The sequence below is a fragment of the Spermophilus citellus genome (genome assembly GCF_964194105.1).
Source record: "Spermophilus citellus genome assembly, chromosome: 11".
Classification (NCBI taxonomy): Eukaryota; Metazoa; Chordata; class Mammalia; order Rodentia; family Sciuridae; genus Spermophilus; species Spermophilus citellus.
The window spans coordinates 28,994,782-29,066,870 of NC_138192.1; the positions used below are offsets into that span (position 1 = coordinate 28,994,782).

At 47.3% G+C, this 72,089-nt stretch overlaps 1 protein-coding gene across 1 annotated transcript; it reads right to left on the reverse strand.

Moving 5' to 3' along the window:
• Positions 1-2,213: 2,213 nt before the first annotated feature.
• Positions 2,214-59,304, reverse strand: TFCP2L1 (transcription factor CP2 like 1; the record flags this gene model as incomplete). The annotated part of the gene is made up of 15 exons (XM_081262384.1): positions 2,214-2,421; positions 3,685-3,736; positions 8,713-8,855; positions 10,231-10,334; positions 11,104-11,194; positions 13,321-13,414; positions 13,495-13,543; positions 14,840-14,931; positions 17,738-17,848; positions 22,009-22,161; positions 23,224-23,330; positions 24,198-24,303; positions 25,952-26,028; positions 54,177-54,328; positions 59,243-59,304. The coding sequence occupies 15 exons, from the start codon at positions 59,302-59,304 to the stop codon at positions 2,375-2,377; spliced, it is 1,440 nt and encodes a 479-aa protein (XP_081118510.1). The 3' UTR covers positions 2,214-2,374.
• Between the last annotated feature and the right edge of the window lie 12,785 nt (positions 59,305-72,089).

A 72,089-nucleotide genomic window follows, 5' to 3' on the forward strand; every position in this document is an offset into this window, starting at 1 on the left:
ATATACCAATAACTCATACAACCTGATAATAAAAAGACAACCTAAGTTAAAAATGGGCAAAGGCTCTAAATAGGCATTTTTCTGAAGAAGATATACAAAGGACCAATAAGCACATGAAAAAATTCTCCACATCATTAACCATCAGGGAAATGGAAATCAAATCCAGGATGATGTACCACTTCATGCCTACTCTGATATCATAATAAAAAAGACATCATAGCAAGTGTTGGTGAGAATATGGAGAAACCGGAACCCTCATACATGGCAGGTGGGAATGTGAAATGGTCCAGCTGCCTGGCAGTTGCTCAAAAAATTTAACACAGTTACTATTATGACCCAGCAACTCTACTCCTATGTAAATTTCCCCGAAGAAATGCATGTCCACATAAAAACTTATACAAATATGTTCATAGCAGCATTACTCATATTATCCCAAAATCCAAAACATTCCAAATTTCCATCAACGGATGGATACAGTAATATACATACATTGGAAAATTATTCAGCAGTATAAAGTAAGGAAGTAATGGACTGGGGTGGGTGTAGCTCGGTGGAGCACTTGCCTAGTATGTGTAAGGCCTAGGGTTTGATCCCCAGTCCTGCAAAAAAAAAAAAAGAGTACTAATATGTGCTCAACATGAATGACCCTAGAAAGAATTATGCAAGTGAGAGAAACCAGTCACAGAAGATCATATTATATGATTCTATATGTATAGAATATCCAGCACAGGTCAATCTATATAGAAAAGGACAGTCATGGTTTCTCTGGTGTGGGGAAGTTGGGGAGCAGTGATAGCCTAAGACCATAGGATCTCTTTGGGGGGGTGATAAAATACTAAACAACTGATTGTAATTTTATGAATCACTATAAATGGGTAAACTATATGGTATGTGGATGGTATCTCAATAATTCTGTTAACTCACTCTTCTCTTTCCCCTAGAAAACGAATCAGGAACCCCTTTCATTCTATAGGAATAGCATAGCTACTGTTTAGCTATACAAGTGTCTCATTTCTCTGTCACTGTGTGACATCACACAAGTGGCTTTGCCCTTCTGGGTCTCAATTTCCTGATCTGTAAAACAACATCTGCCCGGTTCTGAAATCTTTGAACCTAGCACAAAATTCTACAAAATTTCCATTACTTAATTTTCCCATTACTTCCAATACTCCACAAAATTTCCATTTCAAAAGCTGTAACAGGCTACTCCGATAGGCACAGGGTTCACCGTGGTTTGGAAGATGAGCCTAAATTCTCAGAGGTGAAGCCCTGGGTCAGTATAGATCACAAGCATAGAAGAAAGACTAAGTCCTGACTCTACCATAGATACTGATACTCAAATCTCCCATATTTAAGATAATCCAACCATTCCAATGTTCCATTCCTAAACATACCCCCTTACAAATGAAAAAGGACAAAAATGAAGGGGCCCTCACAGAAAATACATCGTCCTTATGAAACATGAAAAAGTGAGCACTGGTCAAACAAGGTCTTCTCTCAATGGGATTTTGCCAGTGCATCCTATAGGTCCTGGTATTTTGATGATCCAGGTCTTCTGATGATATAACAGAATGATAATTTCCTAGATCTCCTTACCCATGATTGCTTAGGAAACAGAATTATACCAAAGTAGCAAAAAGAGGAATCATTGGGTTCTCATTCCTTCCCACTCCTGAAGATCTACCTGGGAAGAGTCATTCTATTCCACCGTGCCCACCTCCAGACCAGACAGGCCTCGGCATTAGCATCTGTAGGACTGGCCGTACACGTACACTGTGGTGACTATTGTACCCACACAGACATGAGCACATGCTTTGCTGCAACACTTAGAAACAAGGAGAAGGTGAAAGAGGCAGAAGGCAGAGAATAACCCTTCTCCCAACAATTCACCCAAGAATAGGGAAGGCAGATGCCATGGGGTGACTGATAAAGGAAACATACATGTAGACAGAGAGAGGAGAACATACAGGTAGCAAGAGCTTTCTCTGGGGGGGGGGGCAGGAGAGTGGCCATAAGGGATCCATACAGGTGGCGCCAAGACCCTCAGTGAGCCTCCAACTAAGAGGCCTGGGTTTTCAGAGAAGGTGCCCCCCTCCCCGGCTTGCCTTTTTAGAATATCAAGGTTGAGAAAAAGCCCAAGGAACCATTCAAAAGCTTGAGGCCAAGAGGAAAGGAAAGAGAGGGGCCACCAGCTCTCTGCATGCCAGGTTTTGTGTCCACTGGTTTCTGCTAGTTCATGGTCTGTAGCTTTCATAGACTGGGCAGGGTCCCTCCTAGCCTCAGATTTTCTGGTGAGACTGGGGCTGACAGTGGTGCCATTTCAACATTGCAGGGGGTCCGTGGGGCTGGGAGCAGGTGAGTGTCCTACTTCGGCTCAGAGTCCACACTTCAGGATGATGTGGTAGCCATCATTGCTCTCGGCTGCAAGAGAGGAACACCAGGCATATTTCACAGTAAGGAAAGGGTCAGTACTGTAGTACCTGGGAGTCTCGAAGGGCAAGGGTACCAGCAGAGACCACCAAAACAAGTGTCACATAAAGCAAGGATTTTAGCACATGCCTTGGCATGTATCTTGTCTAGTTTCTTTTTTTGACAATGGGCCTTTCAAACTTAGCCCTAGATCCGAGGACAAAAGCACCTACGTCCACGGAGGCTCATGGTTCCAAAGCCCACAGGCTCTCATTGGCTGTGCTACAGTCTGTACCTTAACTGTTCCCCAAAGGACCATGTGTGGGAGGCTTGGGCCTATGACACTATTGCGAGGTGGTGGCCCCTTTAAGAGGTGGGACCTAATAGTGGGGAGGAGCTATGTCAGTGGGGGCGTGTCCTTGAAGGAACTGATAGGGCCCTAGCCCCTCCCCCTCCTCTCTCTTTGCTTCCCAGATAACATGGGTGAGGGGCTTCCTCTGCCACACACTACCTCCACCGTGTGCTCCCACAGACCCAAGAGCAACAGGATCAGCCAGCCTTCAAAACTGTGAGCCAAATAAACTCTTCTTTAAGTTAATATCTCAGATATTTTAACACAGGCTAGATCCACAGAACAAGTGGGGAAGTGGTGTCACCATAGATGAGGGTCCATGACCCAGCCAGAGGGCTTCTGTTCTGACATAGCCCATCCACTTACCCTCCCAGACCTAAGGAAAGCCACGGCACACCTTTCTCTGCCTTTTGTGAATAAATGCATGCTCCTGGTACACAGGCTTTCTCTCTCAGCAGGCAGTGGGCATGCTGATGTCCTCTCAGGACATCTGGCTCAGGTGGGTGCTGATGCTGCCCCTCCAGATCCAGACCCATTCTGCCTACCACCACGTTCTATACTTGGGTTTCCTGCAGACTTCATTATGAATAAACTGAAACACATCTTGCTTCTACTTAGCATTGACTCCATGGAGAACAACTTGCCTGACCCCCAATTTCCCCTTCAGAAGTGACTTGGAAGCCAATATCACTAGTTCTGACCTTGCTGGGGCTAGTCTAGCAATGTTTCCGAAGAAGTTCGTATTGCTTCTTGTTCCCAAAGAAGTTTGTGTTGCTTCTTGCTGAAGGCCGCTGCAGGTAGCCACCCTCTGGAGGGGTGCTGTGCAACAGGCCCCACCCATCCAGCCAGCTCTCCCTTGCCCTATGCTCCCCCCAGAGATGCAGACAATGGGCTTGAACTAAACAAGGTGGGAGGGGCTTTACCTTTTAATGTGCTGAGGATAAAACAAGATTCATCTTGAAAATTCTGCACCATCTGTAAGGCAAAACAGAGAAAATTTTCCCTCAATGATGAGCACATACCAAAAAATGGCTCGGTGACACGGAGTCCAGCCACCCACAGATGTAGAAATAACTTCACCGCTGTGTCTACACAAACACAGGCACATGGTGATGTTGGGACAATCACTGAGAGGGTCATGATACAGATCAACGTGAACTCTGTCCACAAGATAGGACCATTTCATAAGGGGCTGTGGGTCTGATTTCTTTGATTCTTGTTTTGCTTTCTCCGAGTTACTGGGTCTTCCGATCTCTACAACATACTCACTACAGGGAGGAGCATGTGTATAATGGCAACAGATAAAAAACTAAACACAGCCATGCACTGCACAACCAGGTTTCCATCAACAGTGGGCCACATGCATGATGTGCTGGGGTCATAAGTTTATAATGGAGCCAAAACATTCCTGAGTTCCTAGGACCAAGTGGTGCCATAGCAATGTAGTGGCAAAACAATTACTCGTGTGTTTGTGGTGATGTTGGGGTCAACAACCTACTGCACTATCAATAGAGAGTATGCAATTATATACAGCACATAATACTGGATGGTGATAATAAATGATTATGTTACTGGTTTAGGTATTTACTATGCAATACTTTTTGTTGTTATTATTGTACTTCTACTTATCAAAAAAAACATTTGCTGTAAAACAGACTTCTAGGGCTGGGGCTGGGATTGTGGCTTAGCAGTAGAGTGCTCACTTAGCACGGGAGGGACCCAGGTTCGATTCTCAGCACCACATAAAAATAAAGGCATGTGATGTGTCCATCTACAAAAAAAAGATTCTCTCTTAAAAAAAAAAAAAAAAAAGTGCTGTTATGCCAGCAGCTATTGCAGACAGCTTGTGTTCACTGCATTATTTTGTTGCATCAAGAGCCTGTGTACAGGGCTGGGGATGTGGCTCAAGCGGTAGCGCGCTCGCCTGGCATGCGTGCAGCCCGGGTTCGATCCTCAGCACCACATACCAACAAAGATGTTGTGTCCGCTGAAAACTAAAAAATAAATATTAAAATTCTCTCTCTCTCTCTCTCTCTCTTTCTCTCACTCTCTCTTTAAAAAAAAAGAGCCTGTGTACAATGATCGACAGACATCATCCATGCTTGTGTGGATGCTCACAAATGAGCCACCTAGGATGCTCACATCATGATGAAATCTCCTAACAAAGCGTTTCTCAGAAGGCATCCTGTTGTTTTAGTGGCCCACAACTGTAAAAATCGTAAAAAAGAAAAGAAACTTTGGATAATGAGTAGGAGCTATGTATGAGTGGTCTAGAAGAACAAAATATAAAGGAAGATTGCCATTGCCTGGGTCTGCAGATATGGCAGGAAACTAACCAGGACTCGAGAGGCATTTCTCTGGAGTTCTTATTGTGATTAGCTCCCCAGTGACCTTGGCCAAGTCTTTCTCTCTTCCTGTCCCCTATCTGTAAAGCAGGGCTGTTATGATGATTATAAATATCAACCAGAGGGCTGGGGATGTGGCTCAAGCGGTAGCGCGCTCGCCTGGCATGCGTGCGGCCCGGGTTCGATCCTCAGCACCACATACCAACAAAGATGTTGTGTCCGCTGAGAACTAAAAAATAAATATTAAAAATTCTCTCTCTCTCTCTCTCTCTCTCTCTCTCTCTCTCTCTCCTCTCTCACTCTCTCTCTTAAAAAAAAAAAATATCAACCAGAGCCAGGCATGGTGGCCCACACCTGTAATCTCAATGACTGAGGGAGGCTGAGGCAGGAGGACTGCAAGGCTGAGGCCAGTCTGGGCAACTTAGTGAGACCCTGTCTCAAAAATGCAAATATGAAAGGGCTGGGGTAGAGACCCCAGGATTCAATCTCGTGTGTGTGTGTGTGTGTGTGTGTGTGTGTGTGTGTGTGTAGAACAATGGCATCTGCTCTGGGTAGGGGTATAAACCTTCAGAAAACCATTCATGTGACCTAGTGGAAATGACCATAGTGTCCTCCTACCAGGCATGTTCCCTAGATGAACTCCCAAGTATGTACCCAAAAACATGCATTAAGAATGTTTATACTCATGCTGCCTCTAATAACACAAAATTAAGGCCAATCCTGACATCAGCCAATGCCAAACAACTGGGATCTAATCACATATGCAGCTCAGCAGCTCCATGACCTCCAGCAATGGCCCTCAACTTGCGTGAATCTCAGGGATATAATGCAGAACGAAAAAAAGAGTCACAGAAGAATACACTATTATTCCATTTGTACAGTTTTAAAATTGGCAAAATAAATAACATGTTGAGGAGGAACAAGGGAGTGATTAATACCAAACTCATACTAGCAGGTGAGGGGTAGACATGAAATGAGCCAAAAAGGCACTTGTAATGTCATCTTCTAGTAACCTAAGTGCAGAGACAGGGGGACTTATTAAGCAGCCCAATTAAGTCTCATGTACTCTCTGCATATGTGTGACGTATCTCACAACATACATTTAAATCTTAATATACCCACATATATAAACACGCACACAACACACACACCAACAAGACAGCAAAGCCCCTTTCTAAATTTAAAAAAATGCATACACATTTTATCACCTGCTCTGGATTATTGCCTCAAATCTTGCAAATCCATCCTCCTGCCGACCCCTGCCCCTCCCTGCAGGGTCTAATGGTGCGTGAAGTACATTTATTCTATACTGCTGCCTGCTCCATCTAGGACTCTTGGCAGGCCAGCCACCTGGGTATGCAAAGCCCTAAACAGAGCCCACATGGGCTTAATAAGTAACTCTCCTGTTTAATTAAGCACCCTTACACCCCAGGGCCGGCGCCGCGGCTGACCAGGTTGCCTCCAGCGCTCTGGGCAATTAAGAACCAGGGGTTTCCAATTGATTCAGGGTTAAGAAGCAAGGAGACTTGGGGGAATAAGAATCACCTACTTAGCCAAGGTGGCATTTGAGTCCTGTTCTCTGCTTCACTTGCTTAACTGCCTGGTCTTAAGGGCATGGGGCGAGCCAGGGAAGAACTTCCTCGGAGACCCATGAAATTGCAAGGGCTCCTCACACTCTTGCCTTCTGCAATACAGAGTGAGGCACCGTCCATGTCAGGACAACTGCCCACTGCTCAGGGCACTTCCACCTTCCACTATTCTCAAAAAAGCTCTCAGAACAGGAACTCTGGGCTTTGTTTTCCTTATCTATAAAATGGGTACAAAAAATAGGAACAGGACGTTACTGACAACTTTGTCCAGATGATTTAAGGACATTTTCTATATTGCCCATGAACAAATGCCTACTATGAACAGGGTCAATCAGAAGGTCCCCGGCTTATCTGGTGTCTCCTGGTGCCTACCCTGTTTCTCGTTCCATCCTCACCACAGCCTGGCTGGTGAGTGTGATTCTGCACACACAGAAACTGAGGCTAAAGAGTTCACATAAATTCCCCTGAGGTAGCTCAGCGACTGGGAGGCAGTAGGGACCAGTCCAATTTCCAAGTCGACATTTTCTCTCCTTTCCCCAATCACTATTCCAGTATCTAGTTTCCTCTATAATCCTCTAAACAGGGGCTCAGAGTTCCTGGAATTGGCTTGGGTCTTCTGGGGGCTGAGCCAGGGGCTCAGGGTCCCACCTGGGCTCCCACCAAAGCAGCTCTTCTTTCAGGAGGCTGGAGACTGCTGGCTCACAGCTCAGACTCTGCAACTGTCACTTGGGCTCCCACCATAGCTCCACCTGTGCCACCTGGTGCCATTTATCTCTGAGTGCCTCGGTTTCCTATCTATGGAGTTTGATGATAGCACCCACTTCACAGGGAGGCTGCCAGGGCTCAATGAGCCACTACATGGGGCCCTTACAACAGTAGCCCCAGTAGAGTAAGCACTTGCTAGAGTTTGGATCTTGAATGTCCCCAAAGGTCCATGTGTTGAAAATTTGATCTGAAGCCTGTGGCTCTATTGAGAGGTGGGGCCTAATGGGAGGAAGTTAGGTTATTGGGGGAGAGGGTCCTTGAAGGGGATATTGGGACCCAGGTGCCTCCTCTTTCTCTCCCTTTACTTCCTGGCTACCTTGGTATTTGTTATAGGGAAAGAAAGATGATTAACACAACACTCCACACACGCTGTCCCTTGTGACTATTATTTAGAAGCAGCTGGGCATGGTAGTGCACGTTTACAATCCCAGCAGCTCAGGAGGCTGAGGCAAGAGGATCATAAGTTCCAGGCCAGCCTCAGCAACTTAGCAAGATTCTCTCCGCCCCCCCACTATTTTTTGTGCTTGAGATTGAATCCAGGGCCTTGTGCATGCAAGGCAAGCACTCACCAACTGAGCCATATCCCCAGCCCTGCAAGATTCTCTCTCAAAAAATGAAAGGCTGGGGATGTAGTCCAGTAGTAGAGCACCACTGGGCTCAATCACAAGTATCACAAAAAAAGAATTTATTTAGAAGGCTGGAGAGGATAGAGCGAGCTTAAACCCATCGGTTAGTTCTCTAATGTGCAAGGATGCCTAAACTGTCAGCAACGTGTTAAAGACTCCCCTTCTCCAGGCATCAGGGGCCACAGCTCCTAAAGGACCCTATTCCATACCTGAGCTCACCTCTGTGGCACAAGCCTCTTTGCAGGGGACAGACCCAGGGAAGCCAAGGCACCTTTATCCCTTAGCAGAGACTTTTGCTCTCATCTCCCATGAGCTACCTCTGCTCCCTCACCCAAACCCAAATCCCATTCCCCTCTCCTGGGGCTTACTCTGGGAGCTGCCACCCACTTTGGAAGACCTGCAGAGCAAGGCTTGAGTAGGGTGCAGCTACCCAACAGCCATTCAGACCCAGACATGGACAGAGCTGTCCCCACTGCAGCTGAGGGCAGGTGGCATGCAGATGAAACCTGTCTGCCACCCGCAATCCCTGCCATCCCCGTGGGAGACATTCATGGTATGGGGTTTGGGGGCTCCTCCTGGAAGTCCGAAGCCCAGCCACCAGGGCTAGGTTAAGCAGCAGCCCTCACCTCATTGCTCACCACCACATGGATGCCGGTGGGGCCTTGCCGGTAGATGCGGTGGATATGCTGGGGGGGGATGCTGTACAGGTTGGCGATCTTCTCAATCAGCTCCAGGGTCGTCAGCTCTTCCAGGAAGATGGCGTGGTATACTGGAGCAGGAGGAGCAAGTGCCTTCTTTTTCAATGGTTGTTAAATTAACATGCGCCTGCCTGCCTATGACTCTCTACCCCATCCCGAGAAATCATTGACTCATTGGTAAGGATGCTCGTTCCCAGAGGGATGGGCACCTGCCAGGAAGCCATAGCTCAGAGCACAGGTGTGATCCATCAACAGGTGAACATGTGGGCCCTGGCTCCCGTTCACTGTTTCAGTCTCCCGGGGCACTTTAGGTGAAATGGAGAGTCTCCTGGACTCACCCAACACCAGTGACACTTCGCTGGGGGTGATGGCTGGAGGAGCATGAGGTGATTCTCACCTGTGTCCCTGGTGCAACCTCCAGGGACAACCTGGGGTGGATTATTCAACTTTAAGGAGCCTTGAGTTCCTCAAAAGTAAACACAATTGGATTATATGTGTGTTTCCTTCACTTTTTTCATATTTTCTCTCTTGATTTTGCAGTAGTGGGGGGCTTGAATCCAGGTGCACTCTACCATTGCGCTGTCTCCCAGCCCTTTATATTTTGAGATGGGATCTCACTACACAGCTGTCCTTGCACTTGCAATCCGCCTCTCCTGGGCTCCCAGAGAGCCACTGCACCCAGCCCAAACTTCTCCTTTAACTAAGGAACACTTGTTCAAAAGACCTCATCAAAGGCTCAATGTTGTATAAAGCACACACAGAAGCGGCTCCCAGCAAGGGTGGCAGAGGAGGCTCTAGGGTTACAGCCACACAACAGATGGTTTTCAAAGAGGCAAAGCCACTGTCAGATCCTCCCTAGGGAATGGGATGACTGTCTGTCTGTGGTCCCTTTCAGGACTGACCTACCAGGTAAGAACTCCACATCTCCTTCCTGAGACTCAGATTTTTAGAACGAAATTCTAATGATACTGCTTTTTTTTTTTAATTTAAGAAAATTAAAGAATTTTTTTCTCAATTTAATAAAAGTTTAAGTTTCTTAAACATTTCAGAGCCAGTTCCAATTTTTCTGAATTCATTCCTAAAACAATGAGATCACCGGTAAGAAAGAACCAGAAGGATTGCAGGCTGACACCACTCATCACAACCTTCTGTCGGTGGCCTTGGCTGCCCCAGCTGGACATGGCCCCGAGGAGTGCTCAGAGGCAGGACAGCGAGGGGGGCCGAGGAGGGACCGTCACAGCCTCCTCAGGAGTCACTTGGGGAGCATTCTGGGGAGACAAGAGCCTCTAGCAGGAGCAACCCTGAGTGCAAGTCCCAACTCTGCCCCTCCTTGAAGCCAAGCCCTGGGAGCACCCGATCTCCCGAGCCCTGGGCTTGGGCTTGGGCTTGGAAGCCAGGCTGCAGGGCCTGAGTATCTGGGTCCCAGCGGTGGTCCCCACAACTCACCACAGAGGTTGCTGTCCCCACTGCCGTCCCGTTTCTGTTGTAAAGGTGCCCGGTTCTGTTCCATCTCCTGACAGACATAAATGGTCATCTTTGGCCTCACATTCCTGAGAGGAGGAGAAGAAATAAATAGCACGTATGGCCGACCAAACTCCAGTGGTCTAGAATGTTCTAGAACATGGAGTGAAACCTGCGGCAGGAAGGACTTGGAGGAAGAAAAGACGGTGGTAAGGATACAGAATGCCTTGGAGATTTTCAGCGGAGACCTTGGCATATAGCTCAGTGGTACAGCGTGAGGCCTTAGGTTTGATATCTGGCACCAGGAAAAATAAATTAAGTTCACTAAAGTTAAATAAAGTTGAAATTAAGTTTGACTGTCTCATTAGGTCAGTGTTCCAGGGCCCCACATGGCCAGCAGCTCCTGGACTGGTCAGTACAACTGTAGAACATTCTGAATGTGGGAGAAAGTTCTTCGGGAAAGTGCTGCTTTGGAGTGTTCCCTGGAAACTGTAAGTGGCAATGGTGTTGGCCCTGCCCTAGTCCATGGCCCCTCAGAGGGACACAGCTCTGAGCCAGGGCCATGCAAACATCCCAGAACCCAGGAAGTGGCCAAGGCCGGGATCCAGAGGCTGGAGTCAAACAGAGAAGAATGAAGGGCCACCAGGCAGGAACTGCTGCAGCGGATTGTGTGTCACTCCCCTGTCCTTCCCCCAGCACCTCCTCCTGCCTTTGTCCCCACACCGTAGGAAGATCCCTCCCCCTCCCGCCCCTTTTCCCAGGAGCTGGACTATCTGTGCAGTCTAAGAGGATGTGACACGGGCTTTTCCTGCTGCACCTGGCTGAGCCCCAGCCTCCAACTGGCTTCCCAACACCTACCTGCCTTTGATGGCGTTGAAGAGGCGGATCCCATCTGCAGGGCCACAGATCTGGACCAGATCATCTCTGGACATCTTCAGCAGGTCGGCACCTGGGCAGGGAAATGGGCTGCCCGTTATGTGGGTCACAGAGGGAGGGCTCCATCTCTGAGCGCCTGCCGACTCCACACTGAGGCTGGGGGGTGAAGAAGAGCTGGCTGCTCCCCTGGTGGGCACCCGACATCCCACAGAGAGAAACAGCAAAGAGCCAAACAAGATCACAGCACAGGAGATGGAGCCAAAGGCTGGTGCTCATAAAAGAGCACAGAAGGGAGGGCAACAGGTCCTGCCCGCTGAGGCCTGCCTGCCCCCTCCCTCTGTACTTTTTATGAACATTAATCTACATGCTCAGATCTTATCAGGATGTCGGGATGGATCACATGTGCACGTCTCTGTGTATCAGTCTTCAGCTCACTGGAGGTTGACATTCTGAACACAGCCACAGACCAAGGGGCAGAACATTACCTGCCACCCACAGTCTCGTGACAGCCACTCCCCTACCACTGGGGAACCCCTACCCTGACTTCTTACCCAGCTTTGCTTGTTCTTTGAAGTTCATGGAAATGAAGTTCATGGAATTAAACCACAGGGTACTTTTCTAGCGCAGGCTTCCCTCACCAAGTCATGTTCGGATCTCATTTGAGTTTAACACAGAGATTTTTTTTGGTGTCCATGATGATGCAGTTTATTGCATGACTATACCATAATTCATGTATCCACTCTTTGTGGATGGGCTTTGAGGTGCTTGTAGCTTGGGGCTGCTAGGAATAGGCTCATGAAACACTTTTCTACGTGTCTTTGGTCAATGCATGTGGCGCATCCGCTGGGTGGTGGGCGTGCAGGTCTGGCTCTGGCAGGTAATGCCCAAGTGTTGTGTCCACCTCCACATTTAAAGGCACACACGAAGGCAAGTGTCTCATGGGGACAGACACTGGCAGGTTAGTAAGACAGCTAGCGCTAGCATGGCATGAGGACTGTACTCTCCTCAAAGGCAAGGGTTCCCCTAGGTCCCAGCGCCCAACCAGACTTTCAAAGGGACATGTATACTAGAAGCCAAAATTCCCATCCCTTGTCTCCTGATCAGACACTCTTGGCATAATGGCTTCCTTTCCACTGGGAGTAAAAGCCAAAGTCCTTCTACTGTTCCACCAGAGGTCTAGCCTGCCTCTACCCCTTGGACCTCAGGGCCTCCCCAAGTCCACTCTGTACCAACCACCTGGGTCCTCTGTATGACCATGCCAGGAAGCACCCACTGCTTGGAACCCCCTCCCCCCAGTGCCCACTTGGTTCTGTCCGGCCTCTATGTCCAGCCATTGCTCAAGGACACCTCAGTAAGATCCTCTCTCTTTCCCCGCACAGCCCACGTGAAGGTCCATCTGTGACCAGCCCTACCCCAGCACAGACGTGCCCTGCTGCACAAAGTGGGCAGGTGGTTCACAGATCTGCACTGATTCAAAGCTGCCAGCCCTGAAGACAGGGTCACTGTCTGACCTTCCCTGCACCCTCTGCCTCAAACATCAAGAAGGTTCTTAGGGACACTGAGTTGAAAGATGTGCGGATGCCATTTCTCTTCCACTGCCACAGATGGCCTTGGAAGCCACCGCTCTGGCTAGGGCCAGACCTCTGGTCCCTGTCACTCTGGATGGACCCTGTTCAGTGGCAAGGCTCACTGCTCAGTTCACCTTTGTGACCCACAGCACCTGGACTCCTGCCTGAGGGCCACCAGTTGGGCCTTCGAAAACCTTTTAAAGAAGGACAAACCAACTTCCTCATGTCCCCAGGTCATGGCTCAAGACAGCAAAATTTTGGTGAGAAAAGTGCAGAGAAGACTGACCAAGCACACAGCACCCTGCTTGGCTAAGCGGACTCCTCCTGGGCAGGCCAGAGCCCACACACCCCAGCAGATGAGGTCATCTAGATAAAGTTACCCGAAGAGAACCCTGAAGTCACTTGTCACTGTAACCTTCCTGAGCAGCATCGCATGTGGGGAGCATGGCATCTCCCTAGCCTCTGACCCAAGGTCACACGTGAGAGAGAAGGGACCCATGCTAGCGTGCATCTCCCAGACAGACACAGCCCAGGCCCTGCAGGGCCCGGGACAGGTCCTGAACGGCGGCTGGCCTGGCTACATGCTTCCCAGACACCTGGGGGTCCTCAGGCTCCGTGTGGAGCTGCTCACCTGAGAAGCTGGCGAAGAGCCGGCAGAACTGCGAGAACCGATTGCGGTGCAGCCACTGCTGGGCGTCCTGGATAGTGGCCGACGGGAGCAGGTGCTATGGGAGAGGGGGGCCTTCAGATGGCCGCTCAGGACCCACAAAGGGACCCCCAGCCTGAGAGCCCCGAGTACACTTACATCAGTGCCCATGGGCAGGGCCTCCACCGGGTGGGTCGGAGAGCTGTTCCTGCAATGGAAAATGGAGAGGCCATGAGGGAGGAGTGGGGGGAGGGACCAGGGTCCCATCACCTGGCCTGTGCTTAGGTCCTGACACGGGTGGGCCTTGTTTTAAATGAAATGACTCAAGAATTCCCTGAGCCAGGGGCACAGGGTGTGGCTCAGTGGTAGAACACTGACCTGGCATGCACAAGACCCCCAGCACTGGGGAGGGAGGAGGGAGGGAGGGAGGGAGGGGGAGAGAGAGAGAGAGAGAGAGAAGAAAAGAAGAAATTAGAAATTTCTGGATCAGAGCAGGAAGCTAGGTCCAATCCTCCAAAATGTCCAAGGAAACCATCTATCAGAACAGAGGTTCTGATGGGCTACGCTGCCCCCCAGGGAACAGGGAACCTCCACCCTGAGCAGTCAGCAGCATCACCGAGGCCCCTGTGAGTGGACCTCTGTGGGTCTTATCAGAATCCCCTCCCACTTGGGGGCTTCCCCCCTAAGCCCCAGCACAAGGGCAGAGCAGGCTGACCAAGGGGACCCAGGCCCAGGTCTCCCAGTAACTCAGAACCTAAGTCATCCACCAGATCTTCCCTGTATGCCACTGGGGACCCTGCAGGGAATCAAGCCCCCACAGCACACACCAGGCTTTCCCAGTAGGGTGGCACATGCCCTTCTTTAATGGGAGACTTGGGAAGGAACACCTGTGCTGTTCGTGGAGGGTGCTTTATTTTGGTAAAATAAATGTCATGAACAACCTCACTGTTTGATTAAAAAGTTCTCTGCCAAGCAGGGGCTCTAAGGCCCTGGTGGGTTCTGCACTCCCTTCTTAAACCCACCTGGCTGGGCCTTCTCTCTGCCTCCACCTCCAGCCCTGGAAAGAACCCACAGAGCCATCTCAGTGTTGCCTGGGCCTATAGTCCTGCACTGTCCCTGTCACCACATGTCCCATGTCACCTGGCCATGTTGCCTGTCCCTTGACAGAGCCAGGCAGGCGGTGGTAAGACCAGCTTCAGTTCTATGAAGCCTGAAACTCAGGGTGCAGAGGATCCGCTGGACCCGCTCCACTCAGTGACTGCAGCTGGACACAGAACCAGGAAGGACCTCCCTGTCACCGGGGCCACCCAACACTCAGTTGGGAAGCTCTGAAAGGGTCATTCTGCCACAGAGGCACCTGAGGCCATCCCATGAGGCTATCACAACCCATCTAACCATGGTGAAGCCCAGGCAGATACCAGGCTATGGAAAGGAGAAGAGATCAAGAAAGGAACCTATACCCATCTTCATTCTGGGGACCCACAGAGAGAAAGGTGGGACATACCCTTCACCGAGGCCAAAGCTGTTGGGAGAGCCATTGTAGCTTGGGGACGGGGCGCTGTTCACCTGGTAAGCCACATCAGGCCACGGAGAGCACTGTGGGAGGAGAGACAGGGCCAGGTGAATGGAGGTCAGCAGTCCTCAGGATGAGCTGGAAGCTGCAGAGGCACCAGCCCATGCTCCTCAGGCCCTTCCAAGCACCCATCAACACCAACACATGAGACACTGACCCATTAACACACACCCCATGTTTACTGGGTACCCATAATGGGCCATGGTCAAGCAGGTGACTGTGGTCGTACTGGGGAAACCAAACATGGCAAGTCCGGAAGTCATCCTCGGAGCAAGCAAACTATGAAAGGTATCTCATCAAACCACCAGAGGTAAACAGCACAGTCATGTGATCAGTTTTTTCTTTTTTGGGGGGTGGGTGGGTACCAGGGATTGAACCCAGGGGCACTTAACCACTGAGCCACATCCCCAGCCCTTATTTTATTTTATTTAGAGACAGGATCTCGTTAAGTTGCTTAGGACCTCGCTAAGTTGCTGAGGCTGGCTTTGAACTCGTGATCCTCCTGCCTCAGCCTCCCTAGCCTCTGGGATCAGTCATGTGATCTTGAGCCAACAAGGAAGGAGGAAAATCAGAAACACTTTTTTCCTAGTACAGATACGTGTGTGAATGCATATAAGAAGCTAAGGCAACTTCCAAAGGAAAAATAAACAATAAAATTCAGTCCTGAAACCCATGCTGTTTGAAGGAAGAAATCCTGCCGAGAGGCCGGGGCAGGCAGAAGAGGCACTTGCACAATCTATGAAGGCCAGCTCCCCATAACGCAGCTCCGTGCTGTTTATTGTGTTTTAGGCATCCTGCTAGAGGCTCTGGGAGACACAGAAACACAAAAGATCTGATCCTTGCCCTCAAGAAACCTGAACTGCACAAGCCAAAACCAAACACACACAGAAGCCTCCTAAGAGAAAGTCAAGACCTCCAGGCTTTGCCTGTCCAACGGAGAGGACAAAGTGTGTGTTTCCTCCCTTGGTGGCAGTGACTTCACCTTGGAGAGGGCTGGTTTGAAGCATTCCTGAAGATTGACTATCACCCACCCAATCCAAGGGTTGGTAAATATTTAACTGTTGTGGGTCTGGGCTGGAATTTGTTGGTGCTAAATCCTGCGGCCTGAAAAGGAAAGTCTCAAAAGGAGACTGATACAAGGGGTGCTGGTACCTCCCAAGGTCATGGCCCACTGAGTGGGCTCTCCAGCACCGTGGAGGGGGCACTGGAGATGCAGCAGGAGGCTCACCAGCACCTCACCTCTGCTGGGAGGACAGGAGAGGAGCAAAGAAGTCAGGCAGAGAAAAGCATCCCTAGGTGGTGGGACACTCCCAGCAGTGTCACTAGCACAGAAAGCCACCAGGCGTGGGAAGAAAAGGGTCCAAGTCCTAAAGCCAGAAAATGGAGTCCTTCTTTGCTGGCTGAGGGTGGGACCATATGGTCTTGGTGGCAATGCCCCCAGCTGAGGGTTGTCCTTAATCAGAGGAAATGACAGTACCCAGGTGTGTGAGCCACATGCATTTTTTTATGGGGGTGATACCCAAGATTGAACCCAGGGCACTCTCTGCCACTGAGTTACATCCCTACTCCCTTTTATTTTTATTTTTTAATTTTGGGACCAGGGATTGAACTCAGGGGTACTTAACCACTGGGCCACATCCCCAGCCCATTTTTATTTTTTACTTTGAGACAGGGTCTTGCTATCAATTGCCATGGCTGGCCTCAAACTTGCAGTCCTCCTAACTCAGCCTCCCAAGTTGCTGAGATTACTATGGGTGTGCATCACCTAACACTACATTAGCTTTCACACTGTCTTATTGCAAACACTCTTCTACATGTGGCTTATTACACACAAAGGAATGTAAGAACAGCAGGACCCGGCACCCTTTTCTTAGACATTCTGTGCCCAAGCCCCACCCTAACCCAGCCTCAAACCCCTCGCCCCATGGCCAACATGGATCTTATACATGCCCTGGTAGTAAACCCAATTAGTCAATGAACAAATACCAGTGCCAGTTAGTTGGTCTGACTATAGAATGGTTGTTTAATAATAAGATAACAAAGGGCTGGGGCTGTAGCTCAGTGGTAGAACACTTTCCCCGCATGCACGAGGCCCTGTCCCATCCCGACCCCACCCTCCCACAGAAGCCGGTGTTAAGCAATCTGACCCCACTGAGAAGGGAACCCTGCAGACATTGTTCCCACATGCAAACCTGCACCTGCCAGATACCAGCTGCACACCCATCTGAATGACAGAATCCGGAAAGAACCATCTCTGCACCAACAAACCATCACATGTATATGACACATGGCCAGGTAAGGAACCTCGAAAGAATAGGATCAGATGCCAAATAAGCTGTTAAACAAAAAAAGCATGGTGCAGAATACAGTGTCACACTCTGTTGGTGTGCAGACGCAGGAGTGGGGCCAAGGTGTGTGCACACTGGCCTACCTACAGAGAAGGTCAGGTCAATACACCTGGGACCAGACATACCAGCTGCCCTGGACTGAGAAGCTGAGAGGCCAGGGCAGCCACAGGAGGGCTTTTTTGGGGGTTGAAAACTCTTTTGGATTTTGAGCTGTGTAATAAAGCACATCTTCAAAATAACAAAAACGTCCCCCACTACTGCAAATGCATTCCAAGGCAGCAGAGAGCTCAAACAGTGGTTTCTGGAATGTATCCCCAACCTCTGGGTCTTATCAGATGAACATGAGTCCCACAGGGCACACGCCACAACTGAACGGGCTCCAGTGAAGCTCTCACCCAGGTGGGAAATCTTCCAAGACTGAACCACAGCCATGTTCCTGGCAGAGGGCCCTGGAAAAGTCTGTGCCCGGCCTGGGGCTCACCTCTGTGAGAATGGTGGTTTCGTAGGACGGCTGGTACTTCTCCTTCTCCTGAGCTGTTCTTTTCTCCATCTTCTCCCGGTCGGTCTTCTGTTTCCGATCAGCTCCTTTGGGCTACAAGTAGACAAAGCACAGGGTCCAATTATTCCAAAACAGGCTAAGGAGAAAGACTCTAGTCGTACCCGCTCCCTACCTTGCTCCAGGGCCACACAGTGCGGGCAGGATCTCCTGAACAGGACAGCAATTCTCTGACCTCCCTGTGCTCCAACACATGGAATCTTGGGCCTGCCACCTGGCAAATCCCAGGGAAGTGCTTAGAAAAAAAATTGTTACTGATGCCCAGTGGTTTATGGAAAGGAATCCTGGGGAGCCAGGACACACAGCAATGCATCCCCGGGGATGTCCAGAGGTAGAGGGACGCTGTGTGCCTGCTGGTCTCCAACTCTGAGCACTCCTGCCAAGACCTCAGCTCGCAGGGTATTGTCACAGGGTCCACACTGCCGAGTACCACCTCTGTCCCGACAAGGATAAGTTACAGCGGGAGAGGCTGCCGATCCTGGGTGCCCAGCTGGCCAGGCCTCAGAGATACCATCCTTCCTGTCTTTAGGGATCAGGAGGCTGGATGAGGGCTGAGTGGCTCCTCAGAGATGGAGACTTAGCAGGTGCAGGCTCAGGGTCCACCTCAGTGCCCAGGTGAGCAGCGTCAGCCCGGGGCCCTCCTGGCCTCACTGTCTGCTCTGCCGTGTTTCCCTGACAAGCACCCACTCTTGTCAACGAACAGGAGAAAGATAACAGCTGCACAACCGAGCAGTCTTGCTAAGTACACGTGGTGGCAAAAAGTCCAGGTTCGATGGCACCTTTGGAGATTTTCTTTCCAGCGCTTTCCTCCAGCGACAGTTTTTGGGTTCCCAGTCAAGGGGTTTCGGGGAAGCATCCTTCAGGGTGATGGATACCCATCCTGGACAGAGGCAGGACAGGCCTTCAGGGCCAGATGGGGACATGGAGGACAGATCAAGCACTCAGTGAGTGACAGGTGTGTGGCAGCCCTATTTAGCAATCCCTCTCCACCCCCAAGACCCTGTCCCTCAAGGAGGCCTCTCCATTGTGCCCAGAAACCACAGGTAAGGGGTGACAGCTAGATCACGGCCAAGCATGAACGTTTGGGGGCCACAGCACCAGCCTCATGGGGCCTTCACGAGCTCGTGGATCAGAGCAGGACTGGCCCTTTCCTCCATAACCCCAATACCCCATAAAGACAGAGAGCAACTCCAACCCTTCAGGTGGACAGGTGGACAGAGTCAGAGGGATGGTGGGCAGTCCAGCCTAGCTTCTGCACTCCTCTGTGAACACTGTGAATGAGAGCAGGTGGATGTCTGTAGCTCCCCAGGGCTGTTCCTCCTGGTGGGGACTGCTAAGGCCTCCTCTAGGAGACTTGGATATGGACGCTTCCAGCCCAGTTCCCCAAGCAGCACCTGGTGAGTGGTCCAGGAGCTTAGGGGAAAGACCCCTCGAGCCTGAGCTCCAGGTGTCCAGCTGGAGAGAGTGGGTGGTGCAGGGAGAGGGCAAAGACCCAGCCCTTGTCCCCTGCCCCAGCCACCCAGCACAGTGACTCATCCCCAGGGCACACACAGTGAACACATCAGAATTAAAGGGAGGTAGGTGCTGGATGAGTGGTGAGCTTCCACCTGTGATAGAGTAACCCAGCTTGATGGTAGGGAAGAGGGGTCACCATAGAAAGGAACTGCAGGCCAGGTGAAGACCACCAGCCACGCAGCCACGGAGAGAGATGTCCAGGGAGGAAGAGAATGACCAGATCCCAGAGTGGGCAGAAGGCCCCGAAGCTCCAGTGCCCAGTGGATGGGTGTGTGCAGCCTGCAGCATCAGGGTCCCCAAAGGTGAACATGCTCCAACCCCCTGGACGTGGGGACATTACTTTATGTGGCAAAGGGGGGCGTATGTTTGCAGACGGTGTTGAGATGGTTAATCAACTGACAGAAGATGATCCTGAGTATCTTTTTTTAATTTTTTATTTTTAGTTGTAGTTGGACACAATACCTTTGTTTATTTATTTTATGTGGTGCTGAGGATTGAACTCAGGGCCTGGAGCGTGTTAGGTGAGCACTCAACTGCTGAGCCATAACTTCACTCAGCCCCCCACCCCCACCCCATACTCGATGACAAGGACAAGGAATGGCTCCTACCAACTCTTGAGGGTGGAGCCAGGGCCCCAGGCCAAGGAATGGAGAGGCCCCTGGAGGCTTGCAAAAGGACAGAACAATTCTCCCTGAAGCCTCCAGGAAGGAGCTGCAGGCCAGATGACACCATGGGCTCAGTGTCACCCATGTCAGCCTCCTGTCCTGCCAGCACACTGTCAGATAGTCAATGCACATAAGTTTTTGTTTGTTTGTTTGGAGACAGGGTCTCACTGTGTTGCCTAGGCCAATCTCAAACCCCCAATCTCAACCACCCCCCCACCCCCCACCCCCCCCCTTCACGTGATGAATGCGCTTTATTTTCAGCCACTAAATCTGGGATAATTAGCAACAGGGATCCTCCCACCTTCCTGGGAAGCCCTCTTTCCAAGGCTTCCCGGTCCTCAGCAGTTTCTGAAGGGTGCTGGTCCTCCAGCAGGAGAGACAAATGCTGGCTGTCCTCCCTGCCCGAGGGGAGGTCAGTGACCAGGTATCCAGATTAATCCACTGAGGCTGCCCAGGGCCACAAGTCCTCTCTCTGCCCACAGTCCTCAGGAGCCAGACCTGTCGCTGCAGGGTCCCCTGAGGGCAGACAGCATGGCCTCTTCCATAAGCTTCTGGGACTGGCGTGTTCCACGAACCCCTGCCAAGGTCTTAGTACCAGATTCTTTGGAAGATGCTACACAGGATGACACACAGCCCTGGCTTCAGGGGCCACCAGGTACTTGGAAACAGCCTCAACAGCTCAGCCCCCAGGGCTTAGGGTTCTACCTGTGGGTATTTACCTCCACATCCCTTTCCCAGCTTAGGAAGATCAACCCAGACCTATCTTTCTCTCTAATGAGTCCCTGATTCTTGGATTTTCAGCTCCAGGAAATGGAATTCTTTCAGCAGGTTCCAATTTCACCTGGATGGGAAGAGGGGCCTATGGGGCCTGCATGCGGGCAGGTGACTCAAGGCAATTCCTCAACAAGGTAGCTCCACCCTCTCTCTATAGGGCCCTGCTGGAGTCAACAGGCAGATTAGATGTGCAGGCCACAGGGCTGCAGGCCTGCACGGACAAGGGCCATCCTCATGCCAAGATAATGACACAGGCCTTACAGCATCCCTCACCTCCCTGAGGGCATGTGGGACAAGCAGCTGGAATGCTGGCTCCCAGGGCCAGGAAATAATCAGTGCAGACTTTAGATGAAAAACAGTGACAGGTGAATGCACGGGATGAAGCAAGAAGGGGAGAGATAGGAAATCGCCTCTGAAAATGTTTTTCTAAGACATATATTTTTTCCCCCTCCAGGGCTGGGGATGGAACCCAGCACCTCATGTGTACTAGGCAAGCACTCTACCATTGAACTACATTCCCAAACCTTTTGTAAAATTTTCAGACAGGGTTTCACTAAGTTGCTGAAGGTGGCCTCCAACTTGGTAATTCTCCTGCCTCGACCCAGTCCTCTCTTTTTTTTTTTTGGTATCAGGAATGGAACCCAGGGCCATTTAACTACTATGCCACATCCTCTCCAGTCCTACACTACCCCCCACCCCCTTCTTTTTTTTTTTTTTTTTTTTGAGAAAGGGCCTCACTAAGTTGCTGAGGCTGGTTTACACTTGTGGTCCTCCTGCCTCATCCTACCAAGCCACTAGGATTACAGGCATGCACCACCAAGCATGGCTCCAGTCCTCTTTTTCTAAGGGAAGGCCACTGCAGAGGGAAAAATGGCCAGGCCCCCAAGAAAGGAGCTGCCTGCCTTCATGTGAGAATCCGTGGGCAACTACAAAGTGCTTGAGAGGAAATATGCAAATCCAATTAATCTTATAGTCAAGTATGGACATCCAGAGATCCCAAAGCTTCTGAAGAAAGCTGAGCAGGTGTCACAGGTGAGAAGAGGTCCCTGAAGAAAAGGGACAGGGGCAGACCCATGGCCCAAACAGACGTTCAGTGTGCAGGCTCACTCAGGGTCCAGGTAGAAGCCCTGGGGCACCCGCTCCCTCCATTCCTGGCTAGGCCTGAGAGCACGCAGGTCGACCTTGTGGTTGCTGCAGGCAGACGTGACCCATGGCCAGGTAAAGAAGGTGAGGCGGTCCTACCTTGAACACTTTGATCTGGCAGCTGGCCGAGTGCAAGTGCTCCGAGTACTCTCCATTCTCACTCTGCTTAAATGTGTCGATCTGCACCCGGAAAGGCACACCCTTCTCACCCCCGTGCTTCCTCTGGGTGAATTCTGTGCTGATACAATGTACCTGGGAGGGGAAGGCCAGGCAGGGAGTCAGGTGGGGGCGCAGACTCCCGAGGGTCTCTCCCTCAGGGAGGTTTCCATCCCTGCCTCAACCTTCTTGCTTTCCCAACTCCACATCCACCCCATCAGGCCAACAGCTCCCCCATTTTCTACCTCCAGGATATGCCCTCCCCCACCTCTGTCCCTGGACCTCAGGGGCCCTCGTGATCAACTAAATGCTTGTCACTACTCCAAGCCACTGACCTCAATGGATCCACCCTCTCTCCTCACCCTAGGACCCTCCCTTGGCAAACCCTAGGATCTCAGAACAGATCCAGCACAGCCTTCTCTGACCCCTCTCTAACATCCTGGTGCCCGGATGACCGGGACCAGGCTCAAAGCATAACCAGAACACTAAGACCATGACTGTATTTCCAGTAAGTATCTGCTGCACAGAGAGCGCTAGATACATATTTATGGTTAGAATGCTGTAGTAATGCTACGATAATACAATGTTATTATAACATCATAATAGTTTTACATACAATAAGATTAATGTAATTATAAAAAAGAAATGACCCCCTAGCTCTTCTTGAGTGGTTCCCATGGAACAGACATTGAGTCAATGGCTTGCTGATGTATAAAATGGGTGGGGGAAACGAAAAGGTTCAAAACTTGCTCAGAAATCCGAGGTGAAAGTAAGTGAGAGCCCAAGGGAACCCAGAACTCTACCGCAAGGCACCGGCCACACCCTGCCCCGCTGCCCTCAGGTCCTGCACAATACAATGTGGGACCCACACCAGGAGCAGATAATGAACTAACTCATTCCATAGCAGAAACCCTAGTGGAGAAAATACTTCCAATTATTTATGCTAGGAGATACTGGTTTTGAAAAAGCTCTTATATTCATCCCATAAGCAGACCCCAGATAGAATTCTAGAACATTCCAAGTCCTGTCCCCAGCTACTTCTGGGACTCTGAGCAGCACTTTTGATTCTTCTCTCCTCAGTTCCCTTCTACAGAGAGCCCTTCCAGATAGGCTGGTTTTGAGAAACTACAAGCTGGACCCCAAAGCTCTCCCACTCACCTGAATGAATGCAGAGGCTCTCTTCACAGGGTCCCACAAAAACTCAACTGCGTTCAGCTGGGTCGGGCTGGCCCTGGGTTCCAAGATACCAACAGACAGTGGAATATCTGTACACACACACACATACACAAAAGGGCAACTGTCAGCCTCTCTTGAATGTTGGGGGGAAGATACTTTATCACAGTCTCAAATTCCTGCACCACAATTTGAAATGCCAAAAGTTCTGGAAGCCAGGTTTTGAATAACTCCTCCAAGGCACAGCTGGACCTGAATCAGCCCAGAGCTCCTAGGAGTCTTTATCCTATTTTGTGAGTTGTCAAAAATTTATTTTGCCATAGAAATATTGTGCTTGATCACCTGATGAAAGCGTTCCCTGATGCTACAAGTATACTACAGCCAACCATCACTCCAGCTTCTGAATTCCAAAAACCACCTGGCCCCTAGGGGATAAAGGATTGGGGCCAGTACCTGAGCCCCCCAAATTCCATTTCAATTGTCCATCTATCTCTACGGTGCTCACTCTTCTCCTTGATACTTATCAAACTCCTTTATAGTTTTGTATACAATAAAACTATCCTAATATAACTATCCTAATAGTTTTATATACAATAAGATTAATGGAATTATAAAGAAGAAATGATCTCCTAGCTTTTCTTGAGTGATTCCCATGGAACAGGCATTGGGAAAAATGGAAAAATGAAAAAAAATGGCCAGGCCTCTAAGAAGGGGGTTCCCTATCTTTCTGCAAAGCTTCATTGAAACTCCCCTACAGGAAGTCTTGAATTCCACAGGACTTTCTTTGCTTATAAATAAGGGACTGCCCTAAGGGCAGGAACCAATGGTGGGGTTACCTCTGCTATCTCCCACAGGGCAGGGCTACACCAAAACACCCTGCAGGCAGGTCCAGATGGCCTCCACAAAGAAGCCCAATGTGGCCTGAGTGCCTGAGGCGGGGACTGGCCGGGGAGACTCACCAATGTCCAGGATGCGGTCCCCAGGCCGGCTCCACCGCCAGCCTTCCAGCTGCTGGTGCTCCGTGTACTGTAGCCGGCGGTCATGGAAAACCACACGGATGATGCTCTAGGGGAGAGGCAGATGAGGAACAGCTGGATGGGGAAGCCAAGGGGAGCCCAAGAGAAGCACACATCTCCACCTTTCAAGGCCTCTCCTCTTGGGGTTTCCTTTCCCGGTTCTCAGGTTCCACGTACTACCCTCTCCTCTGAACCCCAATTATACTGACAATGGTAAAGAAAAAAATGACTACCATTTTTTTTCAGGATAATAAACTGTTTTACATACACATCTAACTTATAAACCTTTTTGTGCAGGTGGGCAAACAAGCTCAGAATGATTTAATAAGTGGCAAAGCCGGGTTTGAATCCGCTGTTTGACCTAGAGCCTGCTACATCAGCCCAAAACCCTCTGCCCCCTGCCCCCCTCCCATGCGGCTGGCCTGGCTTTTCTTCTTTTTTTTTTTAATTTTTTTATTGGTTGGTCAAAACATTACATAGTTCTTGATATATCATATTTCACACTTTGATTCAAGTGGGTTATGAACTCCCATTTTTACCCCGTATACAGATTGCAGAATCATATCAGTTACACTTCCACTGATTTACATATTGCCATACTAGTGTCTGTTGTATTCTGCTGCCTTTCCTATCCTCTACTATCCCCCCTCCCCTCCCCTCCCCTCCACTCTTCTCTCTCTACCCCCTCTACTGTAATGCATTTCTCCCCCTTGTATTATTTTTCCCTTTTCCCTCACTTCCTCTTGTATATAATTTTGTATAACCCTGAGGGTCTCCTTCCATTTCCAAGCAATTTCCCTTCTCTCTCCCTGTCCCTCCCACCTCTCATCCCTGTTTAATATTAGTCATCTTCTCATGCTCTTCTTCCCTACTCTGTTCTTAGTTACTCTCCTTATATCAAAGAGGACATTTGGCATTTGTTTTTTAGGGATTGGCTAGCTTCACTTAGCATAATCTGCTCTAATGCCATCCATTTCCCTCCAAATTCTATAATTTTGTCATTTTTTAATGCAGAGTAATACTGCATTGTGTATAAATGCCACATTTTTTTTATCCATTCGTCTATTGCAGGGCATCTAGGTTGGTTCCACAGTCTTGCTATTGTGAATTGTGCTGCTATGAACATCGATGTAGCAGTGTCCCTGTAGCATGCTGTTTTTAGGTCTTTAGGGAATAGACCCAGAAAGGGAATAGCTGGGTCAAATGGTGGTTCCATTCCCAGCTTTCCAAGAAATCTCCATACTGCTTTCCAAATTGGCTGCACCAATTTGCAGTCCCACCAACAATGTACAAGTGTACCCTTTTCCCCACATCCTCGCCAGCACTTGTTGTTGTTTGACTTCATAGTGGCTGCCAATCTTACTGGAGTGAGATGGTATCTTAGGGTGGTTTTGATTTGCATTTCTCTGACTGCTAGCGATGGTGAGCATTTTTTCATGTACTTGTTGATTGATTGTATGTCCTCCTCTGAGAAGTGTCTGTTCAGGTCCTTGGCCCATTTGTTGATTGGGTTATTTGTTATCTTATTTCTATTCCCACTGGGACAATGTGCTCCAGGAATGGAATGGAGGCTGCAGCTCACCAATGGGGCCCAAGTAGAAACCCACCTCTCCCTCCCGCTTTCCCTCCCTGCAAGTCCATGTGCTCAGACCCCAACCACCCCCTCCCCTGGAATGCAAGTGCCCCCAGAAGCTTACCTTGACATATTTAGTGTTCAGATCCTGAAAGTCTCCCAGCTTCCGGTTCTCCAGCAGCCGGATTTCATATGACTGACCTGGAAGGGAGGGTTAAGGTACATTTTCCACTTCTGAGTTGTTTCCAAATTAGGGGTTCACCCACCTAATGGCCCTCAGTGCTCACCCAGGCCATCTCAGCTCACTCTCTGGACTAATGACCCAGCCTGTCTGTCCAGCATGGTTGGGCCTGGGATACCCCAAGAAATGTACCATGGGACCCTACAGGGACAGTACTCTGCAATTGCCCACAAACAGAACCCAGGCAAATATAGTTAGCATGAAAATTACAGAGCATACCAGGCAGTGGCGCAAGCCTGACATCCAAGCAACTAGGGAGGCTGAGGCAGGAGGGTCACTTAGCAAGACCCTATCTCAAAATTAAAAATGAAATAAAAAGGACTGAGAATGTAGGTCCATGGTTCCATCTCCAGTACCAAAGTAATAAAATGAAAATTCTAGAACTTAACCATCTGTCTTCACTCACCACCCCCCCCCCCCACACACACACCTGGATGAAAACAAACCACAGCTACCTAAATCCACACTACTGAGTAAATAACTGACCACGCCATTCCTGAGCACAGGTTTAACGAAAAAGCCTGTTAAACATTTTCTCTAATGGTAGAATGAAAAGCATTTTCCAGAGTTCAAGGAATTTCATGTATTTGAAGGGTGTGGGGATCCTAGGCAGTGTGACATAAAACCAGCACAAGCCGGTGAAAGAGTGCAAGTGGAAAAAACAGCCATCCATAATAACAACAAAGCTCAACGGATGTGCAAACAGCCTGAAGACCACCCCACACATCATTGAAAAAAAAAGGCAGCTTGCATAAACAGGATATAGTGTGTCCCTGTATCAGATGATGTCAATTTTCCCCCAAGTTAAACATTAAACTACAATTCTGAAACGCCCTAGCACTCATCACAACTTAATAAGATATACAAAAATAAATTATTTAACCATTGGGATTGGATTTTTTTTGAGTGTTGGTCCAATCCACAGCTACACCCATGCCAGGTAAGTACTCTACCAATGACCTGCACCACCCTCCCCAGCCCCTTTTTATTTCTAATATAATTATGGACTCATAAGAAGATATCCCTCAGTGGTGGCATCTAGTATAACTAAGGTACATTATCCAAACCAGGAAACTGACACTTGCACAATATAATTCCCAAAACTATAGACCTCGCCTGGATTTCCGTGGGATTTCTCTCTCATGTATGTGGATGTTACAGATCTGTGACATTTTATGCCAAGTAGAAACTAGCTATTTTTCTCAAAGTGCAGATCTTCCCCTCGAAACAAATACCCAAATAAGTTACCACTGAAATAAAAACTCCCATTCTTTAGTTTGCTTTTCTTCTCTCTTTCTCAACCCAGGGGTGATCTCTCCCTGAGCTACACTCCCAGTCTTTTTTATTTTTTATTTTGAGATTTTATTTGGGGTCTTACTAAATTGTGGAGGCTGGCCTAAAACTTGTGATCCTCCTGTCTCAGTCTCCCAAGTCACTGGGATTATAGGCAGGCACCACCACGACCAAGTCAAGTCAGCTTCTTAAGGGGAGAAAGGGAGGCTAATGGTTAAAGTATATAAATTTGGGAATGCAAACAACAAACTAGGAACAGCAAACCCAGGAGCTAACAGCTATTAAACATCTAAACAAAACAAAGCAAAAGCAAAGAAAAAAAATTGATTAGAAAAATGCAAGAACTGGGGATATAGTTCCCTGGTCGAGTGTTTGCCTAGAATACAGCAGGCATGCAGTTTGATCCTCAGTACCATGAAAAAAAGAGAGAGAAATGTATTAAGACCCCACACATGCTTCCAGTGGGTTGCATGGTGGTCCCCAACAAGCTATGTCATGTCCTACTCACCAGAACATGGAAAAGTGACCTTATATTTGGAAAACGACTTGGCAGATATAATTAAGTTTTCTGGGATGAGATAATCCCGGATTATCCCGGTGAGCCCTAAATCCAACGACAAGTGCCTTTATGAGGGACACAGGAGGCGGCAGCCCTGTGACCTCAGAAACACTGACTGGAGTGATGTGGCCACAAGTCCAGGAAAACCTGGACCCGCATGACAAGCAGGAACCACCTGTTCTAGACCCTCCAGGAGCAGGTACCTGCGGATTTCCCACCTCCAGCAATTTAAGTCAACACAGGGACTTTCTTTTGTGACAGCCTCTCTCAGAAGTAGCTGGGGACAGGACTTGGAATGTTCTAGAATTCTATTTGGGTCTGCTTATGGAATGAATATAACAGCTTTTTCAAAACCATTCGAGAGAGGCTTCGCAGAACCCAAAGTCATTCCTTCCCCTCCTCAGTGAACAACAGAATGGCAAAAAGAACAGAAAATTAAATCATTCATTCCAAATATCTGCTGAGCAACAATTACAAGCCAAGTACCCCGTGAATCCCAGGGACATGGAGAGGAGCAGAGTGACCCAGGTCTGCGTCATGGAGCTTCCGAACCTTGCTCCACTGGACCTGGTGAGGTCTAGTGGCAGAGGCTGCCTGGCCTCCACAAACAGCCCTTGTCAGTGTTACCTTATGACATGACCAGCCAGCACATCTGGGCACACGCCAAGCCCCAGCCCTGCTCAGGGGGCTGGGCTGGGTGCCTTCCACATCCCAGGCAAGAGGAGCGAACCCCAGCCTCTGTCCTGCCCTCCTGCTTGCTCAGAAGACACTTGGGTCTGGCTAACTTTTTGGAAAAGGCAAAATTTTAAGATACATTTCCGGGCTCCTGAACCAGGAGTCTAACACTCCCTTTGGACATAAAAAAGAACATTACACACCCTAACTGGTTTTTCCAGTGTCCTCCGCCTTTCCTGATGAAGAATGTAGATGGCGCTGGCATGAGGCCCAAGTGGTCATTAGGTGAATTTACAGGTGCCCCGGGGGGCCAATTTGCACTGACCCCGGGCTCCCCAGGGCAATCTCAACTTAGGCAAGCAGGAGGCACCTCCTGTCTAAGGGAGAGTAGTTTCCAAGTCTGCACTAAGGGACAGCAACTCACAGTCACAGCCACCGGTCACAGCCACCGTATGGGGCTTTAGACCAGGACCCCAGCCAAGCTTGCCCCTCTCCATATCAGCAGCCTGATGTGGATGCTTCTCCCTCCTGTCTCCCCTCCTCACCCTGTCATCTCACACAGGCACCCTCAAGGGCCCCTCCCTAGCCACACTACTCCTCCCGGCCTTGCTGGGCCTAAAGCTGGACATCCAGCTGCCCTGTCTGTGAATGTCACCAGGCCAACACACGGGGAGCAGACACTTTCCCAACCACTCCTGCAGCTCAGCACCACACCACTGCAGAGTCACAGACTTCTGAAGAAGGACAGGTGGGCCTCGTTGATCTAGGGCACAGGGCACTTCCCTGCTTGGCCAGCGTCATTTCTGGGCATAAGCAGGGGCCATGCAGTGGGCTCTGGCAGGCCCAGGGTGCAGCTGTTTGGCTCCCCCCTGAGCTATCTGGGCTGTAGAATAGCAAGTGCTCAAGACATGCTTTGATATTCTTTGTAGCGCTCTTCTAGGCTAGAATGGCAGAGAGTTTGCAAAGACACACTCTTGTCCTCAAAGGGTAAAAATCTTTAGGGTGCAGCAAATTAGCCAGGAAAAGGCTAGTAGAAGGCAGAATTTGGAGAGTTTTCTAAGAGACAAAAGAGCACCAACTGTAAGCAATACTTATCCAGACTGGAGAGGGGGAGCACAAGATGAGGCTTAAGGGGAAGACTGTATGACTGTATGGGCAGGGAGGACTAGGTGGGGTTTCTACATGTAAGAGAAAGAATAATGACAAAGAAATCCCAAGAAAGGTTCAACAAGATAGGGAAGGGGGGAGGTGAGCATCTGAGAGTCAGCTAATAGGTTCAGTCACTGGGTGCATACAGGCGGCAGTCTTTTGGGTCTACCCAAATCTCCCCAAAGTCAATAACAGAAGTTAGGAGTATGATTCCCATTGGCCTGGAGGAAGCAGAGGCCCAGAGAGGTTACCCAACTCAGGCAAGCTCACACAGCTAGCAAGCTGCAGAGCCAGCAGCAGAATCTGCTTCCAGCACCTACCACACTCTGCCAAAACTTCCCTTGGAGGATGTCTTTTGCTAGGCCCAGAACATTCCCAATTGTGCAAGGTTCTCTTTCAACTTCTCCCTTCTGGAAAGCACCTGCTTCTATTATGCACACCAATTAAGTCTTAACACTGTTTGTTTGTTTGTTTCGTACAGTTTTAAACAATGCTTTGAAAGGGGAAATAAATCACTGCAGGAAATGAGAGTTCTAATTCACTTTTGAATTGCAGAATTGTGACCTGTAAAATCAACAAAGATTGGTCTTAGAATTGCACCAACAGAGCAGGGCATGGGGCATGGTGGTGCACGCCTGTAATCCCAGCAACTCACTGAGGCAGGAGGATCTCAAGTTCAAGGCCAGCCTACATGTAACTCAACAGGCCCATTCCTGGGTTCAATCCACAAGATGGAAGGAAAAAAAAAAGAAAAAGGAAAAAAATTTTGAAAGAATCAAAACTGTACAGTTGCTTCAAAGGTCCCTTCTGGCTCTAACATTCATGGAGTCTATTCATTGTGTTTTGCCTGAATTTATTGATATTCATTTATCATGACCCTCTTCCATACATCAAACCCTCCCCTTTCTCTCTGAGGCTCAAATCCCTAATACAGGTGATTTTGTTTCTCTGAGATGAACTTTAAAAGCCTCACTGATATGTAACCACGCTGTACCATGCATTTCCTCATACTCATTATAATACTCTCCGGAATTCTTTAAAGCCAGATCTTCTGACACAAAGACAGACCCGTGGAAAACAACAGGGGGGCCGCATTAGACTTAACACATATGGAAACTTGACTTATGTCAGTGAGAAAAAAAGATGAGCCCTCTTTTTGCAATATTGTGGAATAGTTGGTCACCTATACAGAACCATGAATCCCTGCCTCACACCATACTCACCAATAAATCAATTCCAAATGATTGAAGGATCTGAATATAAAAATAAAACATTAACATTCCTAAAAAATACATGAGACTATGACTGTGGGTAGGAAAGGATTTCTTAAACTAAAAACAAATAATTAATAAAGAGAACTCATGCTAAAATTTACATCTTCTGGAATAAAAGACAGTCGTCTAGAAAAAGTTTCAGATTCACAGAAGACATTTGCAACCAACAAAACAAATACCCAAGAAAAAAAATCCTACAAATCAGTAAGAAAAGTCTCAAAAACACACTGTTCAACAAAAAGGTCCAAAGTGGCATATATGAAACTACTTGTAAGTTTGAAGACATGCAAAATACTATCATTCATTTCTATAGCTAGGACATAGAGCAAAAATTTCATAACATTTGAGAACTACCAACACCAAATTCTCATCATCAGTTTTGCTTCTGGGGAGAAAAGAAGAGAAAGGGTTAAAACCACAAACAAATTTAGCAAGACTGAAAAACCTAGGTCATGTCCTCCCTCCCCACAACACCTCTCTCTGTATCCTGGTTGCCAGGCCCTTCCATCATAATGTTCTGCCTTGGGAACAAGCCAACCATAGATTCAAACTTGTGAAATCAGGGCTGGGAATGTAGCTCAGTGGTGAATGCTTGTCTATCATGTATGAGACCTAGGTCCAATCCCCAGCACTGGAGCGGGTATGGGGGGAGGGGGAGCAAACCCTCTGAAAACCAATTTTTGCCACGTTTTCTGGAAGCCTGAAGAAATGCCACAGTCTGGCTGGGCACAAAATAACCGAGTTGCCACGAGGCACTTGTAGGTTCAAACAGGAACTACTTTATTGCCCGAACTCTCACCGGCACTCCACACGCACTCCCAGGGAACTCTCTCAGCCCTCTACCGGGCTCCGCGAGAACTGGGAACTCCACGAGAACTCAACGGGAACTCTGCGAGAACTCAAAAGTAGTGGGCGCTGGAGGCAGCAGGAGCCTCCCTAGTGCTGGACAGCAGGGGTCTATATACAACTGAATTCACAGCCTGTTTCAATCCAGCATCATCCAGTCACAGCAATTATACACAGCTTAATTATCGTCATCTTAATGTAAGTTTGATCTCCAAAATCTAGGGGGAATAAAACTCGGTATTATTCTCAGTATTATTCTACAGAATGGGGGGCACACACCTGCAGACTTAGGAGGCTGAGGCAGGAGGATTGCACATTCAAGGCCAACCTCAGCAATTTAACATGGCAAACTGAGTTAGACCCCATTTCAAAATACAAACAGAAAAAGGGGAGGGGTTATAGCTCAGTGGTAAAGCATTCCTGAGTTCAATCCCCAGGACCAAAAAAAAAAGAGTAGTAAGAAGCTCTGTGAACTTTTTACAATTCATCTGATGCTTTAAGGACAACCCAACCGGAGCATGTCTTTCTCTGAATGAACCTAAGTTCAACTCAGTTCAATTTGGTTTTAACAAAATACAACTCCCTGGTCTTCAATGTGAGTTTTAAGGCTGATTTATTTTATCTATCTGTCCATCTGCACGCGCGCGCGCACACACACACACACACACACACATACATACATATATACATACACATAATACATAATATGTGTCGCTTGTTTGTAAAAGTGTAAAAGTCAGCAGAGTAACTAAAATTCTACCAAGTAATCAGTAGCATCATTATCATGAAAGACAAATAGAAAGAGTTTTTTTCCAACCTTTTAAATGAAATCTGTGGATTTCGGGGAATGTTTTGGTTTATGGTAGTACCAATGTTTTGGTTTATGGTAGTATAACATGGCATTTGCAGGGTTTATAATGCCTAGGTGACTTTTTGTAAAATATTTTAAGAAAGTTCTCAGAATTATGCTATTATTTGGAATAAAATTGGTGCTTACGTGGGTACAGTTTAAAAAAGAAAAAGATAAACCGTTGGTGAGCACATGGATGCTTTTTCTCTTCAATCTGTTAAGACAAGGGCCGGGTTGAGTCTCTGGTAGAACTCTTACCTGACATGTGTGAGGCCTGGATTTACTTCCCAGCACCAAAAACAATACAACAAAAATCTGAAATTAATATCTCTCTCACATACACACACATGCACACACACACATACACACAGAAAAATACTTGGATCCATTGCTATTCTGTGTTGAACTATAGTTAAGAGTTTTCTTACTCTCCAGCCCCAACCTATAGGGAAGTTCCCAGGGCTACCTAATGGCTGCACCCTCTTCTCACTCCATTTGGCCCATCTACACGTGAGCGCAGGGGTAACAGTCACACAGCCATCCACATACCATCCCACAATTTTGGTACTGCAAAGGCTGGGGCTGGGGCTCCGTGGTAGAGCGCTCACCTAGCACATGTAAGGCGCTACATAAGGATAAAGGCATTGTGTCCATCTACAACTAAAAATATTTTTTAAAAGCACGCCACAGTGGGTCTGGGGATATAGCTCAGTTGATAGAGTGCTTGCCTCACATGCACAAGGTCCTGGGTTCAATTCCCAGCACCAAACAAACAAAAAAAAACCCACTGCACATGATGAGTCTATTTTATTTAATGAACTCACTTTTCAACTTAAATTTGGTTTTCACATAGAAATATGGTTTTCAGTGACAAAACCATAATCATGCACCATAAATAAATAGTCAAATATGTAGATAAACAGCTGCCAATGTGCTCGTGAGTTCTCTGTTGGAACCCTGGTTCAGCAGCCGGGTGTGAGCCTGGCTCACCCTACACAGGTAGGGTGTAGCCTGGGACAGGCTGTAGTTGGAGCCTCCCTTTCTACTTGTCCAATATGTGGACAATATTAGCACTAAATGCACAGGATGCCCACAGGGCGGAGGCGCAGCCAGGGAAAACTGGTGCTCCCCAGGTCTTCAGAGGGTCTTAGAGTGGATAGAAAGGGGACAGGAAACTGGCAGGGCTAGGGACACCACTGGAAAAAGTTTCAAGGCAGTTCCCTCCAAAGACCAGGCCCAATCCTTTACTTTCAAACTGTTAAAGTCCTTAGAAAAGCCACTGAGGAAGGAGCCCCAGGTCACTCTGTCAGCCCCACCCAGGGAGTCAAGGTGACCTGGGAGTGGGCGGAGCTGGGGCAGAGCAGTCACAGGCTCCGCCCACCACCCCACCTCCTCTCTCAGTGAGGGCTGAGCCAGGGTGAGCCCTTTGGGGTTCAGTCTGGACACCCCAGACAGGGAGAGGTGGGGGCTCCTCAGCTGGATTTAGGATCAGTCTGAGGCCACTCCCCATCACACCCATGGAGCATGACTTGGAACCTGCCCAAAGGAGCAGGTGACACAGGACTTCCTCCGCCCTAACCTTAGGGTGGTGTCCACACTCTGGGCCCTTGCCCTTCCTTCTGCCACTCTGAGTGGCAGGTTTGGGTCTCAGGGATGTGGAGGCAAAATAAAACACACTGGTCCTGAGCACTCAACAAACCTCACCCTTAAGCAATCCATAATATTCCTGACTTCCAGCCCAGGGTCAGCCACGTTTTCCTGTCAAGGGATTGGTAGTGACTATTTTTGGCTTTGGGGGCCTTGGATCTCTGTCCCAGCTATTCTACCATTGCAACAGGGAAGTAGTCATATAGACCACAGAGGGACAGGGACAGGGGCAGCTGAGTTCCCATGAAACTATCTCTGGGCATTAAAGCGTGAATTTACATATACCCTTTACCCTTCCCTTGCACTTCTTCACTTGTGTGTGTGCGTGTGCGTATGTGTGTGTGCGTGTGCGTATGTGTGTGTGAGAGAAAGAGAGACAGACAGACAGACACTGGGGATAGAAACCAGGGGCACTTCACCACTGAGCCACACCCCATCCCTGTTTTCTTATTTCTGATTTTGGCACCTGGTCTTGCTAAATTGCCTAGGCTGGCCTTGACCTGGTGACCCTCCTGCCTCAACCTCCCATGTCACTGAGATTACTGGCTGGCCGTGGGCACCACACCCAGCGGCCCACACCCAGCTTTCCCCTTCTTTGAGTGCTTTGTCACTTTGATGGATTCTCCCTGCTGGTCCTTCTTCAATAGTGATGGAAGACTTCAATAGTGATGGAGCCACAGATGTTCAACTAGTCTGAAGGCTGAGGACAGCCCCCTAGTCACCAGGTCCCTAGGACAGGTCCCCCTCCTTGTTCATAGTTTGAGATTTAAAATGAACTCGAAGTAAAAATTTAAAAGAAATTTAAATTAAGCTACAAATACCAGAACCACTAGGTGACAGGTTTTTACTTAATGGTGGCCGAATCTCATGATAAACCCCTTAAAGCAAAGAGAGCTAGAGCCAGTCAGCCAAACCAAGAAGAGCATGAAATCTCACTCGCCCTCACTAATGAGAAAGAAGGGCCAAGAGAAAATAGGACCCTGGTCACCCGTAAGATTGGGGGGGGAAATACACATACAAATAAAATGACTTATTAACATCCCACAAGGACAAAGACACGAGGAAATGGACCCTGGCCTCACACGTGCTGGAGCGGGGAGATCATAGGTCATGAGTCTGTGTCCACTGGGCGTTTTGGCAATATTCATCAATATTAACAACGCACACAGCCTAGGAGCCAAGACTCTCGTCTGTAGAAACTGCCAGCCCACGAGCTTAACTTCTTAACTTTTTTGTGTTTAAGTATTTGCACAAGGCCATTGATGCACAAGAACTGTGAAAGCTAAACACTGGAAAGAAACTAAGTTTCTCAATCGTGTTGCTGAGGCATAATACCTTCACCTGGTGGTCCAAGTTGGCATTGTGTGCCTGTCCTAAGGTGGGGTCCCAGGGAGGGCAATGCCATTACCAGCCATCCCTGTTCAAGGGGCATAGCCTGAATCTAAGCACGAGGAAATGGCAGGTAAACCCAAGTGGAACCAGTCCACAGTCACCTGGCCTGGTCTCATCTTGGGAAACGTCAGTCACATAGAAGACAGAAAAGGTGAGATGGCCCCGGTACAGCAGATGACGGAGGGACAACCCAATATGACACCTCATCCTGGACTGATCTTGAACCCTCGCCGACACCTGCTGTAGAGAACATTATAAGTAACTGGGGTGTAGCTCCATGGTAATTTAATTTTAATAGGGTTATATGATAGGCAGTGATATAACATCCATGTTAAATTTCCTGAACTTCATAATGGAATTGTGGTTATATAAAAAATGTCCCTGATCTTAGGAACTACATGCTAAGTAGTGTTTAAGATAAAAGATCACATTGTCTACTCACAAATGATTCGGGAAGAAAAAAAAAACAGAGATATGTACATTGATATGTCTGCAGTTATTCCTACCTATACAAAGATGTAGAGAGATAAATATCTATATATCTACAGATGCATATGTACAGATATGCATAGCTTTATTTAAGTCTATACATATTTATATTATGTATGTGAGTGTGCGTGCATGTATATGTACTATATATGTAATTCAAGTGAACGTGACGAACTATTAAGAAGTGGGTCAATCTGGTGAAGGATATACAGAAGTTCACCACACCACCCTCTCTATTCCTCCATAGTTTGAGATTTAAAATGAACTCAAAGTAAAAATAAAAACAAATTTAAATTAAGTTACAAATAAAGCCGGGTGCAGTGGCGCACACTTATAATCCCAGTGGCTCTGGAGGCTGATGCAAGAAGATCTCAAGTTCAAAGCCAGCCTCAGTAACTAGCAAGGCACCAAGTAACATAGTGAGACCTGTCTCTAAATAAAATATAAAAAAGGGTTGGGGATGTGGCTTTGTGGTTAAGTGCCCCTGGGTTCAATCCCTGATTGAAAAAAAAAAAAAGTTACAAGTAAAAATTAGGCAGATGTATCTCTATTACAGACATGAAAACCATCCACCACACACACAGGAAAGCAAGTTGCTGAATAACACACAGTGTGGGGCTAGGACTGTGGCTCAGAGTATTTGCCTAGCATATGTGAGGCCCTGGGTTCGATCCTCAGCACTATATAAAAATAAATAAAATAAAGGTATTGTGTCCAACTACAACGAAAAAATAAGTATTAAACACACACACACACACACACACACACACACACACACACGCAGCGTGATTGCTCTTTTGTTAGACACAGGGTGGAGTGCTTGCCTAGAATACGTAAGGTCCTGGATGCAATCCCCTGCACTGCAAAACTGAATAAATAAACAAAATAGATTAGTAAGTTATGCCCACACCCCTGGATTTGTGAGTCTAACATGCATCTAAAGTGAGGGGAGAAACCTTTCCCTTTTCGATTATGCACAATTCAGCGTTGGCTTTAAACATAAAAAATTGGAATATGTTACTTATAAATTTGAAAAATACATAGGATAGAGAAAAGAGACAAATGCTTTCAATTATTTCGAGCCCATAATAGATGCTCATAACAGCAGTGGCTGGGATTTATTCTTCAAGGGGCAACAGGGAAGTCAATCCAAGTCCTAGGACACCAAACATATGCAAGCCATGCCAGACAGATGGAGGGACATGCCCAGGGTCTCACTGGGAGACCATCCTGAGTGAGGGACCCACAGTAAAATATGAGTATGCTCATTTTAGGGATGAGGAAACAAAAGGCCCAGAGAGGGTAATGATGTACCCAAGGTCACACTGCAACTTAGTATAAAGACTCCGTGGCTGGTTGTTGGACTGCCCAGGATAGGAGGGGAAAAGGGTTGGGATCTGGTAGACTCACTGGGGTTGAGTCCAGGATCCTGAAGGACCAAGGCAAATTCTTCCATTTCTCTGCATCTCACTCTACATCTGCAAAATGTTCTTTGCAGAACTACTTTGAGGACTAAATGAGATCGTGCAGTTCCAACCTGGCATGTGACAGCACTCAGCCAGTGTCAGTCACCATTACCACATCCAAACAACAAGGTCAGGAATGCACTCTCCTTACCAGGCCCCACCCAGGGGCTAGTCACTGTGCTGTGCTGCACAAATAAAATCTCCTCCAGACCTCACAAAACCCCACATGGAGTGACCTGGCTGCCCAAGGTCACCAAGCCAGCAGGCAGCCAGGCTGAGATGCCCCCCCAAGCAGGGACTCCACCAGCCACAGCTATCTTCCAGAGGTCAGCTGCAGCCACAGTGCTGCCACAGCAGCCACCCCAGCCCCACTCCCCTTGAGGTGAGCCCACCAGGTGCCCCAGCAGAGCAGGGTGGACAAGCCAGAGTGGTTCTGCCCTCTGGGGAGAACCTGAACAGGAGGGCCTCCTGCCTGGATCACGGTGTTCCCAAGAACAGGAGGCAATTGCCAGGCCAGCCAAGATTTACAGGTTGTTTACTCTCCAACAGTTGCTGCTTTGGGTAATTAATGCCACATAAAACATAATAGAGGCCATCATTACCCAGAGAAAGGAGGGCAGGACGCCAACAGTCCTGGAAGAATGGCAGACACACAAAGCACCACACTGCATCCATTGTGCCTGGAATGTGGAGTGTGTGTTGTCACTTGCATATGACGGACACTGTGAAGGTGCCCGTGCACGTGACACTGAGCACCTACAGTCAAGGAGACAGCAGGCCTCGGGGAATGGGTCTGCCATCAACAGATCCTGAACCATGCCCTGTGTGACCTTGGACAGGGCACTCAAGCTTCTCAGCTGCTCAGGAACATCAGGGGCCAGGTGTGGCCTGGCACACAGTGGAGCCAGATAGAATGTGCCCAAAAAAGACAAAGAAAAAGGGGAGGGAAGAAGGGAGGCAGGAAGGAAGATAGAAAAAGAAATAGAGAAAAAGGAAGGACGACCTCAAACCATCTAGCTCTGTCTGGTGCTGCGACACACGCCTCTAACCCAGCTCCTCAGGAGGCTGAGGCAGGAGGATCATTAGTTTAAGTTCCTCCTGGGCCACTTAGCAATACCCTGTCTCAAAATAAAATATAAAAAGGGCTGGGGATGCAGCTAAGTGATAGAGATCCCTGGTTTCCATCCCTGGTACCAGGGGTGGGAGGGAATTCTCTTGTAATACAAAGGTCAGGGCTGGGGATATAGCTCAGTTGGTAAAGTGCTCGCTTTGCACGCACAAGGCCCTGGGTTCAATTCCCAGGAACACACACACCCCAAAAAACAAAAACAACAACAACAACAAAAAAGGGCATTAAAACATATGAAAAGTACTTAATTTCATTTATAATCAATACTATGAATTAAATAAAAATAATTTAGGGGCTGGGGTCATGGCTCAGTGGTAGAGTGCTCGCCTAGCACGCACAAAGCACTGGGTTCGATCCTCAGCACCACATAAATGTAAATAAAGATATTGTGTCCACCTAAAACTTTAAAAATAAATATTTTTTTAAATTAATAAATTAATAAATAAGAATAATTTAAAATAAAATACGACTATTTTCTTTTTTAAAAACATATGATAGTAGAATGTGTTTTGATGTATTATACACACATGGAGTACATCTGCCCTTTCTTCTGGTTGTACGTGACGTGGAATTGCACTGGTCTTATATATTCATGTATTCACATAGGAAAGTAATGGCCGATTAATTCTACTAACTTTCCTGCTCCCTGTTCCCCCTTTCTTCCCTTCATTCCCCTTTGTCTAATCCAAAGAGCACTATTACTCTCTGTGCATATTAATAAGAAAAGAGTTATCAGCTGGATGATAGAGTCCAGGTAAAGGTGTGGAGACCTCTGCCCAGCAGCTGGGGTATAAGGAAGAACCGACTCTGTGGAAGGTGATCTGATGTCTGTGAATATTAAATGCATGTATCCCTCCACTTGTGTATTTAGGAGGAAAGAGCAGACCTGAGTCTTCACTTGAGTATTCCTGAAAATATATATGAGCAATGAATAACTCCAGCAGCCTCCGAGGAAAGGAAGTGGGTGCCTGGGCAGAGGCAGGAGGGAGAGACTCCATAAACCTTTTTGTGCCACTTGACTTTTGAACCAAGTAAATACGTTAACGTGCCTTAAAAATAAATGAAGAAACCATGAAGGAACTACCTTGTAAGTTAAGTAGGACAAAGGACAGTAGAGGGTAGAAAAACAAATCTCTAAGATAAGGTCAGAACTGTGAGTGACAGGCCCCTCTCCTCCCAGCCCCGAAGACACCACAGGCTGTGACCCGCTGAGGAGGAGGTTCCTGTGCTGGGCCCAGGGCAGACCCCAGCCTTCTCCTGCTGAGGACTCCCGAGGTGGGGACCAGACCTCCAGGCACTGAGCTTCTACCTGCTCACATTGTCCTGCCTGCCCTGGGTGGCCCCACTTCCTGTTTTGGCCCCTGGTGACAGGAGGATCTTTGGGGGACTGTCACTGAGGAGAAAAATGGGGACTGTCAGTTCTCCCCCAAGGCACCAAAGCTGGCCCAGAAGCACTGGCACCTCCCAGGGAACTGCTCCCCGAGTCCAGCCTCAGGCTGCAGAGAGGAGAAGGGACAGGCAGGTGCAAGATCACTCCTTCGGGCCCAGCTCTGTGCCCCACAGGGTCCAGGTAAATATGTGGCCAAGTCAGGCCCACAGTTCTCTCCCTAGGACAGGGGGACCTGACCACAAGTCTCGGGGGATGGCTGAGGACGCATGTTCTCGGTGTCCTTTGGTGGCCTTGGTGTCTGTCCTGTGGCCACAGAAGCAAGGAAGCTGGTGGCAGAGGGAGAATATGACACACATCCCCAGAGGGGCACAGGGAAGACAGTCAGAAGCCTATGGACTTGAGTTCCACTTGGCTTCTGACGCCCAGTTACCACCCTGCTCTAGGGTCTCCCATTTGCAAGGTGCCAACAGGTGGCTAAAGATAGCCACGATAAGGGGCCTCCAGCACCCTAGGCTGAATCCATCAAGAAGCTGGACAATAGGCCTGGTGTACTAATGCACTCCTAGTCCAAGCTACTCAGGAGACTGAGGCAGGAGGATCACAAGTTCAAGGCCAGCAAGACTCAAAAAACAAAAAAGGAAGTATGGGGAGGCTGGGAATGTTAATGTTGCACAGTAGTGTTGGCCCTGAGTTCAATCCCCAGCCCAGGAGAGAGACAGAGAGAGAGAGAGAGAGAGAGAGAGAGAGAGAGAGAGATACAGGCAATAAATAACCAGAGCTGGATATGGAGAAATTGGAACCCTCTTCTATTGCTGGTGCAAAAGTAAAATCGCACAATGGCCTTGGAAAACAGATTGACAGGCCATCAAAAGGTCAGACACAGTTACCACTTGGCCCAGCAATCTCACTCCTGCCTATCGACCCAAAGAAAACAAAAACATAGCTCCTCACGAAGCTTCCAGCAGCATCCTTCATATTAGCCCCAAACTAGGAACATCCCAAAGGTCCATCAACTAAAGAATGACTTTTGAAAATGTGGTCCATGCATACAAGGGAGTATTTTTCAGCAATGATAAGGAATGATATTCTGATAGGTGCCCTGAAACAAGCTGAAAGAAGCCAGTCACAAAACACCGCCATTTGCATGACAAGAAATGCCTAGAATAGGCAAACTTATGAATACAGAAAGTAGATTACTTATTGCCAAAGGGCTGGGGAGAGGGAGGGTGACAATGAAAAGTGACTACTAAGGAGTGTCCTTTCTTTTAGGAAAGACAAAAATGTTCTAAAATTAGTCGCAGATGATTTAGTATATTTAGTTGAATCTACTAAAAAACATTGAATCGCATTCTTCAAACAGGTTGGATTGTGTGGTATGTGAATTGTGTTCCAATAAAGCTGATTTAAAAAAAAAAAATTTCAGAAGGAGAGAGACCAGATGAAGTACCCCTCGATGCTCTGGAGCAAGTCACACAGTCCCTCTGGACCTCAGTTCATGTCACCATAAAACGGAAAGGCTAGACCAACGCTTTTCTAATTTTGATTAGACAGGTTCTGATCCCGTGATCCTGCAACAGGCCCAGGATTCTGCATTTCTAACAAGCTCTCAGGCCATGTTGATCCATGGACATTTGAAGTAGCAAGACAGTAAAGATGTTATCAAAGGCCCCTCCTGGCCCTCATCTTTTAGGAAAGGACGCCTGTCCGTGAATTCCTAGAGCATGGTCTCCCCTTCCCATTCAGTGTCCTCTAATCACCCAGATGAGAATTTCCAGACATGTCCCAGGCTGAAGAACAGGAAGGTCAAGAATCCCCCAGTTCCACCCAATGACAGACCTCCCGGCTGGACACAGAGGAGGCGCTCAGTCTGCAAAACACAAGCCATGATGAGACAGGGATGAGATGGCCCTTAAGGGACACAAAGCATATTCCCACCTAAGACTTGGTGAGAGGCAAAGTAGAAGCAGGTCAGCTGTCCATCTCCAGGCTGCACAAGGAAGACTCTTCCAAGGGAACCTCATAAAGGGACAAAATCCTGAGAGAGTAAGGTCTGAACATCATTTTCTTAGTTCCACAAAGAAGCACCTGTAGCCTCCACAGGTTCTTTTTTTTTTTTTTTAATATTTATTTATTTAGTTAGTTAGTTTTCGGCGGACACAACATCTTTGTTTGTATGTGGTGCTGAGGGTCGAACCCGGGCCCCACGCATGCCAGGCGAGCGCGCTACCACTTGAGCCACATCCCCAGCCCCTCCACAGGTTCTTTAGCTGCCCAGCCCAGAGCCTGGTTGAGAGCCCTGGAATCCCACCAGGGCCTGGGGTCTCTAGCAGGTTGTATGACCCAGAGATAGATACTGCAACTTTCCTCTGGACTTGCTTCCTTCTCTTAGGAAATGAAAGGATGGGGACAATCCTGGTAGCTACTCAAAGCCCCAAACACCTTCCTCATTCAGAGCACAACTCTGCACACATTCTTCCAAATACTCATTCGAAGCCTAGCACAGTGGCGCCCAAAACCTGACTCAGGAGCCCATTCTACGAAGAGCTAAGTGGGTCTTCCTACCCTGGAACTTCCTTCCCACTCCTTTCACCTCCAGACACCCATGAAATACACCTGAAGTTGGCGTCAAATGGATGGTAACATTTACTAAGACACTTTGATGTACCTGGCTCTTAAATATGATGTGTCATATAAATCATAACCTTATTTGTACAGTGATCAGAGCAAAGCTTATTGAACGGCCACTCCTTCCCCCAGGCCCACTGATGGCCCATCCTGATTGCCAGCACTTGCTTGGTGTAAGGGTAGAAGCCTCACAGGGTTCTAGATAAGCAGCAGAAGTCACTTGGGACTATGAGACATTTGATGCCTCTTCTCATTGAGCACTGGGGTCTACCCTTCCAGAGCACCATCATTAAGCCATGAAATGAAATTTTAGAGGTTTCGCTTATCTGTTTTTCATCAAGGAGGTCTATGGGACCCCCCACAGAATAGAAGTTGGGGGACCGTCTAGTGGATCTTTATTAAGTGCTGCCAATCACCGTCAGTAAAGCCAGAGGAATGGTTCCACTGAGGGAGCTCTGGGACTTCCGTTCTGCTCCCAGACTTTATAATCCACTTCAACTTGGGCAGGATATATTTTGGCTAACTGTTTTTCCTGCAAAGTGCTCACAGAACAGAGGGTTTTAATGTAATTCTTAAGAATACATCATTTCGGGCTGGGGATAGAGCTCTGTTGGTACAGTCCTTGCCTTGCATGCACAAGGCCCTGGGTTCAATCCCGAGCACCACCACCACCACACACACACACACACACACACACACACACACACACACACACAAAAGAATACATCATTTCTGGGGCAGGGGATGTGGCTCAAGCGGTAGCGTGCTCACCTGGCATGCGTGCGGCCCGGATTCGATCCTCAGCACCACATACAAAGATGTTGTGTCCGCCGAGAACCAGAAAATAAATATTAAAAATTCTCTCTCTCTCTCTCTCTCCTCTCTCACTCTCTCTTTAAAAAATAAATAAATAAATAGTATTGTGTTCAACTACAACTAAAAAATAAATGTTAAAAAAAAGAAAGAAATATAGATGAAATCTCTTGCTTGCCAGTGGCCACACCTGCAGTCCCAGATACTAGAGAGGCTGAGGCAGGATTGCCTGAGCCCAAGACTTCGAAGCCATCCTGGGCGATGTAACAAAAGTAAGTTTCAAAACAACATACACACACACACACACACACACAAAAAAAAAAACCCTCAGGTTTAGACTTTGGTCCTATTGCCTCTATGGTATTGCATATATATTCACACAAATAATCCCGAATTTGAAAAAATATCTGAAACATGCCTGGTCCCAGGAATTTCTGACAAGGGATATTCAAGTTAAATTTTAAACTAATTAACTGCTCCATTATTTAAAACATAAGCAAAGTTTGACATGACCAAATGGATATCTTTAAAACTGGGCGTGGTGGCGCACACTTATAATCCAAGCTGCTCGGGAGGATGAGGCAGGAGGATCAAGTTCAAAACCAGCCTCAGCAATTCAACAAGGACCTAAGCAATTTGGTAAGCAACTCAGTGAGACCCTGTCTCTATGTAAAATATAAAAAGGGCTGGGGATGTGGCTCAGTGGTTAAGTGCCCCCTGGGTTCAATCCCAGGTAAAAAATAAATAAATAAATAAATAAATAAAATGAATGAAAAAGTGGGAAAACATTTCCAATGTGTATTTTAGTTTATTTTAGATGTTGATGGATCTTCATTTTCTTCATTTATTTATATGTGGTGCTGAGAATCGAACCCAGTGCCTCACACATGCTAGGCAAGTGCTCTACCACTGAGCTACAACCCCAGCCCCTCCAATGTGTATTTTAAGATCCAAAATATATAAAGAGCTCTTACAAATAAATTTTTTTAAATTATCAGAAAAATCACATGAAAAGCAAAAAGGATAACAAAATCTGAAAAAAAAAATTCAACATCTGGGGCTGGGGATGTGGCTCAAGCGGTAGCGCGCTCGCCTGGCATGCGTGTGGCCCGGGTTCAATCCTCAGCACCACATACAAACAAAGATGTTGTGTCCACCGAAAACTAAAAAATAAATATTAAAATTCTTAAAAAAAAATTCAACATCATTGAGGAAATGAAAATTAAAACTAGAATACCTTATATTTTCCCTCACAGATTACCAAAGGTTAAAATCTTGGCAAAAGTAAAGACAGAGACATTGTCCATTCAGCAGGGCTGGGGATGTTGGCCTCACATGTGCAAGACCCTGTGTTCAATCTCCATCACTGCAAAATAAATAACTCCATAAGTCCCTTTCTTAATTCAAGCACAGAAGTTATGTATGCCAGGCACCAGGCTAGGACGGGCAGTGAACCAAGACTGAGTTTTCAGCGTTCAACAAGTTTTGTGTTCCAGGTACGATAGAGGCATATACACAGAAAAGCTCACTGAAGCACTGGTTATAACTATTTTTACAAAAATGGAAACAACACCACTGTCCTCAAGAAGGCAAAAATCAGGCTGTCTCCAGAATAATGCAACCAGTAAAGATTGTTTGGTTTTTGTATTCCGGCTATTTATTTATTTTGTAATGCTCAAAAACCCAGGATCAGACGCAGGGTCTCCTGCATGCTAGGCAAATGCCCTACCACTGAGTACACCTCCCTGGTTTTTATTTAATGTACCAACATGGAAAGAATTGAGGATATTTTATTTGGAGGAGGAAGAAAGCATATGTATATATTTCCATTTTTCTTAAAAAAGGAAGAGGTCCACACATCCCTCCAAGTACACATGTATGTGTCCATAATTATAAATATATTGAAGGGCTGGGGTTGTAGCTCAGTGGTAGAGTGCTTGCCTCGAGTGGTGAGGCCCTGGGTTTGATCCTCAGCACCACATAAAAATAAACAAATAAAAATAAAGATATTATGTCCATGTGCAAAAAAAAATTTTTTAATAAAAATAAGTAAATAAATATATTGATTAATGTATGACTAAGAAAAATCTAGAAGGGAGGACTGTGGAAAGTTTTCTAGAGTCCATATTTTTATGTTTGGCTGTTCTGTGTTCTAAGAATGTACTACTTTCATGATCATGAAAAAAATAAGGGGCGTGGATTTTTTTTTCTTAAAGTAATGGACTTCAGGGTCATTTGGTTGATCCAGTTTATATTCCCAAACTTCAGGCTAAAAATTAATCTGGAAAGAAAAGTTCAGCGATGAAGAAAAGATAACAAACAAAGTGACTAATCCTTTGCCTCATTCCTTAAATTCAAAGTCACTGATATAATTGGGAAGAGGGGGAAATCTCACTGGATTCTTGCTGTTTGCCAGACATTCATTCTCACTGAATCCTCAGGGCCATTGCCCAGAGTGAAATTGTCCCGGTTTCACAGAGGAGGAAATCCAAGAAGATGGTAGAGATGAAGTGATTTCCCTGGAGGAGAAGCAGGTACCAACAGAAGCCCGTCCCCCATTGGGTTCTAGAAGCAGAGGAGACAGGCCTGTCTACTGAAGCTCTTATCTCCAGGCTGGGGACTCTGTGGCCAGGGCGTGGGGGTGGGGGTAGGGGTAGGACTGGTTTGGGTGTTCCTTCTCTAGGGAAGCAGCTTCTCCCCCACTCCATGCCTCCTTTCCCCTCTACCCCTATCCAAGCCTCATCCATCTTTCCTCGGAGCCACGTCCCAGGACCAGATTGGCAGGCACGGCTCAGAGAAGGGCCCAGTGTAGAATCTTGACTGCTAGGAGCTTTCAGAAGACCATGCAGCACCCACCACAGCTCAACCACTCCCAGGCCTGCCTCCTGATGGGGTGGGACAAAGGGAATCTGCTTTCACCTCTGTCCAACTGTCGTCTGAAAGATGGGAATAATATATTTTGGGAGAACAACTTCAAAAGAGAATATCAGGGCTGGGGGGTGTACCTCAGAGGTAGAGTGCTTGCCTTGTGTTTTCAAGGCCCTGGGTTCAGTCCCCAGCACCAAGTGATAGATAAGGAATTGAAGGCAAAGAGAGGTTTGGTGATGAGATAGCTTCCCAATGGCTCAGCCTCAGTAAGTAGCTAGAGCTCTCGGTCATCTGGTCTACCCTTCCACACCATCCCTCCTCTTCAGGTTCCTAAACCTAGACATCCTGGAGCACTGGGGATTCCCAGGACACAGCACATTCAGCTGAATCCCTGTGCAAAGGGCTTTTCTCTTGTCACTGAACCACCCTTCTCTTCTTATCAAGAGAACATTTTATTTTGTGAATGAATCAAAGTGAGTCCTGTGAAAACTTGATATCATATTTAAAGACTCAGGGTTGTTTTGCTGGAAAATACCAAAGCTTTCCCCAAAACAAGCCATTCTTGCAAAAGTTGTTTCTTATCTCCAAGCCAGGATTGCCTGGGGTTCTCTCCCCACCACCCACCTCCTCCCTTCCCTCTGGCTCCAGCCTTCAAGAAAGATATGTCCACAGTGACCTTTGGCCAGAGACAAAGAAGTTATCTGAGAGTTTGCAATTCAGCAGCTGTCCACCCCTTATAGAGAAAGAGGACATACTTGGTTTTTCAAACTAGTTTCACAACCTCCAAAACTAGCCATTGGGCGTGTAGTCTAAAAACCCACATGTAATGTACCCTACCCAGGCCGCAAGTCACCAGGATGCGGTTTTGACACTGGTATTAGACACTATTGGAATGGGTTTCTAACCCTGGATTTACAGACAGGCATCCCTTCCATGTTTCAGAGAACTTTAAACACATCATGATGTGTTTAAAGGTGTGGTAGCACAAGCCTGTAATCCCAGCAAATTGAAGGCTTGAGGCAGGAAGAGTGTAAGTTTAAGGCCAGTCTCTGCAATTTTAGCAAGACCTTCACCAGTTTAGTGAGACCCTGTCTTAAAAAGAAAAAAAAAAAAATTAAAAGGACTGGGAATGTAGCTCAGTGGTGCAGCATCCCTGGGTTCAATCCCCCAGCTAAAACAAAAACAAAAACAAAAAACATATCTTTACAAGGGAGAAGGCATGGGATGGCCTCAGATAATGTAATAAATATAGAGCCAATCCAATAAACATTAATAACTGAGTAGCAGACTTTTTTTTTTGAGATTGAACCCTGGGGCACTTTACCTGAACCTTTTTATTTTTTTAATTTAAGATGGGGTCTTGCTAAGTTGTTTAGGGCCACTGCTAAATTGTTGAGGCTGCATCACACTTGGAATCCTCTTCCCTCAGCCTCCACTGTCTCTGGGATTATAAACGTGCACTGCTGCACCCTATGAAAACTTTTCAATTAACCAAAAAGGTCTTGAATAATATGTCAAAATCACTTTCAAAAAAAAGTTTTTTTAAAATATTTATTTTTTAGTTGTAATTGGACACTTTTTTTATTATTTATTTTTATGTGGTGCTGAAGATCCAATTCAGAGCCTCACACATGGTAGGTGAGCGCTCTACTGCTGAGCCACAATCCCAGCCCCCATTCAAAAAAAATTTTTTGAGACAGGGTGTCGCCATGTTGTCCTGACTAGTCTGGAACTCCTGGGCTCAAGTGATCTCTTGCCTTGACTTCCCAAGAAGCTGGGACTATAGATGTGTCACATCACACCCAGCTCAAAAAAGTCTTTTTTTGGATTGAACCCAGGGGTCACACGGAATCCCATCACCAGCCCTTTTCATAAATATTTTATTTAGAAACAGGGTCTTATTGAGTTGCCTAGGGCCTCACTAAGTTGCTGAGGCTGGCTTTGAACTTGTGATCCTCCTGCCTCCCCCTCCCAGGCTACTGGAATTACAGAGCCACCTCACCTGGCTCAAAATTAATTTTTAAAACTGGGTCAAAATCTATTTGTCATCTAACATAAAGGACAGACCACTCAATAAAGTGTGCTGAAAAAGATGTCTGCTATAACATTATTGATAATACTAAAAGAACAAACAGGAAAAATGGAAATAAAATCAATCATTCCTATTTTTAATTTTGGGGATAATTTAGAGCAGCTACTATCAAGGCATGAGATTAACTCTGGGGACACCGTGCGAAAAGATGAGACAGGACTCAGCCCCTCGTCATTTCCATTCCGTATGAAAAATAGACACTAAAATAATCACTTTGTATATTTTCTTCCAGCAATTATGACAATATTCTATCCTAAGAACAAGAGGAAATAGTGAAATACATACTTTAATAACAGTGGAAAATGTTATTGTAAGAATAATATTTGGCATACTGTGGTGCACACCATAATCCCAGTTTCTTGGGAGGCTTAGGCAGGAAGGGTGCAGGTTTGAGGCCAGTTGAAGCAATTTAGTTAGACCCTGGCTCAAAATTAAAAAATAAAAAGGGTTGGGAATGTAACTCAGTGAGATGGAGCAACCTTAGGTTCAATCCCCAGTATCAAAAAAAAATTTTTTTGAAAAGAATAGTATAGGGCTGGGGATGTGGCTCAAGCGGTAGCACGCTCGCCTGGCATGCGTGCGGCCCGGGTTCGATCCTCAGCACCACATACCAACAAAGATGTTGTGTCCGCCGAGAACAAAAAATAAATTAAAAAAAAAAATTCTCTCTCTCTCTCTCTCTCCTCTCTCACTCTCTCTTAAAAAAAAAAAAAAGAATAGTATACAATAAAAGCAGGGCAATTGTAAAAAGTCTATGATCTTATCAGTTCTTTAAAAAAGTATAGACGTCTCAATGGTTATAAAATCAATCTGTAAGAATAAAATGATTGGGAATGGTTAAGAAAAATTATGAAAGGAACTTCTGTTCTCAAATAGTAAAACATACTTACAAGATACAATAATTAATTCAATTAAAAAAATTCAAAATTTTTTTTAAAAATCAATGAATATCAGTGTTTAGGACAAATAACTACACAAGAGTCCATTTCTGACCATTTGGTTTTTAAAATGTTTCAAAAGTAGCATTTTATGCCAACGAGAAAAGAACAAATTATGCAGTGACTGTTAGGTTAATTATCCAGAAAAAATAACCAAATTTATATCTTTATATTACATCATATATTCCAAATTCAGTGTTAAAATTACAAACTGTTAAACAAAATTTCTAATTTAAAAAATAATCATTGGTTTGAGACTGTAGAGCACTGGTTTAGCATACACAAGGTCCTGGGATTGGTATGTGCGTACACACACACACACACACACACAAAATCAAGGTATATATCCCATTTCATAAATATAGTTATCACAATTTAGCTAATTGGAAAATAACCAACAGGGAAAAAATATTGCAACATAAGCAGCTAAAATGTTGAAGTTCTTCATAAATGGTATTCTCTTCAAATCAATAAGAGAAAAAAACTTTGCAAAGGACATGAATATAGTTAATACAGAAAAATATCAATAAACATTTTAAAATATTCAACTAGATTAGCAATCACAGGAATGCAAATTTAAGATCAAAGTCCATGGTTTACTAATCAGATGAAGAATGACAGAAGAAGAAAAATGGCAGCAATGCCCAATAGGGAAACAGTGAAATCTACCCTGTTGGCCACTGTGTGTGTTATTTTCTTCTGCTAAGAAGTAATTTGGCAGTATGTATCAAAACCCTAAGGTCTTCTGCACACGGGTAATCCCACTGATTTGGGAGGCTGAGGCAGGAGGATGGATCGTAGCTCAAGCCAGCCTGGGTAATTCAGTGAGACCCTTGCCAAATTTTAAAAATTTATATAAAGGGTCTGGAGATGTAGCTTGGTGGGTCTTGACCCCTGGGCCCAATCTCCAGTACCAAAGGAGATGGGGACTTAACGTTCAAGTCCAGTAATTCTATTTCTTAAGTATATATAGCTGGGGCTGGGGTTGTGGCTCAGTGATAGAGTACTTGCCTAGCATGCGTGAGGCACTGAGTTCGATCCCCAGAACCACATAAAAATAAACAAAGTAAATGCATTCTGTCCATCTACAACTAAATATATATATATATATATATATATATATATATATATATATATATATTTTTTTTTTTTTTTAATATATATATATATTTTTTTTTTTCTTAAAGTATATATAGCTAAAAATTGGGCTGCGGCTGTAGCTCAGTGGTAGAGTGCTTGCTTCACACATGTGAGGCACTGGGTTTGATCCTCAGCACCACATTAAAAAAATAATAAAATAAGAATAGTGTGGGCTGGGGATGTGGCTCAAGCGGTAGCAGCGCGCTCGCCTGGCTTGTGTGCGGCCTGGGTTCGATCCTCAGCACCACATACAAACAAAGATGTTATGTCCGCCGAAAACTAAAAAAAAATATATATTAAAATTCTCTCTCTCTCTCTCTCTCTCTCTCTCTCTCTCAAAAAAAAAATAAGATAGTGTGTTCTATGTAACTAAAAAGATATTTTTAAAAAAGTATATATAGCTAAAAATTAAAGAATCAACATTTCACATAAAGATTTACATACAAGAATGTCCATCACAGTTTAATCTCTAACAACTAGAAAGTAAGTGTCCACAATATGAAACAAGCCAAAGGAACAGAACCGAACAGTGTAACATGTAACATGTAACATGTAACCGGAACTGTACAGTGTAACCATACGTAGCCAGGACAACATAGTGGCCAAAGCGTTTCTTTTTTCTTTTCTTACCTTTTTTTCTTTTTTGCAGCCCTGTATGCTGAACCCAGGGCCTCACACACGCCAGGCAAGTGCTTTACCACTAAGTTATATCCTCAGCCCTTTTTTAAAATTTTTCTTTTGGGAGAGGGTCTTGCCAGTGCTGGCTTGAACTCTCCATCTTCCTACCTAAGCCTTTTGGGACTACAGGTGTTGCCACCACCACCAGCTCCCAATGCATTTTTTTTTTTTTAATATTTATTTTTTAGTTTTCGGCGGACACAACATCTTTGTTTGTATGTGGTGCTGAGGATCGAACCCGGGCCGCACGCATGCCAGGCAAGCATGCTACCGCTTGTGCCACATCCCCAACCCCTCCCAATGCATTTTTAATGAGAAAAGTTCACAAACTAGTAAATGTCAGAAAAAAATAAATAAAAACAGAAAACCAGGATAAATTTTTGTAGCGTGATCAGAGTTTGAAAAGATGTAAATACAATTAGTTATGCACAAATAAGGTTAGCAGTTATTCTCTGGCAAAATTAGAAAAGATTTTAATTATGTCTTTTAATTTTTTTTTACAATCATTCAAATGAACATGTATTCCATTAATAATTGGGAAAATGTGGGCTGGGGATGTGGCTCAAGCGATAGCGCGCTCGCCTGGCATGCGTGCGGCCCGGATTCGATCCTCAGCACCACATACCAACAAAGATGTTGTGTCCGCCGAAAACTAAAAATAAAATATTTTTTAAAAATTCTAAAAATAATAATAATAATTGGGAAAATGTAATTTTAGAGATATTTAGGGCCAGGGATGTAACTTGGTGGTCTAGAGTGCCTGCCTAACATATACAAGGCCCTGGCGGGGATCCTTAGCAGTACTGTAAATAGAGAAAATCTGAAGTATAGACACCAAATCAACACGTGTGAATTCAGAGGCTAACTCCTATGTTATACAAGAGAAAAAAATGCTCTTAAATCTTTCTAAAAGTCCTAGCCCAGTATAGCAGCTCATACCTGTCATCCCAGCAACTTGGGTGGTTCAGGCATAAGTACCTCAAGTTCTAAGCCTCACTTAGAGAGGTCCTGACCAACTTGGTGAGACCCCAGCTCAAAAAAAAAAAACAAAAAAAAAAATTGAAAGGACGGGGGATTGGGAAAAGAAAAAGAAAGACCTAGCATGCTGACTTTCAAATTTTGTCTCAAGCTGACTGATTAGAAGGAACGGAATAGGGGTGTCCCACATAGTGAATACAGCCAACGGCTTTGCAGATGGGGGAAGGGGACAGACGAAATGTCCTGGTCCTACAGCAAGATCCCAGACTTCTCCTCTGCACCATGGACATGGCCAAGAGCGGGAAAACCATCAGCTCAGCTGACTCTGTAAATACCTTGTAATTGCTTCATTCTAAAACAAGACAGCAGAGATCTAGAGAGGAAGGAATCTGCTCAAAGATACAGCAGTTAGGAGCATCTGACCTTCTATCAAAGAGAGGAAAAAGGCAGAAGCCACTGCACACACAGGCTCAGACAGAGGCACTCACTCTTCCACTCGGCTTTGTCACCCAGAACATTGCAGATGGAGCACAGGTCTCAGCCCCACAGCAATCTGAGTACAGGCATCAGCAAGACCAGCTCAAGACAACAGGGCTGCCCCCGGGGGATAAGCCTGTCCACAGAGTAGACAGGTAGACACACAGCCACCTGCTCATTCTGAGCTAGTTTCTTGGCTCAGAAGCCAGCAAGTTCCTCCGCCAGACAGCTCAATGATCATGCTGGACTTCTACCCTCACCCACCTCGAAACCCAGGAGGCAAAGTTCCACTGAAGGGAGGCGGCCACGGAGGACACACTGCTGTTCCTGTAACTCAGTGTAGCCCGACCAAAACCAGGGTCCTTTGCCCTTCTGTGCTTCCAATGTAATGTAGACAGTGATCAAGCCACTAGATGCCCAGGATTTACAAGGTGACCAGGAAGAAAGTGCACTAAACACATTCACATCATCAGGACCGAAACCACAGAAATGCCATCCACCAGGACACGATCCAGGTGCTCTTGGTAAAGGGGACAACTGACTGAACAACCTCTAAGGGCCACTTACCTTCAATCTTGCAAGCTTCACACAAAAATTACACTTCTCGCTTTACACATGAAAACACTGAACTTCAGAGAAAAGGAAAAGGCAGTTCAAAGTCACAGAACTATGAAGAGTTAAGAGTTGGAATTCAAACTCCAAAGCTCATTCCTCCCAAGACATAAGGAGCAATCCTGTCCCCATTTCCACAAAGGGCCTCTTTCTGTCAAGCAGAACCCAGCCCTGTGGTGCCAGACACAGGTCAGCCCTCCTACCGCCTGCCCGGTGCACGTCCAAGGATAGCAGACCCAGTAAACCAAAAGTACTCAATCCACACGGAGGACCATCAACCGTGGTCACAATAAATAGTATTAGCGGCCGCAGTCAACGGCACATCTGCTCCCTGAAGGTGCTATATAGTAATATTACCACATCTGGCCTCCTTTCTAAGGACACAGTTGATGTTTATTTCTTTGAAACATGTTTCACTATGTTGTGAGGCTGCTCTCAACCTCTTGGGCTCCAGTGATTCTCCTGCCTCAGCCTCCCAAATAGCTGGGACTACATATGCCCAGCTTTTGATGTTTCCATATTTCAAATGAAGACTCCGAGGTTCATAGAGGTCTGAGAGCTCAGAAATGGAATCTGAACAGGTGTCCAACACCAAAGACTTCCTGAGCCCCACCCCACCGATTGGGACAACTAATAAAACCCGACAGGATCTTCACATCAACTCCCCATTGTTCTGGAGGATGCCCCCACCCACAGGTTCCACCCTGGCCTAGGGCTCCAGTCACTACCTTGGTTGAGGTAGGTCAGGGTCTCTTCATGGAGCTTCACTGCTGGGGACGTGGCGGCACACAACACGTACTGCAAGGGTGGCAGCCGGGCCCCATTCTCGGGGGACAGCTGAGGCTCCTCCTGCTTGAAGATGGGTAGAGCCAGCACATCACTGTAACACACAGGAAGGCGGTGGTCAGGAGCAGGGCCCAGGGAACCCAGCTTCAAAGACAAATCGAAGTTGGAGAGAGAGACCAAGACCCCGGGGGACCAAAGGCCATTCAACAAGGCCCACTGCAGCCAGCTGGCTTAGATTTGGATCCCTCCTGTCACAAACCCTCTGATGTTTTCAAATAGAGTAAACCAGGCTGGGGCAGCAGGTGGTGTGTCTCAGGGATAGAGACCTTGCCTAGCATGTGCAAGGTCTTGGGTTTGAACCCTAACACCAAAAGAAAAAAAAAAAAAAGAACAAACCAGTCTTGCATGATTCTAGTGTTACTTGATGGTTCTCAAAAAGATTTACTGAATCAAGTTGTGGAGGAGGTTAAAAATGTAAAGTTCCTCGGGGGCTGGGGATGTGGCTCAAGCGGTAGCGCGCTCGCCTGGCATGTGTGCGGCCCGGGTTCGATCCTCAGCACCACATACCAACAAAGATGTTGTGTCCGCCGAGAACTAAAAAATAAATATTAAAAATTCTCTCTCTCCCCCCCCCCCCACTCTCTCTTTAAAAAAAAAAAATGTAAAGTTCCTATTATCTACAGAGAACCTCTAAGTGACAGAGGCCAGTAACAATAAAGTAACCTTTAGAAGCCATTTGGTTTCCATCCACAGGAGACTGCTCATCATGTGCTTTTTGGATAATAATCATCTGAACAACAACTTTTAGTTTTGAATCAACTCTTCTATTTATCAGCCACTTTTCAGACCAGCATAGCCTAGACCCGGGGCTAAAATGAAAATAAAGAACCTGTTGGCCTCACTCACCCAGGACAAGTCACCCTTCCCTCCCTTCTGAGAAGGGGACAACTGGCCCCTACCCTGTTTAAGGCTCACACTGATCTCTCAGAAATGCAAAAAGAGGAGAACCTTGGTTTTGACAGAGTTTCCTTATCCAAGTGAAAAATCTTTAGATGCTCAAAGATTCTTTTACTTCTAAACAAAACTCCCCAGGGCATTAAGAATGACAGTCTCCTATCAGGGTGGGACTGAGGAACTTGTGTCTGGATTGCTTTCTTTCTTCCTTTCTTTTTTTTTTTTTTTTTGTGGTTGTTGTTTATTTTGTTTTTGTATTTTTTGTTTGTGTTGTATTTGGGGACAGGGTCTTGCTGTGTTGTCCAGGCGGGCCCCAAACAATCCTAGGATCTCTGACTCCCACCAAAGTAGCTGGAACTCCAGGTATGCACCCTCCAAGGAGTCAAAGAAATCCTTGAGAACATGAATGACCTGCAAGCAGGAGAGACTTGCTTAAGCCCTCTGAAGTATAAGCAGCACCAAAAAAGCAAGCGTCCTGCCCTACCTTGATAACCCTCCTCCCTTCGTGGGTCCTGGGTTATGAATCAAATTAGCTGACCCCACTTCACTGCATAAACACAAACTCCCTGGTACAACCTGTTCCTTATACAATATCATAAATGAGTGTCTCTGAAACACAAACCTAGCACACACCCCAACCATGTCTAACCAATTCTCGGAAAGAAAAGGCTGGCTTTGGGCACACCTGGGAAATCTTTCCTTCAAAGGGCTTCCCTGCCACCATCTGCTGCCCAAAAAGGGAAAGCACGGGGCTGACCGACTTCTTCCACTACTCGCCTTCCTCTTTCCAACTCAGGAGGTTCTCTAGGAACATGGGAGAAGCAGGCAGGCTTGCTCACCTAGAGATTGCATCATTTCATGTTTGCCCAGACTATGATAAGTTAATAATCCATGCACTGCTGCCTTTAAATTTGGAGGAAAAAAAAAAGGGGGGGAGGGGGGGTTGCAAAGAACCATCATTCAACAGTAACTTGTTTCAAACCTGGCATCCTTATTTGCCTAGGAATAAAAGTCACCAGAACATCAAACAGAAAGGGAGAAGGAGTAAAGGCCACTACTGTCAAGGTCAGACGTTTGCAGATTTTGCAGAATGAGGAGACAACAAACCAAAGATAAAAAAACTCCCCCCCCAAAAGAAAGGAAAAGGACAAGACCCTCTCTCTAGAGTAGGGAGAACAGGGACATGTGCATAGACCCCACTACCTTGGCCTTCATTGAGGTCAGCCTCTATGAAGGCAAAACCCCTAGCAAGAAATAAAATTCTAGGGCTAGGGTTGTGGCTCAGCGGTGGAGCGCTCACCTAGCACGTGCGAGGCCCTGGATTCAATCCTCAGCACCATAAATAAAGGTATTGTGTCCAACTACAACTAAAAACTAAATATTAAAAATAAGAGGGCTGGGATTGTGGCTCAGTGGTAGAGCACTCGCCTAGCACGGGAGGGACACAGGTTCGATCCTCAACACCACATAAAAATAAAGGCATTGTGTTGTGTCCATCTACACCTAAAAATATAATAAATGTTTTAAAAAAATAAGAAATAAAATTCTATCTGCGTATTTATTTAGCAGTACTGGGGATTGAACCCAAGAGTGTTCTACCACTGAGCTACATCCCCAGTCATTTTAATTTTTATTTATTTATTTATTTATTTATTTAGAGACAAGGTCTTGCTAAATTGCTGAGGCTGGCCTCAAACTTACTATCCTGGGCTCCCCAGTAATTGGAATTATAGGCATGCACCACCACACCCAGCAAGAAGTGAAATTTTGAAGCCAGGTGTATGGCCTACACCTGTAATCACAATGACTCCCAGCAACTGAGAGACTGAAGCAAGAGGGATCTCAAGTCTGAGGTCAGACTCAGCAACTTCACGAAGCCCTCAGTAACTTAGTGAGACCCTGTCTCAAAATAAAATAAGTAAATAAATAAATAAATAGGGAAGGGGATGTAACTCAGTGATAAAGTACCCCGGGTTTAAATCCCTAGAACACCCCCCCCAAAAAAAAGAGATGGAATTTTGAAATAGACAGGGCTGTGGCTGGGGATGTGGCTCAAGCGGTAGCCGCACTCGCCTGGCATGCATGCGGCCCGGGTTCGATCCTCAGCACCACATACCAACAAAGATGTTGTGTCCACCAAAAACTAAAAATAAATATTAAAAAAATTCTCTCTCTCTCAAAAACAATCTTTAAAAAAAGAAAGAAAGAAAGAAAAAGACAGGGCTGGGGGTGTAACTCAATGGCAGTGTGCCAGACTAGCATGTGATCGATCCCCCAGCACCACCTATGGACCTTCTTCATCTATGGTTTCCCAAAATAACCCCCCCAAACAGTATGGTTTTTTTATCACCCCCCCACACTGCATGCACAGCCCTGGGGACCCAATTCAGGGCCTTGCACTTGCTAGACAAGCACTATACAACAGAGGTACATCCCCAGCCCCCCCAGGCTTTATGGCACTTTTCACCCCAACTTCTGCCTTCCTCCCCTTCATGCAATAACCAAAACCTGCAAACTTCCATATGAGTAGCAGATGTTAGGAAAATTGTACTCTTATTTATAGAATTACTACCTAATAGGATGATATTTCAGGTGTCTGAGAAGTTTTAAGTACACATTATCTTCAACTCAAGGTCACCTTCAAACTCATTTTGAAGATATGACAAAATACTTAAACGGCCACAAACCAAAATCTAGACAAAACTACCATGAAAAGGGCAATGTGCAAATGGTAAAGACATACTCTGTTGTCGCCTTTTTCATAAGGGAACAGCCACTTAATCTCCTGCAGGGAATTAACATCCTCCCAAGTGGGCTCCACCACTGCCCAGAGCAGCTTCCCTCGGGTGACATGGCCACAGTCTGCTGTCAGGCGGGCAGTCCTTAAGACCCTAGATTTTTTTTTTTTTTAATCATCCACTACTCTGAATAAAAACACCAGATACACCAGTCAAATCCAAGGGTTCCTCTGCTTTCTGGCGGGGGAATGTCTTCAGGGAGAACGACTAGACACATACCTATCAGAAGCTGGAATTTCAAATAAACTGTCGTGGCAAAACTGGGCAGGAACTTCTGGGGGCCAAACCAAGCGCAGAAGGTGGGTAGCTCGTTAAGTGCCTGAGCCGCCTTCCGCCTCGCAGTTCACTTTTCCTGAGCCCACCTCAAATGCCCTTTGGGTTAAATTAGGCACATTTAATAAACTGTGACTAGGATGGAAATAAAGACAGGTTAAAGCTGGTTCCGGCGAGTTCAGAAAGTGAAATGACTGCCCATTAGTACCCGGCCAGCTGCACAACATGGAAAAAAAGATCTTCCAGGAACTGAAGCAAACGGGGGTCCTGCTTCCTAAAAGGTAGGGGGGCGGGTGTTGCAGAGTACTTTGCAAAGCGGGCAGGACTTACTTTTCCCTTTGAAGAGCACTAGTCAAATCCCTGCGGAAGAAGAAAGATTTCCATCAAGGGCAATAAACGCTCGGGCTTCAGGCAAAGACCACCTAGAGGAGGGGGGACAGCCAGCCCCTTCCGAACCCGCCCGCCCGACGGTCCACCAGGGGCTAGCGAGGCCCGACGAAGGGCACTGCGGAAAGCGCAAAACTCAAAGAGGGATCCAAGTGGAGAGGGGCAAAGAGCAGGGGATTAACTTCCCGGGGGAGGCTCCGGACGGATGGAAGAAGTTTCCTCTGCTACTCTCACACGAGCGGGAAGAGGACAGATGTGCGAGGTGGGATAGATCCCGGGAGGCTGGGGCCCGTAGGTGCCCCCGGTACCCGCAAGGGGTCGGCACGGACGGGCCCTCGCCGGGATCCGACTCGGTGCACCCGCCTCGCCAAGCCCCCAACTCCGCGCGTCGGGTCCCACCGGGATCGGTCAGTCTGTCCCTTGGGGACACTGGGCGGGGCTCTCCCTTCCTCCCCAAAGGACCCACCGGAGGATGCCAGGACCTGATAAGCGCGCTCCCTTCCCTTCCCTGGACGTCTTGGCCGCGCCGGGCGCACCCCTCGACAGAGCCCCAGGGCTGTGGCCGTCGCGGCACGCGGGCGACGCGAGGCCCTTACCGCAGGTAGCTGCCGGAGTTGTGCTGATTGTAGTGCTCGGGCTGCGTGTGCCAGAACAGCATGGCTGGAGCTCCGAGCGCGCCCACGTAGGCGCGGCAGCCAACGGAGACGCGGGCGGCGCCGACCTCTCAGCCACCTGAAAGCTGCGCTAGGAACCTGAGGTGGCCCTCGGGCCCGGATCATTTATGGGCGGCCCGGGGGCGGGGCCGCGACCGGACCGTCCCCTAGCCGCCGGGAGGGCGGCTCCCCAGTCTCAGGCGCGCCTCACCCGGGAGCTAGCGCCCCTCCAGGGAGCCGCGAGCCAGGGCTGAGCCCGGCCCCCAAGGGTGGGGCTCAGGTGACCTTAGCTGCAGCCCACCTGTGCTAGGCACCTCTGGGCTTTCCGATTCTGACTTCTCGCTCTGGGTGGAACTCTAGAGCTGCTTGGTGGATTGGAAGAAGCTCAAATGTCGGGGACCCTGGCCCAGGCACTCTGGGTCCCCTTTTGGGGCTCTTGTTTTTTGGGTTTTTTTGTTTGTTTGTTTGTTTTATGTTTTTTTTTCGGATCACCGTTCAGAGTCTGAAATCATGACCTTGTAAATTTTTACTTGTGTATGGGTTGGTCTTTCCTCCCTACAGTGGAAACTCCAAGAGGGCAGGGCCTGAGTTCTGTCACTGCCCCAGTCGTACCTAGAACACAGTGCTGGGGACAAAGTTAAGGGCTCTATCCTCAAGAAGGCTTCCTGCAGGAGGTGGCATCTGTGAGCATCTGGAGAAAGAGTGGCTCCAGGCAGAGGCAGCAGTAAGAGACAGGGCCTAGAGGCAGACCTACTTTGGCCGTGGGTGTCCTGGGTGACCAAGGGCAAAGAGGAAGGTAGGATAGTGGGGAGGAGGTGCAAGAAGCTGGGGTGGTTTTTCTTATTATTCTTATTCTTATTCTTATTCTTATTCTTCTTTTTTCTTATCTCCCTCCCCTTCTCTCCATTCCCCTTCCCTGGAGCTTTCATACTATGTGTGATTTGGGTAGAGGAGTTGCATCTATGATTTGCCTTTTGGAAAGACCAGTCTGGTGGGAGTGTGTACAGTGGATAGTGGGGGTCAGTTAGGAAGGAGTGGAGTTCTATGGAGCCAGGACTCACACCTAAGTGACATCTTGTCTTGTGGCACTGTGCCTGGCACAGAAGAGGGAACCATTCTGTCCCTGGGTATTAATCAAATAAAGTCCCTTGAAGACCTTAACCCAGCGCTCACAGCTCACAAGGAAACAGAAATGTTTCCCCAGCCGTACATCTACATCATCGTCATGCCCTCAGCCACTGCCCCTCTAGCATCGGTGCAGATAATTAGAGTGGCCTCTCTGCAAGGTCACTCCCCTCTGGGTGGTCCACATTCCAATAACCCTCACACCCATTTCTGCACCAATGGAGACAATGCTGATGGATTGTTTGGGTCCCAGGACTCCCTGTGGAGACGATTGAAGCCCTCCCTAGGACCTGCCTTCTGCTCAAGGTCTTTCCCCGTCTCTTGGCCCAGCGGTGAACCCTAAGGGAACTCCCCAATTAACCTCCTGAACACTAGGTTCTCCACCAGGGCCCAGGACAAGCGTGTCCTTTAAACAGAAGGTACCCTGCGATAATGTGGACTGAGCATGATCTTTACTGGATTTATTTATTCTTTTCATTCTAAGAGTCTGGGGGGTAGTAGAGACCGTACTGGGAACGTTGAAGGGACTTTGTCTCCAGGGATGAGTAATTGGAGGTTAATCCATGCAGTGGGGATGAAAGAAGGGTCTCCAGTTCCAAGGTCCAGAAGAAGGGAATGGAACACGAAAGGAAACTGATGATAAGGGCTCAGACCTGGGTTTACCACTGAACTCTAGCAGAATGCGTTACTCTGTGCGGGGAAGATCCATGCTGCTTCTGTTTCTCCCCTCTCCCAACTGGCCTGGCCCATGACTGGCTTTGACCTAGAATGCCGCAGAAGACTGTTCCAGACCCAGTCCAGCCCCTAAGATGCCAGGAAGCTTCTCTTGGCTGGCGGGAGCTCGGAACCACCACGTGGAGTTCCAATGTCCCATCCCGTTGGGGATGGATACCCGGCCAGCCTCCTATCCCTATGCAACCCCCCAGCAAAGTCAGTCTGCGGTGTTCCAAGGGCTCATTCCAACACATCTATGAAATTGACCCAAGGCCTTCCCAAATGCAGGCTGGAAAGCAAATACATGACTGTGGCTTTAACGCACCAAAGTGCCGGATGGTTGGTTCTATACGGCGAAATGGTATAGTACCGACCCCTCTGAACCACTGGTAAAATGAAGGGGAGGATGCCGAATATCATGGTAGTGATGAAGCTGTCAGCTCTTATTATCCAGGTAGGACTCTCCCTGCATATTTTGCATGACTGCCCGCCTTCCTTTCGGTTTTTACACCTGAGGGTAGAGTTTGGTGAAGCCCAAAACCTGAGGGTAGAGTTTGGTGAAGCCCGCAGAGACAGCATTTGAGTCCTGCTGTGGGAATAATGATGGGTATTTCTGCCTGAGATTATTCAGTGTTTGGGCACAATTAGGCCTAGTCTGATCCCTGAGCTTTCCCTTAGGTGAAGAGGAGACAGACCCGCAGAAGGTGGCCCACCAGTTCCTCTTTCTGTTTTGTGAAGGCCCCACCCATTTACTTATGGTAGGAATGTTGGCTCTTCCTTGATGCCAAGCACATCCAGTTTGCTATAATCTGCCTGAGTCTGAGAAATGGGCACAGGTAAGGAAGCTGAGGCTCGGGAGGCTGAGAGCCATGGCTGGCGTTTGAGGCCATGCCTGTGGATTCAGGGCCAGTGCTCTCTGGCTACCGTCCGTTCCTGTCCTAAGGCCTGCCTTCCTTTCCTCACCCGCCTGGCAAACTTGTGATCAGATGTGTGACCGAAACCAAGGATCCGCCAACCTGGGCCCCTCTGAAAGAAGCACAAGGTTCCTGCGGAATCTGAAGGGGCCGCTCTCTTGGGAGCTCAGCGGGAACTCCCAGCAGCATTTGAAGATCACCAGGAAGATGATGACACTCCCTAGAGTTGTTGAGAGGACAAAGGGTGTACAGAGCACTTACGCATGCTCACCCAAGCCCTCTCCAGAGCACCCTTCAGACTATGAGCTGTGCATCACCAATCTCATTTCTTCTCATTTCTCTGTGTGTTTTTTTTTTAAGAGAGAGAAAGAGAAAAAAATTTTTAATATTTATTTTTTAGTTTTCGGCGGACACAACATCTTAGTTTGTATGTGGTGCTGAGGATCGAACCCTTGCCGCACGCATGCCAGGCGAGCGCGCTGCTACCACTTGAGCCACATCCCCAGCCCTCTCTGTGTGTTTATGCTGGGGATAGAACCCAGGATCTTGAGCATGCTAGTTAAGCACCCTACCGCTAAGCCATAGCCCTTTTTATTTTGAGAGAGGATCTTCTTAAGTTGCTGAGGCTGACCTCTAACTTATTTATGTTTCTCTGGCCTCAGCCTCCTGAGTAGCTGGGATTTCAAGTGTGTGTATTATCATGGCCCGGCTAATTATTTCTTGAGTGTTCAACAATCTGTGAGTCATCAAAAACCTTAATGTAATGGTTAGAATAACATTCTGCTGCAAGTAACAGAAGCCCCCGGATAAAAATGACTTACACAACATAGAGACTTATTTCCCCCTCTCAAGTTCTAGCAGTCTAGAGTTAACACTGCCCAATATGGTGTTCGCTTGCCGCAGATGGCCATTGTGCCACTTGAAATATCACTGATCTCAATCAAGATGTGCTGGAGGGGTTGGGGTTTGGGCTCAGCAGTAGAGCATTGGCTCTCAACACCACATATAAATAAATGTAATAAAGGTAGTGTGTCCAACTAAAAAAAATAAATATCTAAAAAAAAAAGAGATGTGCTGAAATGTAAAATATGCACCAAGATCAAAGACCTTACCTTAAAAAAAAAAATGCAGGCTGGGGTTGTGGCTCAGTGGTTCAGTGCTTGCCTGGCCTGTGTGAGGCACTGGGTTCAATTCTCAGCACCACATATAAATATATAAATAAAGGTTCATTGACTATATATGTTATATATACAAATATTGCACAATATGACCTATCAATCATTTTTATCCTGCTCATATGATGAATGTTCAATTTTTTAAATGTATTGGGCTAAACATATTATGGAAATTAATTTCACCTGACTAGCTTTACTTAAAAGATATATGTGGCTTGCTTTTATAGCTTACACTGTAATCTTACTAGATGGAACTGGCTAAAGGAGCAACTGTCAACCAAAGGTGACTTTGCCCCCTACCCTCCCAAAGGCCTATAACACTCAGGAGAAGTTTTTGTTGTCACAACTTTGGGGTGGGTAGGATGTACAGACTAGGAAAGTCGCTGAGCACCCCTACAAGGCACAGGACACTTCCCAACAGGAAGGATCCTCCAACATAAGCTGTCAGGAGGGCTGAGAAGCACTGGTCTAGAGGTAATCAGTCCATGCTGGTTCTTTGCTCCATATAGGATACCATTTACAAGGTGTGGACACAGTGGCTGCTGTGTTCCACCAGCCGCAAAGGAGCAGGGCAGGATAAGGGCGCACCTTCTCTCTTCCAAGCAGATCTACAGACCGCTTCTATTTAGTTCCCATGGATTTGAATGTAGTCCCCTTGATACATGGGAGGCTGGGACTGTGGTCTTTATATTTTTAAAAGTCAGGGGCTTCTTACCGAGGATGACAGGAGAGTGGATCCAAGGGGAAGAGCACCTGGCAACTGTGCCAGAAGCAACCATGGGGGAAGGTTATTCTCATGTTACAGATGAAGAAACTGAGGTACAAGAGGAGTTGCCAAGAAGCAGGGAACCGCAGAGCCAAGCGCAAGCTGAGGTTTCCTGGCTCCTGGTGTCTCCACCCTGCACACGGGTCTCAACCCCCTCTGAGTCCCCTGAATCCCATTTGCCAGTGGCCCGAATCCCATTTGCCAGTGGCCCGGATGTCTCTCTGATGCGGTTTATCTTCCTGCGAGGTCCAAGTTTCTCCATCAAGAACTTCTTGATAGCTTCTCTGGAGGGGAAGAGTGACTTTTCCAAGCTGTTAATTCTAATCCAGATCAAGCATGGTGGGTACCTAATAGTACTGCACTCTGGGCGCTGTGATGCCTGACTAAGATCCCAGCCACTGGGGAGGATGGCAAGTTCAAGGCTAGCCTGGAGAGCTTAGGGAGAGTTTGTCTCCAAAAACTAAAACAAACGAAAAGAACAGGGAATGTAGCTCCGTGGGAGAGTACACCTGGGTTCAATCCCAACAACAAACAGAACAAAACAAAAATTGTATTGCAGGAATCTCAGTTTCTTAGCTTTTACAAATAAATGTGATAATAAAAGATGCTAACGGGTTGGCGGGGGCAGAGAAAGGGCACAGAAATTCCCTGTGCTGGCAACTTTCCAGAGAATCTAAAATTACTCCAAAATATGACTTCCTTTTGAGTGCTAAGAATCAAACCTGTAGCCCTGCATATGCTAAAGAAGCATTAAACCCCGGGCAGCATCCTTAGCACAGAAATTCTTTTTATAAAATATTCCTTCTGATTTCAAATGGTCAAACTGATTCCTCTGGGCCTGTGCCATGAGGTTATATTTCTTTGAGGCACTGGGTGTAGATCCCAGGGCCTCAAGCATTCTAGGCAAGGGCTCTACTACTGAGCTACACACCCTTGGCCCTGATTTGATGGTTTTTGTTTGTTTTCTTGCACCCGAGATTGAACCCAGGGCTGCTGAACCACTGAGCCACATCCCCAGCCCATTTTTTTAAATTTTGAGACAGGGTCTCGTTGAGTTGCTTAGAGCCTCTCTAAGTTGCTGAGGCTGGCTCTGAACTGGAGATCCTTCTGCCTCAGCCTTCCAAGCCTCTGGGATCACAGGTGTGCGTCACTGCAGCCACCTGAGTGGATATAGTCTAACAATCAGCTACTGTATGTCTGGCTCCTGGCATGTGCAAACCCTGTAGGAGAACCCCACGTTCAATCTCACCATGGCCCCTTAAGATCGTTGATGGGCCCATTTCACAGTCAGTCAGGCAACCTGCCTGGGGTCTTATAACCAGCGAAAGGAGAAGCTAGGATTTGAACCCTGGTGCCTCCCACTTCCTGTGACCCTCTGCCCTAGATTTCTCCCGTCAGTCTTTTAGGCAGCCGTCATTCTGAGCTGCTCCCTGCTCAGCAGTCATCACAGATTGCCCTGGGCACAGCCGGCCGCTCTCTGGCATGGTGCCTTCTGTCCAGGGTGAACCAGGAGCCCTGTTATCGGCTTCACGCCTCCTTCTGTAAACACCCCCAGGTCCAGGTGCCAGCCTCTGCAGGAGGGGCCACAGGTAGCACCTCTTCCCCAGGGGCAGGGACAAAGGCTCTTGAGACACAAAGACAAGCCAGGGGGGAGACTGTAGTGAGCCACTCCCCAGGGACACAGGTGAGGTGAGGGAGAGAACCCAGGGCTTCCCCTTCATTCCCCCACTCCACTCTCAGCCTGCTGGGGAGGTGTGGCCAGCACAGCCACCTCACTGATGAGCAATTTGTCCAAACTGGAGGACAGGCAGGCAGATGGGCCCCGAATACTTGATGGAGGGGTTACCCAGGATTGAACCCAGGAGCACTTAACCACTGAGCCATATCTCCAGCCCATTTTTTGTCTTTTATCTTGAGACAGGGTCTCGCTGATTTACTGAGGTTGGCCTTGAACTTGCAATCCTCCTGTGCCTCAGCCTCCCTAGCCGAGTCGCTGGGATTACAGGCATGTGCCACAGTGCCCGGCCCCATATGCTTGGAACCCCAAGCCCTGTCTACTGCACCCAGCTAAAATCAGTCAGACAAGAAGTTGGAAGAATTTCCTTGACAAATTTAATACTGGGGACCCAGCCAGATCATCTTAGAGTGACAATCGGTTGGCAATGCCTCTCATATGTTCTGAGCGGCCAATCAACAGTTTAGCTGAGAACACAAGCAGATGATCGCGGATGACCCGCCACGTGAGAAAGGGCTTTAACCTAAATACAAATGCGGGAAGGGGTTGGGAGTAGGAATCAACTGGGAGGAAATAGAGAGGGGCCATTAAGAAATCCATCGGTGCTGACATTGACCATCCCTGACTAGCTCAGGAATGGTGCAGATGGTCGCCGTGTCCTTTGGGCCAACCTACATGAATGTCCTCACTCTATGCATTACTCCAGGGCTGCAGTGCATGGCTGCAGACTTTGTGCACTGCTGTAGCATGGGACAAGGGCAGCTAGCAGAGCTGAGGTCCAGCTCCTGCCCTCTTGCCAAGCTGTGCACCTGGCACGGGCTGCTATCACCCAGAGGAGAAGTGCCAGAAGCATCTTTGGCTCATCGATCCAAGTGCCCATGGGCTGTGTCCACCTGGGGCCATTCTGGGCCCATAGGTTGGTTATACCTCAGCTTTTTACCTCCCTGATGGTCCCACTTCCAAAGCTCCTCAAGTGTCCTCTTCCTTGGCCCCAGTTTGCCTGGCTGAGTTTCAGGTGGCTCAGCCTAGTGTCAGCTCCTCCCAGAGAGCAGCACCCCCCAGTCCAGGCTCAAGAAAAGGCGAAGCCTAGCCAGGCACAGTGGTGCACACCTGAAATCCCAGCAGCACAGGAGGCTGAGGCAGGAGGATCTCGAGTTCAAAGCCAGCCTCAGCAACTTACTGAGGCCCCAAGCAATTCAGCAAGACCCTGTCTCTAAATAAAATACAAAGAAGGTCTGCAGATGTGGCTCTGTGGTTAAGTTCCCCTGGGTTCAATCCCTGTACCAAGAAAGGAAGGAAAGAAGGAAGGGAGGGAGGAAGGAAGAAAGGAAGGGAAGGAAAGAAGGGAGGGAGGGAGGGAGGGAGGAAAGAAGAAAGGAAGGGAAGGAAAGAAGGGAGGGAGGGAGGGAGGAGCCAGCCAAGAAAAGGCTTCCAATCCCACCTTTGTTACTAGTTCTGCGACACTGACTGGCATCTTAACCTCACCCTGACTTCCTTATGTGCAGATGGGACCTACATCCCAGGGGAGCTTTGAGGCTTCACTGAACTGCTGTGTATGAAATGCCCACACAGCACCTAACACATAATAGGTGCTCAGTTAATGTTCACTCCTTGTACCTGGGTTCCACCCAGCCCGAAACCACGCAGCTTGTGTGTGCCGGGGCCAAGCACAGTCAGGTAGAGAAAAAAACGCACTGTGTCGCTGTCCTCAGCTCAGCTGTTCTTGGACTCTCTCACCCAAACCCCAGAGCAATGCTTTTCCATCTGGGACCTCTGCGGTTGCATAGTAGATCTAAAGTGTGCTGTCTGGCAGACTCCCCCCTTAGAAGAAAGCACCCCCTTGTCCCCACCCCCTCCCACAACCCAGAACACTGGCTGCTGACACCAACGCTTTCCAGAACTTTCCTCAGTTGCCATGTTTCCTGGGGCCACGTCAGTTTCCCTGGGGCCATCTGCATCCAACAACGGGTTGGAATGGGTACGAAGTCCTGGTCTCTGGCCCCAGTTTGGGACAAGGCCCCTGAGACTGGCTCTGCGTGGCCTTCTGCTCTCCCCTGCGGCATTTCCTTGCGCTCCAGTGCAGATGCCCAGAGCGCTCCCAGGGGTCTCCCGCAGGCCCCACCTCAGGGTGTGTCCTAAGACGGTGGGTGGGAGGTGCCCAGGGGAGAAGGGACAGGGAAAGCGCTGCCACCAGACTGCGGGAAAGCGCCATCTCCAAGTCCCTAAATTCATCCAGTTCTTAGTATTTGTTTGGTTATTAATTCATTTAACGAGTCTTTGTTGAGTCCTTCTGTGGCCGGCAGCCACCGTCCATGTCCTCAGAGAACCCAGAGTTTGAAATGGGGGAGAAATGAGCAAACAAGCAGCAGCCCCAGTGTGGGGCACGGAATTGGGGGACTCAGGAGCCCCGGAGGCCTGGGCAAACTGCTGAGCCGGGCCAGCTTGTGCACAGCGCTCCTGTCCAAGCACAGGGCCCTGGGGAGCCAGCCCTGGTCCACTGGGCCTCCCCTCCTCTCCCCTCCCATGACCTGGGACCCAGAGGAACCAGGCACAAGCACCCCCACAATCCAGGCTCCCCTCCCAGCTCTTCCCCATCACCCCATTTCTAGGGTCCAAAAGCAGGGATACAATTTGTTATTGCTTTGTCCACTAAAGGCAGTGGACACATGTCACAGCTGCCTAGAATCTTTTTAAAAATTTTTTCCAGTGCTAGAAATTAAACCCAGGGATGCTTTACTGCTGAGCTACTCTCCCACCCCTTTTTATTTTTTATTTTGAGACAGGATCTCAGTTGCCAAGGTTGGCCTCAAACTTGTGACCTTCCTGCCTCAGGTATGTGCCACCACCCCTGGCTTCCGGAAGCTTTGATACCTTTTTCATGCTAATTCACAGCATATTTCATTGAATGTGAGGTGCCCTTAATTGTAAGGTACACCATTATTTTAGGAACCAAGGAAAGAAAATATTAACAATTAAACTACATATAATGCTTTTGTATTACTTGGAATTTGTTTGGTGTTCTTATTTTTTTTTTAATTTTAATATTTATTTGTTAGTTTTGGCGGACACAACATCTTTGTTTGTTTGTGGTGCTGAGGATCAAATCCAGGCCGCACGCATGCCAGGCGAGCCCGCTACCGCTTGAGCCACATCCCCAGCCCCTGGTGTTCTTATTAAAAGATCTCATTTATATTTCTTGAGATATAGATCTCTCTCTGTATATAAAAATGAAAACATTAGCAAAATAAGTTGGCCAACCTATTTTTACAAGTTCTTTATGGTTAGTGTACAGTTCTTTGGGATCTGAAATGCCCACACAGCACCTAACACATAATAGGTGCTCAGTTAATATTCACTCCTTGTACCTGGGTTCAATGCAAAGTTGGACCATCAAGAGCACTAGTGGCACACGCCTGTAATCCCAGCGACTTGAGAGGCTGAGGCAGGAGAATCTAAGTTCAAAGTCTGCCTCAGCAATTTAGGGAGACTATAAACCCAATCTCCCTCAAAGAGAGGGATACCAAATTATGTAATTCTTTTATTTTATTTTATTTTTTAGGTACTGGGGATTGAACCCAGGGCATCTTACCGCTGAGCTATATCCTCAGCCCTTTTTAATTTTTTTTATTTTGAGCCAGGGTCTCTCTAAGTTGCCCAGGCTGACCATGCAATCCTCCTGCCTCAGCCTTTTGCAGGGATCACAAGTGTTTGCTACTGTACAAGGGCCCAGATGACCTAATTCTGACCAATGAGATGTAAGTGAAGTTGGGGGTAGAGAAGTAGAAGTTTGGGGGAAATGTCACAGGAGGTGAGCTAATCTTGGTGTGCTTCCCCAGGTAATGACTCACTGATGGGGTGGTGTGGGTCAGCTCCCCAAACTGGAGTTCCATTTTATCATTGTTCATTGTAGCCACAGGGCACATATTCAAGGGAAGGAGCTTCAAAAAACAAAATTGCACCCTGAAATACATGTTCAGATTGTGTTGAGGCAACTAAGGTGTGAAACCCACCAGGCTCAGTGGCTCCTTCCTGTAACCCCAGCGACTCGGAAGGCTAAGGCAGGAGGATCCTGCCATATGTTGATGAGCCCCTCAGTCTGTGGAGGGTGCCCCAACAGTGCCCAACACTGTTTTTACATAGTGTCATTGTACTGGACTCCCATTCAGCATGCACAGGAATCTCTGATCACAGACTGGCCAAGAGCTTCTGTAGATGAGTTAGTGCAGGAAATAACTGACTGGCTAGACCCCAAGTCTGTCACCTTGCCTTCCTGAGGTCAATTTTAAGTTAGATGCCCAATGGCTTGGGTTTTATTGCATATTTTTTTAAAAAGACAGAGAGAGAGAGAGAGAGAGAGAGAGAGAGAGAGAGAGAGAGAGAGAGAGAGGAGGGAGGGAGGGAGGGAGGGAGGGAGAGGGAGAGAAGTTTTTTTTAATATTTATTTTTTAGTTCTCGGCGACACAACATCTTTGTTTGTATGTGGTGCTGAGGATCGAACCCCGGCCGCACGCATGCCAGGGGAGCGAGCTACCGCTTGAGCCTCATCCCCAGCCCTTTCTTGCATATTTTTGAGATTCGTCATTGGTCCTTCGGGCAAGGTGACACATGCCAGTTATCCCAGCAATTACAGAAGCGGAGGTAGGAGGATTACAAGTTCAAGGACAGTCTGGAAAACTTAGTAAGACCTTGTCTTAAAAAGTAAAATGGGGCCTGGGTTCAATCCCCAGTGCTGGGGGGGGGTGGGGGGTGGATTAATGTCCTATATCCTTTTTGGTCCCCTTAGAAATTAAATTTATGTTTTCATGATGATCCTAGTTTTTAGTGTTTTAAATTGGAATAATGTTGTCTTATAAAGTTCTCCATTATTATTGCATGTTCCTGCGCCAATCAAGTGTGCTTTGTTTAACGTTCGTTTCCGGGTGACACTGGGGATATGGTACACCCACATTACATTCTGTTGAATCTAGTATTCAAGTTGTCATCCTTCCCACTTAAAAGTGCCTAGAGGCTTATACAAATCTGTTTTATAGGAAAGGAAGATGGGAGGGAGAATCAGTTGACCAATCTCCATTTACCCTTGCTTTTTTCCCACTCTTTTGAAGTCAGATGTGTAGGCTGGAACTCTGACAGCCATATTGTGAAGGCTAAATGCCCATTCTAACATCATCTGAGCAAAATACAAATGAAACCAGAATCCCTGGAGATATTACAAAGCTACCACTTCAGCCCTACGTTCCTCCCATCAGATCCTACTTGATACTAATTCATCCTAATTTAGTACTTGAAAGTCAGTACTGCAAGTTACAGAATCGAAAGTTTGGGAATTGGCTGTTTGGGAAAGGGTTGGGGTGGGTGGTAAAGGTGATGATGTGGTGTGCACTGGAAAGTGTTGCCTTTAGTTATGTGGCAATAAAACATTCGGTTCAACTGTTGCCTGCAGTACTCTACAAACCAAGGCAGTAGGTTAAGGTGTACCATGGAACAGGGAGCAGACTATTGGCCTGTGATGGCTCAGCTCATTCTAGTTGCTTTGGGTGAAGTCCTATAAGAAGGAGGAAATGCAGGCGGTGCCAGTTACCAAAAAATATAGTTATTTCTTCCTATTTGGGAGTTCTGCACCCATGGATTTAGGTAACTGTAGATCAGAAATATTTTGAGGAAAAAAAAGTGCATCTGAACACACACAGATTTTTTTCTTTGTCATTCTTCCCTAAACAATGAGGCACACTAAGGATTTATATAGCATTTACGTTGCATTAGATACTGTCAGTAATCTGGAGATGACTTGTAGGCATAGACAAGGATAAACATAGGTTCTGTGCAGATACCATTCCTTTTCGGTTTTGATAAGAGACCTGAGCATTCGTGGATTTCAGTATCTGCAGGGGTCCTGGAATGAATCCCCTACAGACAAGGGGATTTTCTTCTTCTTCTTCTTTGAGGTGCTGGGAATTGAAGGCAGGGCTTCACACATATGAGGCAAGCACTCTACCATGACACACTCAGCCTCAGCCAAAAAATTTATATGTTGACACTCCAACCCCCAGTGAAGCTGTATTGAGAGTAAAGAAGAAATTAAGATTAAATGAAGTCCTATGGGTGGAGCATGATCTGAGAGGATCGGTGTCCATCAAGAAGAAACCCCAGAGCTCACTTGCTGTCTCTCTCCCCATCGCTGCTGAGAGGAAAGGCCGTAAGGAGGCAAAGCAGCTCTCCTCCAGCCAAGACAGCCAGAAACCAAACCCTGCCAGAGCCTTGATCTGGGATCTTCCAATACCACCCCCCCACACACACACAGAGATCAGAGAATTCTGTGATGAATCAAAGAGCCAAGATCCTTCTTATTTTTCAATGAAAAATA